The 72,089-nt window shown below is 40.2% G+C and overlaps 1 protein-coding gene across 12 annotated transcripts; it reads left to right on the top strand.

Annotated features, from left to right (window-relative positions):
• Positions 1 to 39,669: 39,669 nt before the first annotated feature.
• On the top strand, positions 39,670 to 59,179 carry NFYB (nuclear transcription factor Y subunit beta). Of its 12 annotated transcripts, XM_049884227.1 has the most exons (10): positions 40,501 to 40,625; positions 41,157 to 41,275; positions 41,723 to 41,776; positions 42,440 to 42,518; positions 49,847 to 49,940; positions 51,815 to 51,945; positions 53,796 to 53,993; positions 55,923 to 56,004; positions 56,816 to 56,895; positions 57,496 to 59,177. In XM_049884227.1, exons 4-10 carry the CDS (start codon positions 42,513 to 42,515, stop codon positions 57,526 to 57,528), a joined length of 624 nt encoding a protein of 207 aa, XP_049740184.1. In that variant the 5' UTR covers positions 40,501 to 40,625; positions 41,157 to 41,275; positions 41,723 to 41,776; positions 42,440 to 42,512; the 3' UTR covers positions 57,529 to 59,177. The 12 variants fall into 12 exon arrangements, 9 of the variants coding, with proteins under 9 accessions (XP_049740186.1, XP_049740187.1, XP_049740185.1 ...); XM_049884229.1 differs by lacking the exons at positions 40,501 to 40,625; positions 41,157 to 41,275; positions 41,723 to 41,776 and adding exons at positions 39,670 to 39,782; positions 48,471 to 48,520 and having other exon boundaries at positions 57,496 to 59,179; XM_049884228.1 differs by lacking the exons at positions 40,501 to 40,625; positions 41,723 to 41,776 and adding an exon at positions 39,671 to 39,782.
• The last annotated feature ends 12,910 nt before the right edge of the window (positions 59,180 to 72,089 follow it).

Genomic DNA, 72,089 nt, shown 5'->3' with positions numbered 1-72,089 from the left:
TTCAGAGCATTATAGCAAACATTAAAATAGCATCCAACCCATATCACACATAAATATATATATGTATACATATGTATTTGCTGTAAATATTGCTTGATCAAGATATAGAAAAGTGTGTATAGTGTCTGAAGAGGAAAATCTGATCAATAAGTCAATTACGGGTTAAAAAAAAGGCTTTATTGGGTGAAATAAACTGTTTGAGCAGCACCGCTCCCAAGAGATGAACTCGGCACATTGCAATTTCGATCAGCTTATGTACAGTACGGAAACCCTGGTGGCATAGTGGTTAACAGTTCGGCTGCTACCAGAAGGTTGGCAGTGTAAATCTACCAGGCGCTCCTTGGAAACTGTATGGGGCAGTTCTACTCTGTCCTGAAGGGTGACTACAAGTTGGAATTGACTCGACGTCAATGAGTTCCGGGTTATATACAGTACAGGCTGTTAAGGCGTTCCCAAAAGGGACATTTAAAATGATTGGTTTGCATTCACTTAATCGGCAGGAGGCACCCTGGGTTGGTTTATTAAGTTTGTGTGTCTGCATTTTATAGGCTAGCTTTGGCTTATCAAATTATTTAAAATATTCCCAGAACTCTCTATATCATGAGTTTTTAGTAACTGTGAAGGCTTAAGAGTTAAGTTTGAAAGACGGGGGGCATTTCCTTCAACAATAGTAACTAATGTTTATGTTAAAAAAGGAAAATACACATATATGAGTATATTTACTTACTTTGGGGAAAAATAACAATGGAAGGATAACTAGACCAGTTACACTTAGTGACCCCATGTGAGTCAGAGTAGAACTGCGCTCCGTAAGATTTTCAGTGGCTGTGATCTTTTAGAAGTAGATCGTCAGGTTTTTCTTCCGAGGTGCCTCTGGGTGGACTTGAACCACAAACCTTTCAGTAAGCAGCCAAGCATGTTAACAGTTTGTACCACCCCAAGGACTCCAATGGAAGGATACATCATTGAAAAACAAAAAAGGCCAAAATAGTCATCTATAGAAGGGAAGAAAATGGTTGGAAAGAACAGAAGTAAAGCTAGACTTCTTTGAATATACTTTGTAGATTTGACTTTGAAACCATATAATATTTTATATAATTATAAAAAGTAATGTCTAATGTTGTTGTTTGCCATGAAGTAAATTCTGACTCATAGTGACTCTATAGGACAGAGTGGAACTGCCCCATAGGATTTCCTAGGCTGTAATATTTATAGGTCCAGATCACCAGATCTTTTCTGCTGCAGAGGGGCTGGTGGGCTCAAACTGCAAATCTTTTGGTTATCAGCCAAGCAGTTAACCATTGTGCCACCAAAGCTCCTTGCAATATCTAATACTGAAAGAAAAATAATGAAATAAAAGTGAACTGTGTATCAAGTTGTCACGATAATCACACTGAAAAACGACTCTCTTTGGGCACCATCGGAGGATGCTAGAGAACGAAGCAATTGGTTTAAAGCTGGTAAATAAAAGGAAATAACCAAGTTTTTTTTCCTGCCTTTTCTATACAAACTATACTACAGAGTAACCGAATAATTGATGAGAAGAAGTTTCTTTTTATAGTATTGCCACTAGTAAAAGAAGGAATGATAAAGTTAGGATATCATTAGAATTTCAAGCTTTGAGTTGCAATGTTGAAGGAGTCTATGGGCAAAATATTGAACAACACAGGAAACATCAAAAGAAGATGAAAGGAATCCAGAGTCACTGTACCAAAGAGAATTGGTCAATGTTCAACCATCTGAGGAGTTAATATATGATCAAGAACGAAGCGCATTGAAGGAAGAAGTGTAAGTCGCACTGAAGGCATTGGCGAAAAACAAGGCTCCAGGAATTGACAGAATATTAATTGAGATGTCTCAACAAATGGATGCAATGCTAGAAGCGCTCACTCATCTATGCCAAGAAATTTGGAAGACAGCTACCTGGCCAACTGACTGGAAGAGATACATATTTGCGCCTATTGTAAAGAAAGGTGATCCAACAAAATGCAGAAATTATTGAACGATATCATTAATATCACACACAAGTAAAATTTTACTGAAGACCATTCAAAAGCTGTTGCAGCAGTACGTCGGCAGGGAACACCCAGAAATTCAAGCCAGATTCATAAGAGGACATAGGACGAGGGCTATCATTGCTGATGTCAGATGGATCCTGGCTGAAAACGGAGAATACCAGAAAGATGTTTACCTGTGTTTGACTGACTACGCAAAGGCATTCGACTGTGTGGATCGTAACAAATTACAGATAACGTTGTGAAAAATGGAAATTCCAGAACACTTAATCACGCTCATGAAGAACCTGTACATAGATCAAGAGACAGTCGTTCGAACAGAACTAGGGAATACTGTATGGTTTAAAGTCAGGAAAGGTGTTTGCCAAGATTGTATCCTTTTGCCATACCTAGTCAGTCTGTATGTTGAGCAAATAATCTGAGAAGCTGGACTACATGAAGAAGAACAGGGCATCAGGATTGGAGGAAGACTCATTAACAACCTGCATTACGCAGATGATACAACTTTGATTGCTGAAAGTGAAGAGGGCTTGAAGCACTTACTGGTGAAGATCAAAGACCACAGCCTTCAGTATGGATTATATCTCAACACGAAGTAAACAAAAATCCTCACAACTGGACCAATAAGCAACATCATGATAAATAGAGAAAATACTGAAGTTGTCAAAGATTTGATTTTACTTGGATCTTAAGCCTCCGCAAAGACTTCCCCCCACTCCGCTGCAGTTCCCCCGCCCCTCACAGCCTGCCAGGCCACGGTTTCTAACTGCGGTTTGGCCCGACCACACTGCAGCCCCAACTGCAGTTTGATTTTGTGCCAGAATCCCGCGCATGAGAGAACCAAGATTTTGGAGCACGTGCAGGACCTGAAGAGCTGTGTCCTCAATCTGTCCTTGGACCTGAACATCACCTACATGATTTAACATCCGGACCTCCTAATGTGGACATGGTAGGGTTAAGGGCAGAAAGGTCCGGACACCAAACCCAACCCCCGCACGCCATTAAAAAGAAAAAGCTCCCCACCACCCTCAGACAGCGAGCACGTGGTCTTTTGGCTGCTAAGCCCCATGTTGCTCCTTGTTTGCGCAAACAATAAATTTCCACTTTCTGTTTCTCTTACAGCTAGTGGTGTGGCGTCTGTCTTATTTTGATAGGCTAATAGGACAGGACAAGAATGCTCGTTCAGTTACAGATCCACTATCAATACCCATGGAAGCAGCAGTCAAGACATCAAAAGATGTGTTGCATTGGACAAATCTGCTGCAAAGGACCTCTTTAAAGTGTTGAAAAGCAAAGATGTCACCTTGAAAACTAAGGTATGCCTGACCCAAGCCATGATGTTTTCAATCACCTCATATGCATGTGAAAGCTGGACGATGAATACGGAAGATCAATGAAGAATTGATGCCTTTGAATTGTGGTGTTGGCAAAGAATATTGAATATACCGTGGATTGAGAAAGGAACAAACAAATCTATCTTGGAAGAAGTATGACCAGAATGCTCCTTAGAAGCAAGGATGGTGAGACTACGTCTCACATACTTTGGACATGTTGTCAGGAGGGATCAGTCCCTGGAGAAGGACATCATGCTTGGTAAAGCAGCGGGTCAGCGAAGAAGAGAACGACCCTCAACGAGATGGATTGACACAGTGGCTGCAACAGTGGGCTTAAGCATAAGAGTGATTGTGTGGTTGGCGCAGGACCAGGCAGTGTTTGTACTATTGTACATGGGTTCACTATGGGTCAGAACCAATCTGCTGGCACCTAACAACAATGACAACCTGCCTTAAGATATTTTGAGTTGAGAGAAAGGGACAGAGTGTAATTTGCCTTGAGCCCTCACCTGCAGGAGAGGACTACTTGCCACGAACCCTCCCTAAAGATAGCCCCGAAACAGGATAAGCCTTCCAAGCATGATTTAATGAGAATTCTGTAATGTACCAAGAAATAAAAAGATACGCATAGACAGACTGACTCAAAGATCAAAAAGGCAGAACTTTGAACTTCTGAATCAATTTTTCCTCCAAAACATGTGTTTAAAATCTCTATAGCAAGCCTGAAGAATATTGATTTTGTGATCTCATCTGCAAGCATATACCCAGCCCCAAAGGCTAGGCCCACTAAGCATTGGTTCCATCCTTCCTTAGTGAATAACCAAAGGAGCACTTGTTAAATTGCCTGTTATTGGTCCGTGCACTGGTCCTATATCCCTGGAGGTCTCTGGAATTCAAGAGTTGGCCTGTTCAATCCCATCTAGTTTAGAAAATTTGAAAATGGCCAAAGGAAAATTATTGTTATCAAATAATTTGACATTAGTGAGAAGGAAAACAAGAATGGAGCGATATTGTATTTTAATAACATGTGGCTATTGATGTTGCTATTTGCATCATGCCTGTTAAAAGAGGGTTGGTACACAAAAGAATTTTCCTACAGTTGTGATGTGAAATAGTCTAGGAGTATGCCAGGAAAGGGATCTCTGAGTATGGTGGTGCTGTCAGGCAGTGAGGGATGAGTAGAAATGGAGGATGACGCAAGCAAGGGGTTTGAAATGGACTGGATTGCCATGTTGCACAACTACAGTGGGGCACCATTCATTATAGTGTAAGTGAATGGTGCACTCTGGAGTTTTGCGGGGCATCACCTGTGCCCTGGAGGCCTGGGAGAGTGAGGGAGGGATCACCTCACTAGCCTAGCTAAGTAATGTCCGGGCAGATGGAGCAGTTTTTCCCCCTTTGAGTACCTAGAATCTCCTTTATTGTCCCCTTCTCTCTGAAGCTCTCTCTAATATCCTAAAAAAAAAAAAAACCTAGCCCTGCCTAAATCACATCCTATTCTATATTCCATCTCTTCCTTAAGCACAATTTGTTTACTGCACTTACCGCGCTGAATTCTAATTACTAGGTACTGTCTCCCTTGCTGAATCATGAGATTTTTGAAGGGAGGAAATAATGCCTGTTTTATTCATATTTTTAATCCTAATGCCTGGTACCTGGTAAGTACACAGTAAACGTTTGTTGAACTGTGTCAAAAGCAAAGTGTGGTTTTACCATCTCCTAAATTGAAACTAGGAGACCAGTCAATCATTTCCTAAAGTGCTGGTCACAGAAAAGTAGTACTAGAAAAATTCTTTTCCAAAAAGGAGAAATACAACCACATTACCCCTATCAGGGAGAATCACAACGTGTATTCCACAGCAAAGGTTCTGAGAAGTCCTGCAATTAAAATTTAAAAAATTTTGTTTTAAACTCAGGGTTTCCAAACTCATTTGAGCATGGGATCCCCCCGCCCCTTTTCGATACCATAACATTTCTACAGACATCATGATGTATGTAAGCCAAGCTCCACTCACAACCTAAATTTGAAATTTTTAGGTTGTCTCTTTCATTTACCTTTGGGGAAAAAACAAACAATTTTTTTCATTTATTCATTGAACTAACATTTTGGAGTGCCTATTTTTTTTTATCATAGGTCACGGAAACCTTGGTGGCGTAGTGGTTAAGTGCTACAGCTGCTAACCAAAGGGTCAGCGGTTTGAATCCACCAGGTGCTCCTTGGAAACTCTATGGGGCAATTCTACTCTGTCCGATAGGGTTGCTATGAGTCGGAGTCGACTCGATGGCACTGGGTTTTTGGTATTATAGGTCACAGAAACCCTGGTAGCATAGTGATTAAGTGCTACAGCTGCTAACCAACAGGTCAGCAGTTCAAATCCACCAGACGCTCTTTGGAAACTCTATGGGGCAGGTCTACTCTGTTCTATTTGGTTGCTTTGAGTTGGAATCAACTCGATGTCAATGGGTTTTTTGGTTTTGATTATAGGTCATATGCTAGGTATAATGAAAGATGTCCTAACCTTCCAGAAATTCATGGTCAATAGTTAAGATGACAGACAGCTAGCTAAACAATTACAATATGAATTAATAGGTGATATTTTTTTTTTTTTTATGATACCAATAGCATGGCACTGCTTCCCAACACACCATGGCCATTATTCAGATTGAAGTCTATGTCAGCTGTTGAAGGGGTGGGAGTGGGAATTCACCTGGCCAGGGTATTTCAAAGTATTTGAGATGAAGAACCAGTTGGTTTTTCTTTTTCAATCTACTGTGAACTGATGCTTTTGTAAAATAAATTAAAAATGCATTACTGAAACAGGGTGCTACTGGCATGAAGAAAGACACACAGATCACTGGAACAGAATTGAGAGTCCATAAATAAACCCTTACATTTATGGTTAATTGATTTTTGACAAGGGTGCCAAGACGATTTGATGGGGGAAAGAATAGTCTTTTCAACAAATGATGCTGGAACAACTGGATAACGCATATAAAAGAATGAAGCTGACCAATTCCTTACACCATGCTCAAAAATTAACTCAAAATTGATCATATAAATTAATCATATATGAGTTGATCATATAACTGAAACTATAAAACTCTTAAAGGAAAACATAAGAGTAAATCTTCATAACTCTTGGGCTGGACAAAGCCTTCTTAGATACAACACCAAAGACACCAACAGAAGAAGAAAAAATAGGTAAGTTTGACTTCCTCAAAATTAAAAGCTTTTGTGTATCCAAGGACGTTATCAAGAAAGTAAAAAGACAACTCACAGAATGGGATAAAATATTTGCAGATATATCTGATAAGGGTTTAATCTGCAGAATACATAAAAAAAAAAAAACTCTTACAACTCAATAATAAAAAATGAATAAATAACACAATTTGTCACCAAAAGTTAAAAAAGAATATTCCCAGTACCCAACAAGGTAAAATTCACGATGTCCAGAATTCAATAAAAAATTACCAGGCAAGATGGTTAAACAACATGATGAACATATTTAATGTCATTAAACAATACATGTGAAAGTTGTTGAAATGGCAAATGTTTTGTTACCTGTATATTTATCACAATAATTAAAAAAAAAAAAAACAGGCGTGCAGAGAAGTAGGGAAATATGACCATTTATAGAACATGCACCCAACAAAAGCAGAATGCCCATTTTTTTCCAAGTGCACATGAAACATTTACCAAGATAGACCATATCTGAGACCATAAGTGTAGTGGATTGAATTGTATCCCCCCAAAATATGTATCAACTTGGTTAGGCCACGTGTGGTTCTCCTCCATTTGGGGATTTTCCTATTATTATAAATCATAATCTCTGCCTGTGGTTAAAGAGGACTAGAGTGGGATTTAACACCCTTGCTCAGGCCACATCCCTGATCCAATGTAAAAGGATTTTCTCTGGGGTGTGGCCTACACCACCTTTTGTCTCTCAAGAGAGAAAAAAAAAAGGAAACCAGCAGAGAGTTGGGGAGCTCAGACCACCAAGAAAGCAGCACCAGGAGCAGAGCGCTTCCTTTGGACCCTGGGTCCTTGCACTTGAGATGCTCCCAGACCAATGCAAGACTGACAACAAGGACCTTTCTCCAGAGCTGATGCAGAGAGAAAGCCTTCCCATGAAGCCAGATCCCTGTATTTGGACTTGTAGCCTACTTGACTGCGAGGGAACAAATTTCTCTTTGTTAAAGCCATGCACCTGTGATATTTCTGTTACGGCAGCACTAGATGACTAAGACAATAAGTCTCAATAAATTTTAAAAGATCCAAGTCGTATAGCTATTTGAAGATAGACCTCAAACTAAAAATTCTCACTTTTTCAATCATTTGATCAGTAGTTCTTCCTTCTGGAAATCAGATTGCTTTTTTTTTTTTGCAATAATAATTTTAGAAAATAAATATATGCCTGTAAGGCAGGATTGCTGTTATCTCCATTTTACTGATGAAGAAATGGATGCACGGAGAGGTTAAGTCACTTACCAAACTGCCCAACAATGCTGGATGCTACTGTAGAGGATACAATGGTGTCTTAGTTTATTAGGGCTGCTGTAACAGAAACGCCACAAGTGGGTGGCTTTAACAAACAGGCATTTATTTTACCACAGTTTAGGAGGCTAGAAGTCAGAATTCAGGGCACTGGCTCTGGAAGAAAGTTCTTGTCTATTTTCAGCTTCTGTCCTTAGTTCCTTGGAGATCTTCACGTGGCCCGGCATCTATCTTCCTCCATCTGTGCTTGCTTGCTTCTGTGCCTAATCTGTACTTTTTATATCTCAAAAGTGATTGGTTTACAACACACCCTACACTGATATGGTCTCATTAACTTAACAAAGAAAACCCTATTCCCGAATGAGATTATATTCATAGGTATAGGGGTTAGAATTTACAATACATATTCTGGGGGGGACACAATTCAATGCATAACAGAAAGAAATATAAGCTCAGCCTTAAATGAGTTTGTGCTCTAGTTGGGGAGACAAATCATGTACGTATGAAACAAAACAAACCAGAACCATATTAATCTAATCTTGGATGTCATGATGTAAAGTGCCATAACAGTTCAGCAAAGGAAGGGGGCCACTCATTAATTAATTATTTTATCCATTCATCTATTGTGGTAAATCTGAACTCTGGCCACATATCAGGACCACACATGTTAGTTTGGGGGCCCCAAGGAAAAAGAGACACTAATACATCTAGACAAGAGATTAGGAATTACAAAGGGAACAAATAGGTATGTTGAACTTTACACCCAGGAGAAGATACCTTCATAGTTACTACATACTATCGTGGATAAAATCTGGATGTGTACCTGCAACATCCACTAGCTAACACATTGCTTTAGAGTGTTGCTGTTATGTGCCATTGAGTCAATTCAGACTCATAGCAACCCTATAGGACAGGGTCGAACTCCCCCACAGGGTTTCCTAAACTGTAATCTTTACGGAAGGAGCACTGGTGGTGCTGTGGTTAAGCACTTGGCTGCTAACTGAAAGGTCAGTGGTTCAAACTCACCAGCCACTCCATGGGAGAAAGATGTGGCAGTCTGCTTCCATAAAGATTGCAGCCTTAGAAGCTTTATGGGCAGGTCTACTCTGTCCTATAGGGTTGCTATGAGTTGGAATTGACTTGATGAAAATGAGTTTAATCCGTACGGGGGCAGATTGCCAGGTCTTTTCTCCTACGGAGCAGTTAGTGGGTTTGAACTATCGACGTAACCCAGTGCTTAATCACTGCTCCACCAGGGTTCCTTTGCTTTAGAGTTGTTGTTATACTTAGATGCTATAGATTCAGCTCTGACTCATAGTGACCCTAAGTACAACAGAACAAAACACTGCCTGGTCCTGCGCCAGCCTCACAATTATTGCAATGCTTGAGCCCATTGTTGCAGCCACTGTGTCAATCCATCTCCTTGAGGGTCTTCCTCTTTTTCACTGACCCTCTACTTTATCAAGCATGATGTCCTTCTCCAGTCCCTCCTGATAACATGTCTAAATACGTGAGACGAAGTCTCATCATCTTCGCTTCTAAGGAGCATCCTGGCTGTACTTCTTCCAAGATAGATTTGTTCACTCTTCTGGCAGTCCATGGTATATTCAATATTCTTCACCAATGCCTTAATTCAAAGGCATCAATTCTTCTTTCGTCTTCCTTACTCATTGTCCAGCTTTTGCATGCATATGAGGTGATTGGAAACACCAGGGCTTGTGTTTAGAGTAGAGGTCAGCAAACTACATCTCGTGGGCCAAACCTGGCCTACTGCCTGTTTTTGTAAATAAAGTTTTACTGGAACACAGCTTTGCCCAGTCATTTAAGTAATAATTATAGCTGCTTTTACGCTACAACAGCAGAGTTGAATTGTGACAGAGACTACATGGGCTGCAAAGCCTAAAATATTTACTATCTGGCCCATTATAGAAGAAATTTGACAATCCCTTCTTTAGAGCAAGGGCTATATCTTATTTCTCTCTATGCCTCTGTTCTCCAAGCAGAACCAAAAGAGGATTTTGTAATATACAATAAGATTTTGGTAAGATTTCTGGAACCTTTAAAAACTTTTCATTTCTATTAATTTGTTACCCTCTGTCATCTCAGAAGAATAGAGGAAAGCTAACTGAATCATTGAGGGCTTTTTGGAAAATGTAACAGAGGCTTGGGCTGAAAAGCAGCCCCAGGACCTTAGCTGGTGGTAGGTCTTTTCATGCTTCCTCTCACCTACTGGGAGGGCATGGCAGATAGGGGCGATACAAGTGTATGGGCCCATAGGCAGGAATGGGCATGGCTGGGGAAAAATGGCAGGTTAACTTCAGATGCAAAATTGTTCTAACATAAAGAAATTAATCCTTCATCAGGAGTTTTTGGAATTCTTCAAATTCAATACTCCTCTTTAGGAGTTTCCTTAATTTTGTTCATTGGTATAGCACTACCAAACAACTTGACCTAACTGCCATTTCTAGAACATTCCACCCAACAATAACAGAATGCACATTCATCCCAAGCGCACACGGGACATTTCCCAAGATATTCTGGGCCATAAAACAAGTCTCACCACATTTAAAAGGATTTAAGTCCCACAAAGTGTGTTCTCGGAACACAATGGTATTAAATTGGAAATTGATAACAATATTTGGAAATTAAATAACCCCTGTTTGATGTAGTGAATTACTATACTATGGCCCTTCTAGCCATGGTCTTGTCACTTCCATAAAATGACTGGGTGGAACTATGCAGATAAGGTGCTTGGGGCCCATCAAGAGGATTGAGCAGCTTGCTAATAAGGTAATTAGTGTGCATGGAACACTTGCGGGGGTTGTTATTGTTGTTAGGTGCCATCCACTGAGTCTGTACCAACTCATAGCGACCCTATGTACAACAGAACAAAATGCTGCCTACTCCTGAGCCATCTTCACAATCATTACTATGTTTGAGCCCATCGTTGCAGCCACTGTGTCAATCTGTCTCCTTGAAGGTCTTCTTCTTTTTCGCTGACCCTCTAATTGACCAAGCAAATAAGTTGTATGAAATCCTAATGAGGGGATTGGTCAGTTTTGTCATCCCTCTAGGCTTAGAGGGAGCCAATCCCAGAGGCAGAAGGGGACCTCACTACCAATAAGAAGAAGAGCCGGGAGTGGAGTGCACCCTTTGGAACCAGGGTCCCTGTACTAAGAACCTCCTAGACCCAGGGAACAGAGAGAGCTGTAACACCAGAGATGGCTTGAGACAGCACAGTTCAGCATCAGAGGAACGGTGACAGCAGAACCAGGAGACTAGCGAGAGACAGTGCAGTGGGCTCCCCAGCCCATGGAGTGGGGCAGCTACACTAGGCTTCCCAGCCCATAGAGCAAGACAGCTGAGAATCTTCAGGCAAAAGTTTCCTGATGGAGGGGGGTGCCTCTAGGCTGTTATTGGCAGAGCTAAAGAGCTTCGTAACACTTGCCTAAGTAGGGCAGAGGCCAGGGCCAAGAGAAATCTGTCTTCAGGGGGCTGAAAGGAGGTCTGTCCTCAAAAGGTGTGCACTCCAGAGAAGGGCCTGCTTGCTTGCATGGTCAAGAGAAGTTGAGAGAGCTGCTCTTCATTGAAGAAGGGAGGGATATGCTTTTCACTTCAGAGGAGCCTTCTAGGCTTTGTCTACATGCCTCCCGATCTTAATCCCAAATGTACCTGTTACTTCCTTACTAAACCGCATAACTCTGACTGTGGTCTGTGAGTTCTGCACAGCCATTGCAACAAATTATTGAACCCACTAGACAAGGAGAGATTGCCATGGGAGGGATGGCTGGTGTCAAAATTGGTAAAAAGATTGGAGGGTGGAGGTATGTCTGACCTCTACCTCATAGGAATCAGCCTTGAGCTGACGATCTTGATTCTTTCTTTTTCCCCTCGTGAACTTAGAGAAGATCTAATGCCATTGTACCATTTTTAAACCTTGAATCAAAGAAGAAATCAAAAGGAAAATTAGCATTTTGAACTGAATGAAAATGAAAACACACCATGTGAAAATTTGTGAGATGTAGTTAAAGCAGTGTGTAGGGTGAAATTTAGAAAACTAAACACCTATATTAGAAAAGAAGAAAGGTCTCAAATCAATGACCTCACCATCCATCTTAAGAAACTGGGAAAAGAAGAACAAATTAAACTCCAAGTAAGGAGAAGAAAGGAAATTATAAAAATCTGAGAGAAAATCAATAATATAGAAAACAGAAAAACACTAAAGCCAATGAAAACAAACGGTGGTTCTTTGAGAAGACCAATAACATTGATAAATCTCTAGCCGTAAAAAAAAAAAAGCCATAATGATCAGAAAAAGTAGTGATAAGACAAATTACCAGTATCCGGAATAAAGAGAGGTGACGTTGCTACAGATTCTACAGATATTAAGAAATTAATAAGGTAATATTATGAATAGCTTTGTGCCATATCAGATGAGATGGACAAACCCTTTGAAATCACAGACTATCAAAGCTCACTCAAGAAAAAACATGGAAATTGAATTTCTAGTTAAAAACCTCCCACAAGAAAACTCCAGGCCTAGAAGTCATCACTGAAGAATTCTACCAGACATTTAAGGAAGAAATAACATCAATTCTAAGCAAAATCTTCTAGAAAATTGAAATGGAGATTACTTCCCAACTCATCCTATGAAGCCAATAGTATTTTGATGCCAAAACCAAACAGACACATTATTAAGAAAACTATAAACCAATACCCCCATTGGTAAATGCAAAAATTCTAAAAACAAATTTAGTAAATTGAATCCAACAGTATATAAAAAGGAGAATACATTATTACCCAGGAATGCAAGTTTGGTTAAACATTATCAATTTATGTAACTGAACAACAAAAAGACAAAGCACCCAATCAAAAAATGAGTGAAGGACTTGAACAGACATTTCATGAAGGAAGATAGTCAAATTGCCAACGAGCACATGAAAAGATGATCAGAATCATTAGCCATTAAACTGGTAAAACCAAACCTGTGGCCACCAAGTTGATTCTGACTCATAGCGACCCTATAGAACAGGGTAGAACTGCCTCATAGGGTTTCTGAGGCAGTAATCTTTATGAAAGCAGACTGCCACCTCTTTCTCCTGTGGAGTTGTTGGTGGACTTAACCATCAACCTTTCTGTTAGCAACTGAGCACTTAACCACTGCCCTGCCAGGGCTCCATCATTAGCCATTAGGCAAAAAAAACAAACCCACTGCCATTGAGTCGATACCGACTCACAGCAACCCTGTAGGGAGATGCAAATCAAAACCACAATAAGATACCCTCTTACCTCGCATTAGAATGGCAATGATCAAAAATAGGAAAATACTAGGTGTTGGTCAGATTGTATGGAAATGGAGAGATTGTAAGTTGGTATAGGTATTGTGGAACAGTTTGACGCTTCCTCAAAAAGTTGAATATAGAACTACTGTACCAAAAACAAAACCAAACTCATTGCCATTGAGTCGATTCCAACTCACAGAGACCCTATAGGACACAGTAGAACTGCCCCATATGGTCTCCACCATGGGACTCAACCATTTGTTTAGCAGCCAAGCTCTTAACCACTGCAATTCCATTCTTAGGCATATACCCAAAAGACCTGAAAGCAGTGATGCAAAGGGACATATGTACACCAATATTCACTGCAGCACTTTTCTCAAAAGCCAAAAAGTGGGAACAACTGAAATGTTCATCAACTGATGAATGAATAAACAAAATGTGGTATATACATACAGTGAAATATGACTTAGCCATAAAGAGGAATATAGTCCTAATACACGCCACAACATGGATGACCTTAGAGGAAATTATGCTAAGCAAAATAAAAGTCAGACAGAAAAGGAGAAATACAGTATGATATCGCTTATATAAAGTAAGCAATTATATAGAAATCATAAGTAATTAGTGGTTACCAGGGGCTGTAGGGAGAGGGAAAGTGGGGTTTGGGGCTTAGAATGCATTAAATGTATGTTAAAAGTGACGGGATAATTTGAAAAAAGATGGTGAGAATGTTTGCATAATTTGAAGAATGTAATCAAAGTCACTGAAGTGTACATGTAGAAATTGATAAAAAATATTATGTTGTTTTTGTATATATATCAGCATAATAAAAATTAAGTAAAAAAAATCAATCAATGTAATTTACCATCATAACAAACTAAAAAGATGCAGAAAAAAAAAATCCAATGTAATCTACAAAACAGCCATTAGAAAAAGTCAGGTTACCAGACTTAATAGTCTGAGACTAGAAGAACCCTTGAGTTCATGGTCCCCCAGACCTTCTGTTAGCCCAAGACTGGAACCATTCCCAAAGCCAACTCTTCAGACAGGGATTGGACTGGACTATAAGATAGAAAATGATACTGGTGAGGAGTGAGCTTCTTGGCTCAAGTAGACACACGAGACTATGTGGGCAGCTCCTGTCTGGAGAGGAGATGAGAGGGCAGAGGGGGTCAGAAGCTGGTTGAATGGACATGGGGAATGGAGAGGAGGAGTGTGCTGTCACTGTAGGGCGAGAGCAACTAGGAGTATACAGCAAGGGGTATATAAGTTTTTGTATGAAAGACTGACTTGATTTGTAAACTTTCACTTAAAACATAATAAAAAAAATTATATGTGGTTAAAATTATTTTCCAACTTTGTTTTTTAAGTTTTTAAACTGAGTGCTATTTCTGGGGTCATGGAAATATTCTATACCTAAATTGAGTTGTTGGTTACACAAATTTACACATTTGTTAAAACTCAACTATTCACCTAAGATCTTGTGAAAAACTGTATATTTGTAAACAAAGATCTTAAGATTTTGATACCTTCGTGAAAAGTATATATGTGTGTGTACATATACATTGGTGTATATATATGTTTGTATATATATACATATATGTACAGATATATATGTCTATATGTATATGACCATTTAAAAGTTTTTTAATATAGCTGTAAATTTATGCAGTCCAAATGTTTTTCAACTCTTTTTTTCATGCTGGTCTCTTTTAATGGTCAACACAATCAGGAAAGTTCACAGAAACCATATAAATTTTAAAAAGGGAGTAAGGAATACACACAAGAGCCTTAGCTCCTAAAGGCACTGGCTAGATTAAAAGAGATGAGATTTCTGTCAAAAAAAGAAAAGAAAAAGTCAGGTTATAAGATATAAGATTAATATACAAAAATATCTACATGTTAGCAATGACTAATTAGAAAATGAAATTAGAAACACAATATCATTTACAATGGCATAAAAATATGAAAATCTGATAAAAGATTCTAAGATCTGAATATTCAAAACTACGAAACATTGCTTGTTTTGTATATTCCTATAATGATCTCGGAGCCTGATGGAGAAGCAGTTAAGAAGTACAGGTTAAGAGCAACAGGTTTTTTTTTTTAAATAATGATCTCAGATTTCATGATATAAATCACTATTATGCTCAAAATACATATATATAAGAACTTGTAACATAGAAATGCCTACCTTTTGTGAAGCTCTCTAACATTAACTATATAAGCCATTAGGAACTGTAAGTCACTAGAAAGTGATTCAGAAAATTTTTAACTTAGATATAGAAGCCTGTGAAGTAAGTAAAGAAGGTAAACAACCTGTAAGTTCAGTTGATCTTGACCTGACATGCTATGATAAAGAAGGGGTAACATAGGTAATCTTTGTAAACTGACACTGAGACATAAGTCTAAATGGCCTCTATAATCTTGAAAACATGCGTCACTTGACTATTCTTCTAACCATGGAGAAAAGATATACTAGTCTTTGACATCACACTGGCCCTTGTTGAGTGAAGTCAAGGTGACAAATTCGCATATAAACCCTAAACTTCTGCTCACTCACTGAGAGAAGGCAAAGATGGAACTGAGATTCTGTCTGCCTCTGCTGACCTTGGACCCTAGCTAGGAGGGACCTCTGTTGAGTTCTAGCCACAGTTAAGCCTTCTTCCCAAGGCCTCTTCTTAAAGATGAAAGCCTGAAGTCTAACAATTTAGACTCTAACCATTGAACAAACATTGTAATTGTTAATTCTGATTCTTCAGTTCTAAATGCATGTTGTGAGGTCTTACTTGTGTGCCTTGCCATGGCTACCTTGCAATATACTAAATGAGCTTATGCATGACAAACCTGAGTATCTCTCTATTAATTTTCTACAGTAAAATCCTCCAAAACATTGCTGAAAGAAATTAAAGAAGACCTAAATAAATGGAGATATATTTTGTGCTCTTGGGTCAGAAGATTCAATATTATTAAGATGTTTGTTTTGCCCAAATTGTTCTATTTAATTCAATCCCAATCAAAATCTCATCAGCCTTTTTTTTTCTTTGCAAAAAAAAAATACGAACCAATTCTAAAATTCATTTGGACATGCAAAGGACCTGGAATATGGAAAACAATTTTGAGAAAGAACAAGTTTAGAGGACTAATATTGCCTAATTTCAAGATGTATTATAAAGCTATAATAATCAAAATAATGCATTATCAGTGTAAAGACAGACAAATAGACCAATGGAACAGAATAAACCAAAAAAAAAAAAAAAAACCCATTGCCATGGAGTCAATTCTAACTCATAGCTACCCTATAGGTCAGAGTAGAACTGCCCCATAGAGTTTCCAAGGAGTGCCTGGTGCATTCGAACTGCCAGCCTTTTGGTTAACAGCCGTAGCTCTTAACCACTATGCCACCAGAGTTTCCAAAATGGTACAACCACTATGGAAAATTACATGGCACCTCCTTAAAAAGCTAGAAATAGAAATACCATATGATCCAGCAATCCCACTCCCAGGACTATATTCTAGAGAAGTAAAAGCCAGCATACAAATAGCCACACACACACCCATGTTCATTGCAGCATTATTTACAATAGCAAAAAGATGGAAACAACTTAAGAGCCCATCAACAGATGAATGGATAAACAAACTATGGTACATAGGCACAATTGAATACTATGCAATAATGAAGAACAACACGCAAAACGTCTCACAACATGGATGAATCTGGAGGGCATTATGCTGAGTGAAGTAAGTCAATCACAAAACAACAAATATTGTATGAGACCACTATTCAAAAAACCCAAGAAAATGCTTACACAGAAAAAAAAGAAAAAAAAAACCAATTTATTCTTTGATGGTTATGAGGGAGGGGAAGAGTGGAGAAAGGAAATCACCAACTAGATAGTAGACAAGTATTAACTTTGGTGAAGGAAAAAACAACATGCAGTATAGGGAAGTCAGCACAACTTGACCAGGGCAAAGTTATAGAAGCTTCCTAGACACATCCAAATACATTAAGGGTCCAGTTACTGGGGCTGAAGGCTGGGGCCCATGGTCTCAGGGAACATCTAAGTCAACTGGCATAACATAGTTCATAAAGAAAATTTTTTGTATCCAACTTTGGTGAGGAGCATCTGGGGTCTTAAAAGCTTGCAAGCAGCCATCTAAGATATATCTGTTAGTCCCATCATGCTCAGAGCAAAGGAGAATGAAGAAAACCAAAGACACAAGGAAAATATTAGTCCAAAGAGCTAATGGGCTACATGAACCGCAACCTTCACCAGCCTGAGCCCAGAACTAGATGGCACCTGGCTTTCACCCCTGACCACTCTGACAGAGATCACAATAGAGAGTCCCAAACGGAGTGGGAGAAAAATGTAGAACAAAATTCAAATTCACCAAAAAAAAAAAGAAAGAAAAAAGACCAGATTTACTGGTCTGACAGAGACTAGAAGAACCCTTGAGACTATGGCCCCCATGCACCCTACTAACTCAGAACTGAAGCCAATTCCAAAGTCCACCATTCAGCCAAAGATTAGACAGGCCTGCAAAACAAATAACAAAGCACATGAAGAATGTGTTTCTTAGTTCAATCAAGTATAGAAGACCAAATGGGCAACACCTGCCCAAAAGCAAAGATGAGAAGGCAGGAAAGGACAGGAAAACTGGACAAATGGACACAGAGAACCCAGGGTGGAAAGGGAAAAGGGCAGAGTGTGGGCACGTTGCAAGGATTGCAACCAATGTCACAAAACAGTTTATGTATGAATTTTTGAATGAGAAACTAATTTGCGCTGTAAACTTTCACCTAGAACACAATAAATTGAAAAAAAAAATAATAGAGTGTCCAGACAAATAGATCAATGGAACAAAACAGATAGTACAGAAATAGTCAACATGTATAGGAATAACTCATTTTCAACTTTATCAATGTCACTTCTGAGATTAGGTTACAGAAGACATCGAGGCTTACATCTTGGTCACTCTTACTTCTAAAAAAAAAAAAAAAAAAACTTACTTCTACCAGCTACCATATCATGAGCAGTCCTACGGAGAGACCCACGTGGCTAAGAACTGAGGCCTCTTGCCAACGAGTGGGCTTGGAAGAGGATCTTCCAGCCTCAGAGAGGCCTTCAGGTGACTGCAGCCCTGGCCAACAGCTTGACTAAGCAACTTCCTGAGACAGTGTGAGCCAGAACCTCCCAGGTAAGCCACTCCCAGATTCCTGACCCTCATAAACTCTGTGAGGTAACAACTGTTTGTTGTTTCAAGGCACTAAATTTTGGGGTATTTTTAACATAACCACTACCGACCACCAGTTGTTGTTGAGTAGATTCCGACTCATGGTGACTTCCCTGTGTGTCAGAGTAGAACTGTGCTCCACAGGGTCTTCAGTGGCTGATTTTTTTGAAGTAGAACACCAAGCCTTTCTTCCAAAGTACCTCTGGGTGGACTTGAACCTCCAACCTTTCACTTAGTGGCTGGGGACGTTAACGATTTGCACCACCCAAGGACTCCTTTTAAACAACAATAGATAACAAATACAAGCACTATTTACACAGATGTGAGCATGGCTTAGGAAAACCGGCAAGGGTTAGTGTAGCTCCCCTGGGTTAGTAATAGCAGGAAATTGTTAGCACCCTGAGGCCTGCAGGAGCAATAAAAGGGAGTGATTTCAAAATCTATAGAGAGTAGCTGAACGGAAAAGACCACCCTGACAGGAGTGCAGCCCTCAATAGGGGGAGACAGCAAGCCCACAGGGAAGGACCTAGCAGGAAAGGAGCCAGGGAAAGAAATACTACAACCTTACTCTCTTTCTGCGTGGCATCTCTTGCTGGGGCTTCCCACTGGCCAAACTCAAGAGAAGAACTTGAATTCCACAGCTGGGAGAAGGTGGTGGAAATAGGACTGGGCAGAGGTGAATATGTGATTTAGGATGTAGGAGGCAGAAGTAAGAGATTTATGTCTTGGGCTACAGGCATGGAAAACAAAAATGAAAGAAAAATTAAGGTGAGCTGTAGGGCAGGAGCAGGGAAGGGGATGGGGATGGGAACAAGATGTACTGTTGGTTTAGATCATGATAAAGTTGCTCACTGAGCACCAGGATGCCCTCTGATGGGAGATCCAAGGGGCAGCGCAGCCTGGAAGCGCTCTTTGAAGCAGAAAAAAAAAAAAACAAAACCCAGTGCAGAAGTGACCTAAAAAATGTTACACAGGCTCCCAACTTCTGTCTTCAGCCCCCCTTTACGTTCCAAGCGTTGCGCTAGGCCAGGGGTTGGCAAACTTTTTCTCAAAGGGATAAACAGTAAATATTTTAGGTTTTGCATTGCACATACTCAGTGGCTATTGCAGCCAAAGAGCAGCCACAGATAGTAAATAAACGAATGGGTGTGACTGTGTTCTAATAAGACTTTATTTACAAAAACAGGCAATGGGTCTGCAGGCTATAATTTGCTGACCCCTGCACCAGGCAATGTTTTCCTTTTGGATAGACTTTTGACATTTATTTCTGAATGACCCCTTCCACATGTCTGGCTAGTGACAGATGAAAAATTTGGATCTCCCTTGGAGTACCAGGAATGAATGAGGCAATTCTGCTGTAATCCATGTTGTTGTTAGGTGCTGTTGAGACGCCTGATAGATTAGAACTGCCCCATAGGGTTTTCTAGGCTGTAATCTTTACGGGAACAGAAAACTAGGTCTTTCTCCTGCTGAGTGACTGGGTGGGTTCCAACCACTGACCTTTCAATTAGCAGCCCAACACTTAACCACTGCACAACTAATCAAAAAAAAAAAAAAAAAACCTATTGCCATCGAGCCAATTCCAACTCATAGCAACCCTATAGGACAGAGTAGAACTGCTCCTTTAGGTTTCTGAGGAGTGGCTGGTGAATTTGAACTGTCTACCTTTTGGTTAGCAGCCTAGCTTTTAAGTACTGCTCCACTAAAAAAAAAAAAAAAAAAATCAGTCTCCCATAATTCCTATAGGTGTTTAAGATTGAAATGTGTGTATAGCTGACTAGCCACTGACAAGGAATAAGGGCAGGAATTTCCAGCTCCAATATTTTGATTTCAAATATTTTTCTGAAAATAGGTTAAAGGGAGATTTCTCTTTCATACCAGGAACACACTCTATCTGATGAAGTGAAGATTAAGCTTTGACATCAGACAGACAGGTTTAAAACCTGTCACTTACTAGCTGCTTGGTCTTCTCACCCGTAAAATGGAGATATTTACTTCAGAGATAACGGTTGTTGTGTGATGCAGTTGAGTCAGTTCTGACTGAAAGTGATCCTTTGTACAACAGAGCAAAACACTGCCTGATACTGCAACATCCTCACAATCATTGTTGTATTTGAGCCCAGTGTTGCAGCCATTGTGTCAATCCATCCCGTTAAGGGTCTTCCTCTTTTTTTTTAAATGAGTCATTTCACTTTTTTCCCCCTAAAGTTTACAAAACAAACTAGCTTCTCATTAAACAATTAGTTCACATATTGTTTTGTGACATTGGTTACCAATCCCACAACATGTCAATATTCTCCCTTCTCGATCTTGGATTCCCTATTACCAGTTTTCCTGTTCCCTTCTGCCTCCTAGTCCTTGCCCCTGGGCTGTTGTGCCCCTTCAGTCTCATTTTGTTTTATGGGTCTGTCTAATCTTTGGCTGAAGGGTGAACCTCAAGAGTGACTTCATCGCTGAGCTAAAAGGGTGTCCAGAGGCCATACTCCCAGGGTTTCTCCAGTCTCTGTCAGGCCAGTAAGTCTGGTCTTTTTCAGGAGTTAGAATTTTGTCCTATATTTCCCTCTAGCTTTGAAGGCCCTGAAAGCTTTACTCCATCCATCTCATTAAGGTCAGCTCTACTTTGAGGAGGCAGCCCTTCCGCAGTCGTCTTTTGAGTGCCTTCCAACCTGAGGGACTCATCTTCCTGTACTATATCAAACAATGTTCTGCTTCTATTCATAAAGTTTTCACTGGACAATTTTTTCAGAAGTAAACTGCTAGGTCCTTCTTCCTAGCCTGTCTTAGTCTGGAAACTGCTGAAACCTGTCGACCTTAAGTGACCCTGCTGGTATTTGAAATGCCAGTGGCATAGCTTCCAGCACCACAGCAAAATGCAAGCCACCACAGTACAACAAACTGACAGATGTGTGATGAATAGATACCAGTAGTTGTTATTATTATGAGATGTAACAACACACACTCATGCTTACAATTTTTCCTCCCTTGCTCTGTTCCTCTGTCCTATTGAAGAGTATGGGTTCTTAAATTCTGCCCCCAAACTACATGCTTTTCATTTGGGTTCTTTAAATGCTCCTCAGGTAAATCCAAAACGGATCCCAGACAACTTACATATTCACCAGCACTTTTTATTGCAAACAACGGAAACTACATCTAAACTAATGGAAGGGTAAAAAGAAAGGTGGGGGTGATTTCTTGCATACTGGGGTAGTTCTCAGATTAAAGTTCAACAAGTCAGCTCCAGGAAACCAGAACCCTAGGGAAACTCAGGGATTTTAGAGACTGAACACACTCTCTCTTACTTTCTCTTTCTGTCTTTTTCTCACCTTTGCCTTTGTTTTTCTCTGAATTTCTTTTCCTGTGTGGACAAATAAACTTCGGGGTTCACTGCCCTTTTATCTTCAAGGGAGGTGCCAACTGGGAACTCTGGGTCACATCATAGTTTCACCACCTGAGAGGAAAGGAAAGCTCATTGCTTCTTTTTCTTCCAGATCTAGAACAACACATAGCCTGATTTGGGTCACATGTCAGTTCCTCATGCTAACGATCACCATGGCTGGGAATGGGGATCGGCTGTTATTCTTGTGGCTTATGTCAAGTACCCACATAATATGTCTGACAGCCTCAACTAGAACCACAAGTTTGGCAAGGGGGAAGCCTTATTGCCCCCAAAGAAGGAGGGTGATGTTCCCTGAAGAATGCATGCTAGGCATACCTGTATTCACAATAGATGCCTACTTTATCAACCATATTAACATAACAATTATTTTCTGAGTGCCTGCCCTGATTGCAACACTAAGATACTTAGAGTGATTTACAGTATAAATCAGTGATAGGATAATACCCATACTCCTACAAGGAAGACCAGTTAATACGACCATTATTCAAATTTACGCACCAACCACTAGGGCCAAAGATGAAGAAATAGAAGATTTTTATCAGCTGCTGCAGTCTGAAGTTGATTGAACATGCAATCAAGATGCATTGATGATTACTGGGGATTGGAATGGGAAAGTTGGAAACAAAGAAGAAGGATCAGTAGTTGGAAAATATGGCCTTGGTGATAGAAACAATGCCAGAGATTGAATGATAGAATTCTGCAAGACCAACGACTTCTTCATTGCAAATACCTTCTTTCACCAACATAAACGGTGACTATACACACGGACCTCGCCAGATGGAACACACAGAAATCAAATTGACTACATCTGTGGAAAAAAACGATGGAAAAGCTCAATATCATCAGTCAGAACAAGGCCAGGGGCCGACCGTGGAACAGACCAACAGCTCATATGCAAGTGCAAGCTGAAACTGAAGAAAATCAGAGCAAGTCCATGAGAGCCAAAATATGACCTTGAGTACATACCACCTGAATTTAGAGACCATCTCAAGAACAGATTTGATGCATTGAACACTAGTGACCGAAGACCAGATGAGTTGTGGAAGGACATCATACATGAAGAAAGCAAGAGGTCATTGAAAAGACAGGAAAGAAAGAAAAGACCAAGATGGATGTCAGAGGAAACTCTGAAACTTGCTCTCGAACATCGAACAGCTAAAGCAAAAAGAAGAATTGGTGAAGTAAAAGAACTGAAGATTTCAAAGGGCGTCTCGAGAAGACAAAGTATTATAATGACATGTGCAAAGAGCTGGAGATGGAAAGCCAAAAGGGAAGAACACTCTCAGTGTTTCTTAAGCTGAAAGAACTGAAGAAAAAATTCAAGCCTCAAGTTGCAATAGTTAAGGATTCCATGGGGAAGTATTAAATGATGCAGGAAGCTTCAAAAGAAGATAGAAGGAATACACAGAGTCATTATACCAAAAAGAATTAGTCAATATTCAACCATTTCAAGAGGTGGCATATGATCAGGAACCGATGGTACTGAAGGAAGAAGTCCAAGCTGCTCTGAAGGCATTGGTGAAAAACAAGGCTCCAGGAACTGATGGAATATCAATTGAGATGTTTCAACAAACAGATGCAGCACTGGAGGTGCTCACTCGTCTATGCCAAGAAATATGGAAGACAGCTTTCTGGCCAACTGGCTGGAAGAGATCCATATTTATGCCTACTCCCAAGAAAGGTGATCCAATTGAATGTGGAAATTATAGAACAATATCATTAATATCACACGCAAGCAAAATTTTGCTGAAGATCATTCAAAAACGGCTGCAGCAGTATATCGACAGGGAACTGCCAGAAATTCAGGCCGGTTTCAGAAGAGGACGTGGAATCAGGGATATCATTGCTGATGTCAGATGGATCCTGGCTGAAAGCAGAGAATACCAGAAGGATGTTTACCTGTGTTTTATTAACTATGCAAAGACATTTGACTGTGTGGATTATAACAAACTATGGATAACATTGCAAAGAATGGGAATTCCAGAACACTTAATTGTGCTCATGAGGAACCTTTACATAGATCAAGAGGCAGTTGTTCGGACAGAACAAGGGGATACTGATTGGTTTAAAGTCAGGAAAGGTGTGCGTCAGGGTTGTATTCTTTCACCGTATCTATTTTTCAGATGGTCTCTAAATTCAGGTGGGATGTACTCAAGGTCATATTTTGGCTCTCATGGACTTGCTCTGATTTTCTTCAGTTTCAGCTTGCACTTGCATATGAGCTGTTGATGGTCTGTTCCACTGTTGGCCCCTGGCTTTGTTCTGACTGATGACATTGAGCTTTTCCATCGTCTTTTTCCACAGATGTAGTCAATTTGATTTCTGTGTGTTCCATCTGGCGAGGTCCGTGTGTATAGTCGCCGTTTATGTTGGTGAAAGAAGGTATTTGCAATGAAGAAGTCGTTGGTCTTGCAGAATTCTATCATTCGATCTCTGGCGTTGTTTCTATCACCAAGGCCATATGCTGAGCAAATAATAGAAGAAGCTGGTCTATATGAAGAACAGGGGATCAGGATTGGAGGGAGACTCATTAACAACCTGCGTTATGCCGATGACACAACCTTGCTTGCTGAAAGTGAAGAGGACTTGAAGCACTTACTGATGAAGAGCAAAGACCACAGCCTTCAGCATGGATTGCACCTCAACATAAAGAAAACAAAAATCCTCACAACTGGGCCAATGAGCAACATCAAGATAAATGGAGAAAAGATTGAAGTTGTCAAGGTTTTCATTTTACTTGGATCCACAATCAACAGCCATGGAAGCAGCAGCCGAGAAATCAAAAGACGCATTGCATCGGGTAAATCTGCGGCAAAGGACCTCCTTAAAGTGTTGGAGAACAAAGATGTCACCTTGAAGACTAAGGTGCACCTGACCCAAGCCATGGTATTTTCAATCTCATCATATGAATGTGAAAGCTGGACAATGAATAAAGAAGACTGAAGATGAATTGACGCCTTTGAATTGTGGTGTTGATGAAGAATATTGAATATACCGTGGACTGCCAAAAGAACGAACAAATCTGTCTTAGAAGAAGTACAACCAGAATGCTCCTTAGAAGCAAGGATGGCAAGACTGCGTCTTACATACTTTGGACATGTTGTCAGGAGGGATCAGTCCCCAGAGAAGGACATCATGCTTGGCAGAGCACAGGGTCAGCGGAAAAGAGGAAGACTGCCACTGAGGTGGATTGACACAGTGGCTGCAACAATGAGCTCAAGCATAACAACGATTGTAAAGACGGCTCAGGACCGAGCAATGTTTTGTTCTGTTGTGCATAGGGTGGCTATGAGTTGGAACCGACTTGATGGCACCTAACAACAACAGTATGAACATGGCCACCTGACTTCGACCTTATTGCTGAAGGCAGTAGGTACAGTTGTCAGATAAGACGGCGATGAACACAGCATTTGGAATCAATTTAATGTTAGGTATACAGAACCTACGTAATAGTTTTCCAGATGACCCAGGCTAGACTTGTAAAAGTTTAACTTTACTGCCATAAATTGTAAAAAAAAAAGAAAGTTCTTAAGCTGAATATTTAAAAAATATAAAGTCCAGCCCATAAGAGCCTCCATTTTTGAATGCCCCTTATTGTGTGCCTCACCCTTTGTGTACATCCACTCTTCATTGGCTTTCTCTTGGATGCTAGCCTTGTCTCCCTAATTATAAGCTCTATAAGCATTTATTTTGTGTTGCATGTTACCTGGGAAGATGGGGAGGTGGTTAGATATTAACTCAGATGAAAGGAAGCAGCCAAACTGCATCACAATGATCAAAATTAACTTCCCCTTTGGAGTTTTTGCCGGGGGCCATGTCAGACACAGGATACAAAGGGTTGAGTTACTCAGGTCTTTAACAAAAAAACAACTGGTACTAGCTTGGGAACCAGAGACCTGAACCTTATGGGACCCTCCTTTGTTTCTCCTTTCTGCTTCTCTCTCTGTGCTTTGGCTTTCTCCACAGGATTGGTGGAAGACAGGCAAAGCTTCCAGGTCTGCTCTTTCCAGCTTTGATCCCAGACAGGGGCTGACACTTGTTCTTCCTGGTGTCATGTTTAAGAATCCTGGGTAAGTGTTATGGCCTAGCTTGGGTCAATCGCTGTGACCAGACAGGTAGTAGAGTACTATGGTTGGCCCCCAAACCAAAACCAAACCCGTTGCCATCAAGTTGATTCCAACTCATAATGACCCTATAGGACAAGAGTAAAACGCCCCATAGGGTTTCCAAGGAGCAGCTGGTGGCCCAGTTTGAGTCAAATGTCCAACTCTGAGGCTATCACCAGTGGGCAAGGGAGCAGGATCTGTAAGAAGATGACAGCTTCTGAGGAGGCAGCAGCATGAAACATAGAGTAGAGAAAAGGCACATTTCGCAGAAGGAAAGGGAAGCTTGTTCTGGTTGAAAAACAATACCCTGGCACTGCTGCAGATGAGCACAAACAATAACAGGGAAACAAAGATTCGGCAGGGAGAAAGCAAGGAGAGTCAGGGAGTTGAGATGGGTTTCCCAGAGAGGTGGGCCTTGAACTGGATTTGGGAGACAAGGACAGCCCTATATGCTTCTCTGCTGAGAAATTTGGGGAAGGGACTCTTGGGTTGGGTTGGAGGTTGAACCAGCAACAGTGTTATCAGAAGACAGGCAAAAAAAAAAAAAAGCAACAGTGTTATCAGAGGCCAGGCAGTTAACATAAATGTGAGAAATAGCCTGGGGCAAATGAAAGAAGCCAAGGCCCCTAAAAGATATTTAAATTTCCTTTTTTTCCTAAACCTTTCATGTTGTTGGTAGCTGCCAACGTGTTGGCCCCTGACTCATGGCTACCCCTTGCACAACAGAATGAAATGCTGCCTGGTCCTGCGCCATCCCTATGACTGATCAGGGATCAGACCATTGTGATCCATAAGGTTTTCGTTGTCTGATCTTTGGAAGTAGGTTTTTCTTCCGAGTCTGTCTTAGTCTGAAAGCTCCACTGAGACCTATCTGTCCAGCATCATAGCAACATTGGAACCCGGGTCTCTTGCACAGAAAGCAAGAATTCTACTACTGAACCACCACTGCCCCCTAAACTTTGTATGTTTTTGTTAATTGCCATTGAGTTATGGGGAACTCAGATGCGCAGAGTAGAACTGTTCCATAGGGTTTTCAAGGCTGTGACCTTTAGGAAACAGGTTGGCAGGCCTGTCTTCTGAAGCGCCTTTGGGTAGTTCGAACTTTCAGCCTTTGTGTTAGTCGTCCAGCACTTAGTCACTTGTGTCACCCAGGAACTCTGCACTTTGTATGGGTGAAATACGAGCATGTGTGGTGTCTCCAAAGACCTCACTCTCTGGAGTGTGAGTTCTTAACCTTTGAACTACATGGTCTCAAGTGTTTCTTAGCAATTCTTTAAATCTGTAACTTTGATGACAAGGAATGAAAGTGGGATGAGCCTTTCCAGCCAGGAAAACCCTGTTTCAGAAGGATAATTGATGCTAGGGTTGCGGATGGTGACAAGCTGGAAGTGGCAGTTTGCAGGGGATCCTTCACATTACATTTCATAACACATAGGACCTTCTCAAGAGTGAAACCAAAAAACCTTTTTTGTTTGTTTTTAATTTAATTGTGCTGGGCTCAGAAAATTCAGTCATGCACATTCAATCTGTGATTTTTTTTTTTTAAGCTCTGTTGTTGTATGCCATCCAAACCAAAACCAAATCCATTGCCATCAAGTTGATTCTGACTCCTAGAGATCCTATAGGATAGAGTAGAACTGCCACCATAGGATTTTCATGGAGTGGCTGCTGAATTTGAACTGCCGTCCTTTTGGTTAGCAGCCAGTCCTTTAACCACTGCACCATCACTGCTCTATTTCAACTCATAGCGACACTATAGCACACATTAGAACTGTCCCATAGGGTTTCCTAGGCTGTAATCTTTGTGGGAGCAGATCACCAGGTCTTTTCTCCCCTGGAGCAGCTGGTGGATTTGAACCGCTGACCTTTTGGTAGCAGCTAAGCACTGAACCATTGCATCATAAACGCTCCTTTCTGTCCTGCTCCCAGAGGTAGGAGGGAGGTTTGTGGCCTTCTATTTCTCCCCCTCTGAGTGGTGCCAACAGTTTGGTCTCGGCTACTAACCTAAAGGTTGGCGGTTCAAACTCACCCAGCAGCTCTTTGGAAGAAAGACCTGGCATCTACTTCTGTAGAGATTATAGCCAAGAAAATCCTATGGAGCATTTCCACTCTGTAAACGCATGGGGTTGCCAGGAGGTGAAATTGATCCAACGGCAATAGGTTTTTTTTTTTTTTGTACCTCCCTCAGCTGTTCCTTCCTTCCCTGGCTCATCCAGCTTCATCACCCCTCTCTCCCTCCCAGGACCATTCCCTGGAGTCCCTACGAAAATTCACTGCCCTTCTATTCCTTCCCTGGAGGCTACTCTGATTTACAGTGACAATGGGTGTTAATTATCACACAGCATATAAATTACTCCCATAACTGGTTAAACTAGATAACCTTTAACAGATGACATTTCATTGTAATAAAGAAATATTAATAATGATTACACTTCCTAAGCACTCACCGTCATTTTAATTATGATTTCTTTCTCAGCCGACCCTATCTCAGTAATCATAACAACAATAATGACTAACAATGCTAGAGGTTTCCCAGTGTGCTAGGCTATCTTCTAAGTTCTTTACTCACGCTTCCCAACAGCTCTATGAGTTAGGTGCTGTCTGCAAAGTGGATGAGGAAAGCCATCACTTTCCAGATAAGGAAACCGGAGCACACAGAGATTATATAATCTCAAAGTGGTTAAATGCTTGGCTCTAATTGAAAGGTCAGCAGTTCAAGCCCACCAGCAGCTCCATGGGAGAAAGATGTGGCATTCTCCTTCCGTAAAGATTACAGTCTTGCAAACCCTATGGGGCAGTTCTACTCTGCCCCATAAGGTCAGTGTGAGTTGGAAGTGACTCAATGACAATGGATTTTTGGTTTGGACCCAGGTCTAAGGAAGTACAGCCAGGATGCTCCTTAGAAGCAAGGATGATGAGTCTTTGTCTCACGTACTTTGGACATATATCAGGAAGGACCAGTCCCTGGAGAAGGACATCATGCTTGGTAAAGCATAGGTCAGCGAAAAAGAAGAAGACCCTCAATGAGATAGATTGATACAGCGGCTGCATCAAGCATACCAACAATTGTGAGAATGGTGCAGGACCAGTCAGTGCTTCGTTCTGTTGTACATGGGCCCGCTATGAGTCAGAACCAACTCGATGGCACCAAACAACAACTAAGGTCCCTTGGTGGCTCAGGTGGTTCACACTTGACTACTAACCTAAAGGAAACCCGGTGGCGTAGTGGCTAAATGCTATGGCTGCTAAACAAAAGATCAGCAGTTCAAGCCCACCAGGCACTCCTTGGAAACTCTATGGGGTAGCTCTACTATGTCCTATAGGGTTGCTATGAGTTGGACTCAACCGCAACAGGTTTTTTTTTTTTTGTTTTGTTTGTTTACTTTTTTTTTTTTAACCTAAAGGCTGACAGTTTGAACAGGGAAGAAAGGCCTGGTGATCTGCTTCCATAAAGATTACAGCCAAGAAAATCCTGTGAAACAGTTTTGCTTTATAACACATGGGGTTGCCATGGGTTTTTTTTTTTAACTTGACTCACTCAGCTGACAGGCGATGTTATTGTTGCCAGGTGCTGTTGAGTCAGTTCTGACCCATAGCAACCTTATGTACAACAGAACGAAACACTCCCCAGGCCTGTGCCATCCTCACAATCATTGTTATGCTCGAGCCCATCATTGCAGCCACTGTGTCAATCCATCTTGTTGAGAGTCTTCCACTTTTTCTCTGACCCTCTACTTTACCAAGCATGATGTCGTTCTCCAGGGACTGATCCCTCCTGATAACATATCCAAAGTATGTGAGATGTAGTCTCGCCATTCTTGTTTCTAAGGAGCATTCTGACTGTACTTCTTCCAAAACAGATTTGTTGGTTCTTTTGGCAGTCCACTATCTATTTAATATTCTTCACCAACACTGTAATTCAAAGGCATCAATTCTTCTTCAGTCTTCCTCATTTATTGCCCAGCTTTCACATGCATATGAGACGATTGAAAACACCACGGCTTGGGTCAGGTATACTTTAGTCTTCAAGGTGACTGTCTCAGTTATCTAGTGCTGCTATAACAGAAATACCACAAGTGGATGAACTCAACAAACAAGAAGCTTATTCTCTTACAGTCTAGTAGGCTAGAAGCCCAAATTCAGGGCGCCGGTTCCAGGGGAAAGTTTTCTGTCTCTGTCTGCTCTGGAGGAAGGTCCTTATCGTCAGTCTTCCCTTGGTCTGGGAGCATCTCAACGCAGGAACCTCAGGTCCAAAGGATGTGCTCTTCGCCCGGTGCTGCTTTCTTGGTGGTGTGAGGTCCCCAAGTCTCTCTGCTCACTTCTCTCTTTTATATCTCAAAAGAGGTTGGCTTAAGATACTACCTAACCTTGTAGACTTCGTCAATATAACTGCCGCTAATCCATCTATTACATCATAGTGATAAGATTTAAAACACATAGGGAAATCACATCAGAAGATAAAATGGTAAACAATCATATAATCATACGAGGGATCGTGACCTAGCCAAGTTGACAGATATTTTTGCAGGACACAATTCAATCCATGACAATGTCCTTCTCCAGGGACTAGCCCCTTCCAATAATATTCCAAAGTATGTGAGACGAAGTCTTGCCATCTTTGCTTCCAAGGAGCACTCTGGCTGTACTTCTCCCAAGACAGATTTGTTCATTCTTCTGGCAGTCTGTGGTATATTCAATATTCTTCACCAACACCATAATTCGAACACATCAATTCTTCTTCAGTTTTCCTTATTCATTGCCCAGGTTTCACATGCATATGAGGCAATTCAAAATACCAAACCTTGGGTTGGGTGCACCTTAGTCCTCAAAGTGACATCTTTGTTTTCCAACACTTGAAAGATGTCTTTTGTAGCCAATTTGTTCAATGCAATACTTGTTTGATTTCTTGACTTTCCCTCCATGTGACTGTCAGTTTGTTGTACTGTGGGGGCTTGAGTGTTGCTGTGATGCTAGAAGCTATGCCAGCGGTATTCAAATACCAGCAGGTTCTCCCACGGTGGACAGGTTTCAGCTGAGCTTCCAGACTAAGGCTAGGAAGGAGGACCTGGCAGTCTACTTCTGAAGAGATTTAGCCAGCGAAAACCTTATGAATAGCAGCATAACATTGTTTGATATAGTGCTGGAGATGAGCCCCTCAGGTTGGAAGACACTTAAAAGATGACTGGGGAAGAGCTGCCTCCTCAAAGTAGAGTCGACCTTAATGAAGTGGATGGAGTCAAGCTTTCAGGACCTTTATTTGCTGATGTGGCACAACTCAAAATGAGAGTGGAGATAAAGCTGGAGCCAAAAAGGTAGATGTTGTTGTTGTTGTTAGGTGCTGTCAAGTCGCTGCCGACTCATAGAGACCCTGTGTAAAACAGAATGAAACACTGCCCAGTCCTGGGCCATCCTCACAATTATTGCTATGTTTGAATCCGTTGTTGCAGCCACTGTGTCAATCCCAAAAGATAGATAGACAGACAGACAGACAAGATAGAGAGAGACAGAGACAGATAGATGGATTGAGTGAGAGAGAGAACCCAAGATGGAACTTACAGTCTTTGGGTAACCTAATCTTTGAAGTGACATCCATTACTCCTGCTGTGCTCTATTCATTAGAAGTGAGTCGATAAATCCAGCCCACACTCAAGGGGAGGGGATTATACAAAGATGTGAATACCAGGAAATGGGTTCATTAGGGGCCAACTTATAGGTTGTCTTCCACATAGTTTTTCCCAAAATTTTTCTACTGTTCAAGGTGCCCTTATGGATATTTTATTGCCTAAATCACTGCGTGCATTACAAACTGTTTCCTTAAGATAGATTCATTGACTAGAAGAGAAAAACATCTTTTTTTTTTCTTATATTGTGCTTCAAGTAAAGGTGACAACTCAAGTTGGACTTTCATACAAAAATTTATAAACACCTTGCTATATACTCCTAATTGCTGTCCCCCAACGATACAGCACACTCCTTCCCTCCTTTATTTCTTTTCGTGTCCATTCCGCCAGTTTCTGACCCTCTCTACCCTCTCATCTTCCTTTCAGATAGTAGATGCCAACATAATCTCATGGGTCTACTTGATCCAAGAAGCTCATTCTTTAACAGTATCATTGTCTATCCCATAGTCCAGTCCAATCCCTGTCTGAAGAGTTAGCTTTAGGACTGGTTCCTGTCTTGGGCTAACAGAAGGTCGGGGGCCATGACCACCAGGGTCCTTCTAGTCTCAGTCAGACCGTTAAGTTTGGTCTTTTTACGAGAATTTGGGGTCTGCATCCCACTACTCTTCTGCTCCCTCAGGCGTTCTCTGTTGTGTTCCCTGTTAGAGCAGTCATCAGTTGTATCTGGGCACTATCTAGTTCTTCTGGTCTCAGGCTGATGTAGTCTCTGGTTTATGTGGCCCTTTCTGTCTCTCGGGCTTATAATTATAGAAGGGTAAGAACATCTTAAAGGCTGCTAATGCACACTAATTGCTTTCCAGAAACCTCTCCCATCATCGTTGTATAACAATGCCCATCTCACCACATCTTCACCAAGATTGTGTTGTAAAATTCTTTGTGTATTTGACAGATTTCTCTTTGTTTTAATTTGTGTTTGAAGGTAAATCTTTTTCCCCACATGTTTATTAGTCATTTACATTTTTTCTTTATGAGCTATCTATTTTATGTTCTTTGCTTGTTTTTCTACTGGGAATTTAGTGTTTTTCTTATCAATTTGTATTCACTTCATACACAGAAAGATATTAACAATGGGTAGAATTTTTCGGTGACAGCTTTATTGGCATATAATTCACATATCATTCAATTCACCTGTTTGAAGCGTACAATTCACTGATTTTTAGTATATTCACTAAATATATTTGCATAACCATCACCACAATCAATTTTAGAATATTTTCAGTACCTTAAAATTACACTCCATACCCTTTAGCTGGAGCCCTGACGGCTCAGTGGTTAAGAGCTAGGCTGCTAACCAAAAGGTTGGCAGTTCATACTCACCAGTTGTTCCTTGGAAACCCTATGGGACAGTTCTACTCTGTCCTATAGGGTTGCTATGAGTTGGAATCGATTTGACAGCAACAGGTTTGGTTTTGCGTTATCCTTTAGCTATCACCACCTCCATTATCTCCCCATTCCTCCCAGCCCTAAGCAATCACTAATCTACTTTTTGTCTCTATAGATTTGTCTATTATGGGCATTTCATATAAATGGAATTATATAAAACAACTGGCTTCATTCACTTAGCATAATGTTTTCAAGGTTCATCCAGGGTGCAGCATGTATCAGTACTCCATTTCTTTTTACTGCAGAGTAATATTCCATTTTATGAATATACCATATTTTGTTTATTCATTCATCATTGATGGACATTTGGGTGGTTTTCACTTTTTGGCCATTATGAATAATACTTCTAAAATTACTCATTATGATCGATAAGGTTGTGTGTCAACTTGGCTGGGCCATGATTCTCAATGGCTTGGCAGTTATGATGTCTGGCAGTCACATAATGATGTAACCACCTCTATGACTAGTTATAATATAACATAATCACCTCAATGATGAGATCTGCTATGAATAGCCAATCAGTTGAGAAGGAGTTTCTTTGAGGGTGTGGCCTACATCAAAAATATGTGGACTTTCTGACAAAGCTGGCTGGCTTTTGCTCTGCTCCGGTTCCTGCATTGGGTTCCTCAGCATCTGACCTCCAGTTCTTGGGACTTGGGCCAGCAGCCTGCTGTTGTACCTGCCGATCTTGGATTCATCAGCCCCTGCAACTACCTGAGTCAGGAGACACCTCCAACCTGACACCTGACCCACGGACTTGGAACTTGCCAGCCTTTACAACCACATAAGCCATTTCCTTGAGGTAAATCTTTCTCTTCCTCTCTCTTGCACTTCACTGGTTTGCTTCTCTAAAGAACTCAGCCTAAGACACTCACGTATAAATTTTTGTGTGGATGTACGTTTTCATTTCTCTTGGGCATATACGTAGGAGTAGAATTGCTGGATCAAATGGTAACTCTACATTTAATGTTTTGAGAAACCACCAAATGCTTTTCCACAATGTTTGCACCATTTTACCTTCCCGCCAGCAGTATATGAGGGCTTTGGTATCTCCACATTCTTACCAACATTTGTTGTCCGTGTTTTTGATTCTAGCCATCAAGTGGGTATGAAGTGGTATCCTATTGTGATTTTGATTTGCATTCTTCTTTTGACTAAGGATACTGAGTATCTTTTCATGTGCTTATTGGCCATCAGAAAGATGTTTACCTGTGTGTTTTATTGACTATGCAAAGGCATTCGACTGTGTGGATCATAACAAATTATGGATAACATTTCGAAGAATGGGAATTCCAGAACACTTAATTGTGCTCATGAGGAGCCTGTACATAGATCAAGAGGCAGTTGTTCGGACAGGACAAGGGGATACTGTGTGGTTTAAAGTCAGGAAAGGTGCGCGTCAGGGCTGTATCCTTTCACCGTACCTATTCAATCTGTGGGCTGAACAAATTCCGAGAAGCTGGACTCTTTGAAGAAGAACGGGGCATCAGGATTGGAGGAAGACTTATAAACAACCTCTGTTATGCAGATGACACAACTTTGCTTGCTGAAAGTGAAGAGGACTTGAAGCACTTACTAATGAAGATCAAAGACCACAGCCTTCAGTATGGATTGCACCTCAACGTAAAGAAAACGAAACACTGCCCCGTCCTGTGCCATCCTCAAAATCGTTGTTATGCTTGAGCCCATTCTTGCAGCCACATGTGTCAATCCACCTCCTTGAGGGTCTTCCTCTTTTTCATTGACCCTGTACTTTACCAAGCGTGATATACTTCTCCAGGGACTGATCCCTCCTGATAACATGTCAAAAGCTTCTAAGGTGCATCTGGCTGTACTTCCTCCGAGGCAGATTTGTTTGTGCTTTTGGCTGTCCATAGTATATTCAGTATTCTTCACCAACACCACAATTCAAAGGCATCCATTCTTCTTCAGGCTTCCTTATTCATTGTCCAGCCTTCATGTGCATATGAGGTGACTGAAAATACAATGGCTTGGGTCAGGCACACCTTAGTCTTCAAGGTGACATCTTTGCTTTTCAACACTTTTAAAGAGGTCTTTTGCAGCAGATTTGCCCAATGCAATGACTCTTGATTTCTTGACTGCTTCTTCTGTGGGTGTTGATTACAGATCCAAGTAAAATGAAATCCTTGACAACTTCAGTCTTTTCTCTGTTTATCATGATGTTGCTTATTGCTCCAGTTGTGAGGATTTTTTTATGTTGAGGCGTAGTCCATACTGAGGGCTGTGGTCTTTGATCTTCATCAGTAAGTGCTTCAGGTCCTCTTCACTTTCAGCAAGCAAGGTTGTGTCATCTGCATAATGCAGGTTGTTAATGAGTCCCTAGGTAGTGTTAGGAGCCCTGGTGGTGAAGCGGTTAAGAGCTCGGCTGCTAACCAGAAGTTTGGCAGTTCGAGTCCACCAGCTGCTCCTTGGAAACCCTATGGGACAGTTCTACTCTATAGGGTCACTGTGAATCAGAATCGACTTGATGGCACAGAACAACAAGTGCTGTTAAGGAGTTCCTAGGTGGTGTAAATGGTTAAGGTGCTCAGCTGCTAACTGGGGTTCAAGTCCACCCATAGGTGCCTCGGAAGAAGGACCTGGTGATTTACTTCTGAAAAACCAGCCACTGAAAACCCTATGGAGCACAGTTTTATTCTGACACACAACACACATGGGGTCACCATGAGTTGGAATTGCTTGACAGCAACTGTTTGTGTGAGTGTGTTTTATTGTGGTAAAAATATATATAACAAAACATTTGCCAGTTCAACAATTTTTACATGTTCAGTGACATTGATTATGTTTATCATGTTATGCAACCATTACCACTATCCTTTTCCAAATTATTCCACCACTATTAACAGAAACTCAGTGTCGCCTAAGCAATGACTCCCTCTTTCTCTCTTCCTCCCATGCCTGGCAACCACTAATAAGCTTTGGTCTCTGCATTTGCCTGCTTCATGTAAGTGGGATTATACAGTACTTGTCCTTTTGTGACTGACGTATTTCACTCAGCATAATGTTTTCAATGTTCATCCACACTGCAGCATGTATCAGAGCAACTGGTTTTTAGGATAATGTAACTGAGTGCCATGATAGAAAGAAGTGACTGGGTGGGGCAATTTTAGAAGGAGGGGTCAGGAAGGGCCTCTCTGAGAAGGGAAGACATGGAAGGTGAAGAGGAACCAGTTAAGATCTTAAGGTCAGAGCCCAGTGTATGTGAGGAGCACAGCCCTAGAGGCCTGGAGGTAGGGGAAGATGCACAAACTGGAGTGGGAGAGGGAAGCAGGGGCCAGATCCTTCCAGACCTTCAGTGCATAGAGTGGACTGGGAAGAGAAGGGCAAGAGCAGAACCAGGAAGTCTGACGTGGAGACAATATTATAGTAGACACTGCAGATGCTAAGCAAAGGGTCAGCCGTTCAAATCCGCCAGGCGCTCCTTGGAAACTCTATGGGGCAGTTCTACTCTGTCCTATAGGGTCGCTATGAGTCAGAATTGACTCAACAGCACTGGTTTTTTATCATCATGGCAATCTTTTTTTTTTATTATTATTTTTAATTGTGCTTTAGATGAAGGATTACAGAGCAGATTAGTTTCTCATTAAATAATTAATGCACATATTGTTTTGTGACATTGGTTGCCAACCCCACCGACATGCCAGCACTCTCTCCTTGACCTTGGGCTCCCCATTTCCATTCATCCAGCTTTCCTATGCCCTCCTGCCTTCTCATCCTTTCCCCTGGGCTGGTGTGTCCATTTACTGTGTATACATGGTTGAACTATGTGTGTTATTGTTTGTTTTATGGGCCTGTCTAATCTTTGGCTGAAGGGTGAACCTCAGCAGTGACGTCAGTACTGAGTTAAAAGGGTGCCTAGGGGCCATACTCTCCCGGTTTCTTCAGTCTCAGACTAGTAAGTCTGGTCTTTTTTTGTGAGTTAGAATTTTGTTCTACATTTTTTTTCAGCTCTGTCCAGGACCCTCTATTGTGATCTCTGTCAGAGCGGCTGGTGGTGGGTAGCTGGGCACTGTCTGGTTGTGCTGGTCTTAATCTGGTGGAGGCTGTGGTAGTTGTTGTCCATTAGTCCTTTGGACTCATCACAGGAATCTTACGAGGCCTCATTAAAGTAATAAAATAAAATCTGACTGTAAAGCCTTCCTTGTGCCGGAGATTCTGTTTTATTGTTTGCCCAGTTATGACTCCTACATAAATAGTGGTATAAACCAAGGTGCAGCCTGTGGTGGATGGACTAGAAACATACACAATCACCTGTCTTCTCACCTGGAATGTGAAGACTAGGTTAGCTAAATGTCCTTTCCAAGACTAAACTGTGATCTCTCTCTCTTTCCCTTAAAAAAAAAAAAAAATTGACCATGAAAAATGGCTCACTGAGGGTTTTCTGAATAGGGGCATGAAAGGCACAGAAAACACAATTTGCCCAAGATCACAGAATGGCAAGGGAGGAAGACCTGGGATTCAACTGCAGAGCAGGTGTGGACTAGACTCCATCTCTCCCTCCAGAGTAAAGAAGAAAAAAAAAAAAAAAAGGAGATTACTTTATTCCTTCTAACAAGTTTCCAGGCAAGGCCCATACTGCTGGTTAGGGACCAATTCTGGGAACCACTAGTAGAGCAGTGGTTCTCAAAGTTTACTACACATAAGAATCACCTGGGGATCGTGTTAAAATGTAGATTTTGATTCAGTGTATCTGGGGTTGGAAGCCCTGCTTTATTCACCTTTGTAGCCCCATCGTACAAGTTGATTCCAACTCATAGCAATGCTATAGCACAGAATAGAACTGCCTCCAAAGGATTTCCAAGGCTATAATCTTTACGGAAGCAGATTGCCACATCTTTCTCGCTCAGAATGGTCAGTGGGTTTGAACTTCAACCTTTCAGTTAGCAGCTGAGTGCTTAACCACTTTGCCATCAGGCCTCCTTCCTTGCATGGTTCTTTGTAAACAGTTGTTGTTAATTGCTGTTAAGTTGATTTAGACTCTTGGAGACCCCATGTGTGCAGAGTAGAATTGCTCCACAGGAATTTCATGGCTGTGACCTTTAGGAAGCAGATCACCAGGCCTGTCTTCCGAGGTGGACTCAAACTGCCAACATTCCAGCTAATAGTTGGGCACTTAACCATTTGCTTCACTCAGGGACTCCAGTAGGAGCTAAATAATCTTTTTGTTAAATTTGAAACTAAGCATGAAGGTTAGATCAATGGTAACTGAAGGCATATGAGATTAACTCAGAGAAAGTAGTCATCTTTGAGATCTTGTGGATTAGACATACTTCTCCCAATTCTATTACTTTCTTTTTTCTCTTTCCTGCCTTTGAGCACATCATTTCACTCCTACAATTCCAATTTATGGGTAAACATAAAGGGAGCAGTTAAACTCAGGTCAATTTTACTCACTTTTGGCAATTAACAGTTAAAAAGAGGTACGATGGGGATTGAAATTTATGTCATATAAAAATCAACTTATTTGGGGGGCTTTCTATGTGCATTAACTTTACATTAATTCCAAACAACCCTAAGAAGTAGCTACGATTACCCCCATTTTAGAGGTGAGAAAACTATTACAGAGAGGTAAAGAAATTTGGCCAACATCACAAGCCAGGAAGTGGGGGAGCTGGAATTCAAACCACGTTTTCTGATTCCTTAGTGGCATTGCTCTTGGAATAATTTGGGCGATTTCATTTGTCCTTGCTTTCTTATTTGCCCTGGAAATTTTAAAGTCTGCAGAAAAACAGTAAGAGCTCTGTAAATAACACGTGCCTACATATTTTTATGTGATTAAAGCTGAGAAGTTTCAGGCGGCACCAGGCCACTTGTTCAGTGAAGTAGAGGGACCGCGACCCCAGCTCCCGGCGCAGAAATCCTGTGGTCTGCGGTGTCACCGCCCATCTGTGATAGACGCAGCCTAGAGAAGCGAGGGAAGTCCGACCCAGGCTGCAGTCAGGGAAAGACAGAGCGGGAGCAGCTGGGCTGCACTAGGCAATACTGGGCCATGGATTCTTGCAGCCAACAAGTCATCTGGTTGGGAAAAGCCACATGTCAGGTTGCAACGACTCTGGGGAACGGTAGGAAATGCAACATTTTAAGTTCGGGGTGAAAGCTGACTAAACTGACCAACCTGTTAAACCTGAAAGAGGGGTTGTATCTTTAGATGAAATCTGAAAAGCTAGCACCGGAGCTCAACGGTCCAGTGAGAGAGGGCATTGTACTTTTGGCTGCGTTCGCAGGGACACAAGGTGCTGAAGGCGGTCCAGGAGGTACCCGCCGTTCCAGCCAACCCCGTGGCTCGGGTGTGGCCCTAACCAGCGGCTTATGCCCGTGGTTTCTCCTTAAAAATCGAGGCGCAGGCAAGCTTAAACCAGGCGGGCGAGACAATTCCACGTGAGGGAGTAAATGGGGTTAAAAACAGAGGGAGGCCTGAGACCTCCTGCTTCGCACAGGCCTGGGAAACTCTGGGGGAAGAAAGACCGCACAGGCCTTAACAGCGCGCCCTGGTACTGGCTCCCGGAAGCCTCCGCACAGCCCGCAGGCCGCCCGCCCGCACCGCGCAGCCGCCGGAGGCACTGCAGCCGGCCCGCATCCCTTCGCAGCGGCCGCCTCTCCGCGGGCTGGGCGGGCGCCGGGGCGGGCCGGGGGCGGGGCCGCGTCCGGGGGCGGGGCTGCGCGCGGGAGGTGCGGAGGGAGGGTGACGCGCCGAGGGAAGCGGCCCGCGGCGGAGGGAGGGGAAGCCGAGTCCTGGAAGCGGAGCTCCGCGCTGGGACTGGTTCCTTCGCAGCCATTTTCTGTCCAACCAAACAGCCGATTGGAGACGGGAGCCAACCAGGGCTGCATTGGAGGTTTGTGTCTCGCTTCGGCCAATGATCGCTCCTAAACCGACTCCACTTTAGCTCGAATGAAATGTCCGTCTCCTCCCGGCTCCGTCCCCGCCGCCAACGCCGCCGCTGCCGGGGGCACTCGCCTCCCTCCCGCCCAGGCCGGGCCGGGGCCGGGCCGGCGCCTGCGAGGCCGCTCCAGCTGCGGGCCTGGCCGGGCAGCGGCGCGGGGCCGCGGCGCCGCTCTTTGTGCGCCGGGCCGAGGAGCGGCGGGACGCGGGCCAGGCCGCCTCCCGCTCGCCGCCGTCGGGCTCCGAGGTGCTGTCGGGCCTCTCGCAGCGGCGCCCCGGGGCGGCTCCATTTTGTGCGGGGACTGGCCCGGGGGGGCTGGCCCGGAACCTCGACCCCGACCCCGGCGCGGCGGCCCGGCCGAAGGAGCGCCCTTGGCCCCGGCCGCCGCGCGGGGGCCCCGAGGAGTGCCCCCTGCCCGCCCGCCCGCCGGGGCCTGGTGGGCCCGGCCGCTTTGTCCGCCCGCGGCATCCCGGGCGCAGCGCGACGGGCGGGCGGACGGGCGGGCAGGCGGGCAGGCAGCGGCGTGGGCTGCGGGGTCCGGGGCCTGGCCGGTCCGCGGCGGGGCGAGTCGGGAGATGCGCGCCGGGGTCGCCCGCCCCGCGCACGCGGTGCTGACCGCTCGGCCGGACCGGGTCGTGGGGTCGGGGGCGCCCCGCCACCGCCGTGGGGAGGAAGCCAGGTCCCCGGGAGGAAGGAATGGATTTGGTTTACACGTAAAGAATGCAGCCATCTGGCGGCTTGCGGTCCCTGGACTTGCCCCGAAGGTGGGAAGGAAGCCTTTCGGATTGAACTGAGGTTTTAATCATTGGTGGTGGGAGGCGGGGAGGATACGCCGGACCCTAAGCAGCAGCAGTCCCGGAGAACAAAGAATTACAGAGCACCCACAAACCGTAATCTCGCCCAAAGTACTGTACCAACATAATTTAAACAAGATTAGGTAGCAGGCGACCTTTAAAAAAAAAAAGAAAAAAAATGGCATCCCACTAACCCGCATGTGCTCCCCAGTTCCACGGTTCGTGCCGCCAGTCACTGGGGTGGGTTCAGCTCTCTTAGTATGTAAATAATCAGCAGCATCAAGTGATGAGGTAAACTGATCAATGTAAATTGCAGTAGTAAATAGGGATTTTATTTGTAAAGTATTGAAAGTTCAGATAGAATTCCTTTCAAGGCAATTTTTCCTTCCCCCGCACTCCCCTTGTAGCTTTATCTAAGGATTGTATTGATGCGAAACTGGTTGTTGATGCCAGTGGGGGGGGGGGGCGGGGGGAGGGAGGGACTACTGCTTTTCTTGGATACAAATTTGCATTTTTTTCAAACATTGAACAGATGTATGCGTTCCCTTGAGCTTTTGCATATATCATAACCTGCCTTGAAGAAACTGTATACCGTATGAGTTGATAGTGTCCTTTAATACGTTTCATCTGAATATATACTGAACTATTTGGGTGAGTGACTGTGGTGAGGCGTGGTTCCCTCCCTTCCCCCCATTCCAAACAAAATATAGAAGTATGTGTAGCTTCTATATTTTAAACTAAGTGTTCTAAAGAGATATATATATATATATATTTTTTTTTTTTTTGCAAAGATAATCTGAGGATATAACACAGCTACAAGGAAGGGATTTTATGGGCAGTTTTGTGGTTAAAAAGAGGACAGTATTTGAAAACAAATTAGAAATTGCTTTGAAGATTATAGCAGAGTAGACAATGTCCGGCAGTCTTTGCTGCCTTGGACCTTTTTAATGGCATTTAAAAAATGCAATTCAGTGGCTACAGTTTTTTCTGCTATTTACTAGATTTCATGCTTGAATGCATGCAAATATCTCTTCTCCTTCTAAAATTAACACTGAAAGAATGTGTTTTTGTTTTGCCCACCTCCCCACCCCCATTTAGTTGTTTCACTTGAGAAAAGGAAAAGAGCAAATGAGAAATGGAGATGGTAACACGGTAATGAATACTAATTTATTCAGCTGTGTATATCTTAGTGAAACAGAAGTGTTATCCAGATGCAGTTTTTGTCCAAAATGATAATGCCTTAAGATTATAAATAGGCATCTTAATTGATTATGCTATTTGTATGTTCTCTGGGCAGTGGATGTATGTTCTTTCCAGTATAATCTGAGATGATATTTCATTTAAAAGCATTATATTCTGAGAGAAAATTTTCCCGTTTTTTGAGCCCTTAAATTACTCTGAAACATTGTGAGAACCATCATCAAAAAAAATAAAGTTGATAAGTGGGATGTTTTGGGTGTCAATATTTTAAGTAATTTAGATGTGTAATTTTTGATCTCTTGCCTTTTATATAATTTGGTTCCCATTTGGCGTGTTGTGATGAATATATAATGAACATGACTAAGTTCAAGGATATGTTGGAAAAGTAATATCCTCCCTCCCCTCATAGAATGAACTTTTTTTTAATAAGTTCTCCAAAATAAATCTTTCAGTTTAGCAAACATTGTTGGGTGTCTGCCTTTTGCACCGTTTGTTACCGTGCACTCCAGTGAAGTAAGAATAGTAGGCAAAACAATAGGTGCCCTCTTTAATCTTCCTAGGAAGAAAGCCTGTAGGCTATACATTTTTTACCACTAATGAATGTTTTTCTTTTAGGTTGAAATTGGCAAAGCCACCTCTTTAGAGGCATTCTTAAGCACCACTGACAACACGGTTCTGACAGTATTTCATGACAGTAAGTGTGGTTGGTCATTTTGGTTGTTAATTAGATTTTTCCAGTAACTGGCTGGAAACAAAATTATAACTGATTTATATTGGAGATTACTGTTAGAATGAATGCCTTCCAAGCTTAGACAGACAGTACCTCTTTGCTCATTCCTGTTGCTTCCTTATTATCAGTCGCTCACATATAGTGTTTCCTGTGGGGCCCTAAGTGCTATAGAGGCTACAGGGTAAACAGCCTGTCCCAGCTCTTAAGAGGCTGGCTGTTTACCTGGCAGGGCTTTAGTTGAGTGGAATCCTTAGAGGACAGTGATGTGCCGAACTGAGAATGCTGGCTCCAAGTGCAGCTCAGGTGCGAAGGAGAGGTGTGGTAGGCCTGGGTACTCGGGGAGGTGTCCTCAGGGAGGGGGTGTGTAGGCCTTAAACCTAGCCTTGAAGAACAGATGGGATTTGGATAGTGAAGGGCATTCTCGCAGGGAGGTGGAAAGATGCTATCACCAAAAGCAGAGGCATGGAAGCAGGGATGAAGAGATTATGTTCAGGGGATGAGAGTAGATCTGCATGGTCTAAGTGAGGATTTCACAGGATAGTGTAGTGGAGAGATAGCAGTTAGGTCATCTAGACGCTGAGTTCTGGATCTGCTACTGTATCTTTGACCTCGGGCATGTCACAACTTCTTGGAACCATGGTTGCCTAACTCCTAAAATGAAAAACTGCACTTAGTGTCCTTAAGTAAGGCACATTCTAGCACTAAGATTTTATCAGCCCTGAAGGTAGAACTAGGTGAGCAAGAAACAAGTTTAATTAGGTTCCGTGGGGAAGCACTTGTGCAAAGGCTTGATACTAGTTTTGGATTTGATGCAGAAGACTTTCAGGAGGAACCATTATTGGTTCAAGAGCTACGTTGTTGTGTGTTGTCAAGTTGATTTGACTTGTAGCAGCCCCATATGACAGAGTAGAACTGCCCCCTAGGGTTTCCTAGGCTGTAATCTTTATAGGAGCAGATTGCCAAGTCTTTTCTCCTTCTGAGCCGCTGGTAGATTTGAACTGCAACTTTTCGGTTAGCAGGCTAGCAGCTGAGTGTTTAACCATTGCACCACTGTGACTCCTTTCAAGAGCCATAAAACCTGAAAAAACCAAACATATTGTCTTTTTTCTTGTCATGGAGTTGATTCTGACTCATAGCAGCCCTGTAGGGCAGAGTGGAACCGCCCCATAGGGTTTCCAAGGCTGTAATCTTTACGGAAGCAGACTGCCTTATCTTTCTCTCGCAGAGCAGCTGGTGGGTTTGAACCGCCAACCTTTCGGTTAGCAGATGAGTACTTTACCACTGTGCTACCAGGGCTCCTTGGTATTTTAACAAGATTAGCCTAAGAACAATATGTAAGGCAGGTTGGGTAAGTAATTCAGTGGAAATAGAAAAGGAATGGTGTATCCAGGAGACATTTTAAAAGAGACAACAGGTAGGTAGAGCTTGAAGAAGATGGAAGAACCTATGATGGCTCTGGTATTTTTAGCCTAGGAGAGTGGAAGGATAGTGTTGCTTGATAGAATTACAGTAGTGGGAAAGGAGACCCCTCCTCCTTTCTGCAGGGGATGGGAAAGGTAAGTTTCATTTTCCTGTATCTGAAGTTTGCAATGATGGGGATATTAGACTAGACATGTTCTATAGGCATAGCTTGCTTGAGTGGCAGCAGGATATTGGCTGTAGATTTGGGACTTATGAGCAGAGAATTGATACTTAATGAGCTCATTAAGACAGTAAGGGAAGAAAGACACAATGATAACCTTGGATGAAACCAACAATTAGGGGCTAGGTAGGAGAGGATAAACCAGGCAAGAGTATTGCTTTGGAAATCCAGGGAGAAGAGAATTCAAATATAAATGTGAGGTCAGCAGTGGCCAGCACTACAAAGAACAGTCAAGTAGGATAAAGGCAAGATCACTGGCAGCTTTTAAGAGAGGTATCAGTATTGTGTTGGGGTCTAAAAGCACATGCCATGGAGTTTAAAAAGGGAGGAAGAGGTGTGTAAGGACTGTGTTCAGGTAGGAATGACAGCTGACAAGGATGTGTGTGGAGACTTAAGGTTTAATGTATCTATGTGTACTTTTATGTGTTTAATGAAGGAGACAAAGCCTGTTTAAGGAAGAGTGGAAAAGCTGGTAAGGAGGACTGCAGGCACATTAGAGAAGAGGAATTCTATTATTTCTTATCCTCAGAGAAAAATGAATATGATCCAGAAAAGGAGCCCTGGTGGTGCAACAGTTAAGTGCTCGGCCGCTAACCAAAAGATTGGTGGTTCAAACCCACCCAGCGGCTCCACAGGAGAAAAGAACCTGGCAATCTGCTCCTATAAAGATTACAGCCTAGAAAACCCTATGGGGCAGTTCTACTATGTGTCACATGGGGTGTCTGTAAGTTGAAAGTCAACCCAGTGGCACCTAACAGCAACAACAGCATGATTCAGAAAACAGATGAACGAGGTCAAGAGAAAGAGAAAACATTGTGCCTAGAAAGAATCATGAGAACTATATTCGAAACGACAATAACAATACTAGATTACGTTTATTGAGTTCTCACTGTGTATCCTGTGCTTTGCCAAGTGCTTTTTATACAATAAAAAAATCAAAACCAAACCCATTGCCATGGAGTTGATTTTGACTCATAGCAACCCTATAGGACAGAGTAGACTGCCCCATAGAGTTTCCGAGGAGTGCCTGGTGGAATTGAACGGCCAACCTTTTGGTTAGCAGCTGTAGCGCTTAACCACTATGCCACCAGAGTTTCCTTTTATACAATAGTTTTGCTTATTTCTCCTAACGACCCATTTAAATAATGGGAAGCTAAAGTACAAAGGGTCCTGTGTAACTTGTTCAAAGACACACCGCAAGTAAGAGGAGAGGGGAACTTAGCTTCAAACCCAGCAGTCTGTTCTAAGAGACAGTGCTCCTTACCTGTCTCCTGGTAAGACAAGGCCAAAACCAGGGTGCCTTTTCTTACCGTTTCACAAATACTGTCCGTGTTTGAGAAGCGATTTTAAATGTTTTCAATATACAATCAAGGTTGGAAATTTAGAGGAGGAAAATTATAAAGATTTAGGCTTAAAGGACTGTAGAAAAAACTACCAGGAACCAATACTGTAAACTACTTGGCATCTGACACCCTGGAGTTCAGTCCCATTTACTAGCTGTATCATGTGGGGCAAGTTGGTGTTGTATACCTCAATTTTCTCACCTGCTTCGGAGGGCTATGAGCATTGCATGAGATACTTAGAAAGTGTTCAATAAGTGTTAAGCTTATTAATGAAGGCATTATTTACTGTTTATGCAATAACTTATAAGTACATTTAAAATACTGCCACATCAAAAAATTATCAAATACAAATTTATTAGTTTAGCCAGCTGACCATTTATTTTACTTAATATTTTAGAGAACAGTATTATCAGTTCAGCCAAATAATTAGAGTAGTCATTAACATTAACTTAATGGGATTCAGTTCCCTTAGATTTCATGAGTCATCATTTCTTATTATCCTGCATGCTTTTCCCCCTTTGTTGCACATACCTGAATGAAAACCAGTTGTGGATGAAATCCAACACTTTAGCTTCTCTAGGCTTACACCGGGCTGTGAATGTCACAAGTGGACATAGTGATACCAGTGTAAATTTATGGTCTCCAGTGTCAACTATTTTCTTTACACTGCCCAGCCTCCTATGCCTTTTGTCTCCCATTCTCTGCAGTGATAGCCATCTGTCTACCCAGCTGCAAGAATCCCAGCGTTATCCTTGGTCCTTGGTCTAGCTCGTGTTAAGTCAGTCACTGAATCTTGTCGATCTCTCTGCTAAAAAGCTCTCTAGCTCCTCTGCGTCTCTCAATCTCTAATGCAGTTGCCCTGGACCAGATACTGGGAATGATCATCATCTTCCCAGGATGCATGCAGCATTATGCTTCCCTCGGTTTCGTTGTCTGTACTGGACTGCAGCGTGATCTTTTTTTTTTAAAAAAAAAATCTGCACTCTTCTGCTTAAAACTCTTTGATTCATTCTTGTCCACAAAGTACCACTTGATTTAGTCCCTACCTAGCTTGTTCCAATCTACTAGTGCTATATTTCTCTGTTCCCTCTGCCTGCAGCATTCTTTTCCTGCCTTTCTTTGCCTGACTAACTTCTGCTCATTTTTCAGGCTCAGTTTAAATGTCCTTTCCCGAGACAGCCTTCCTTGAGGTCCCTTTTAGAATGAGCTCACAGAACAGATTGTTTTTCTTAGCACTTGGCACTAGCAATGAGTTAATTATTTGTAATTATTTAATAGCTATATATAAGATTTATTGAGTACCTCCATTGTACTGTGCTGAGTCTTCACATGGGTCATCTCATCTGTACAGGAGCCCTGAGAGGTGACTCCTCCTCTCATCCTTATTCTATATATGAAAACACCTGGGAAGGTTAACTTGCTCAAGGTCACATGGCTAGTAGTAGCAGGGAATTCAAACCAGGTGATCTGATTCCAAAGCCTGTGCCCTGGAAGTATTATTAATAGGCTACCTTCCCCCACCTCTTCACCCTGCCCTCCAGTTTATGTAATGTTTATCTTCGCCAGGTAAGGACAGAGACCTTGTCTGTGTTGTTGACTCCTGTGTCACCAGCACAGAGCACGGCCCAGATGATACTAAGTGCTCACTCAGTAAATATTTGTTGACTGGCCTTCTTAGAATCTATAATCTGTTTTGTAAATTTTTACAGGAAATTTCAGGCTTAGAGGAAACCACTGGGATTCATTTTCCTGTTTAGTATCAAGTTTTCCCCCTTGTTCCTTATATATATGAGAGTGGCTAGCATATTGTAAGCATCAAAGGTTAGGCTGATTTATTGATTGAAAGGCTCTGAGTGCCATGGGGCTTTAAGGAAGGTAACATTAATTTTTGGAATGCAGAATTGGGTAAATCAGGGAAGATTCCAGGGGAAACATTGGGTCAAAGTATGGGCTGGAATTTTAATGGCAGAAAGAGGAGAGGAAGACAAAGGTATGGTGAAATGACAGAAAAGCTAGAACTTGTAGACCCAGAGACAGACAGTTAAGCAGGGATCATGAGACCAGACGTCTGCTGAGTACACTGCATGCCATACACTGTCCTTTGCAGTTTTCTCTGCTTTATTTCATTCTGACAATTCTTTGAAATACGCTTATCCTCATTTTTAGAAGACTGAGGTTAATGCTATTAATCTTGCTAATTCCAGGGTTTGACAAAATAATAATATGATTTAAACTTTTTGCATTTAAAACTTTTGCTTGTGCTATACAAACTAACTCATCTCCCATATCCAGCTAGTTATTCGAACAGTGTCTGGCTCATCGGCAGATTTAAAGGGACTTGTATCCTGTGGGCATTCATTCGGCAAAGAATTTCTGTTACTTCTTTTTCCCCTATAAAAAATTTGTATTCAATGGTACATTCTGAAACAACCTCTTTGGTCCTGTCTCCTGCACCTTGGTCTCCCTTGTCGTTGTTAGATGCCTGTTGAATATATATAGGGTTTTGAAGGCTGTGACCTTTTGGAAGCAGGTCACCAGGCCTGTCTTCCGAGGCACTTCTGGGTCAGTTCAGACTGCCATGCCTTCTGCTAGTCATCAAGCCTCTTAACCATTCGTGCCACCCAGGGACTCCCTTAGGGCATCGTGAAAACTAGCCAACTCACAGCTAGCCTGATTGAGCTCCCTTTCATGGCTAATCCATCATTGTGTCTGTTACAGGCTACTGTCCTACTTTCTTATTAGCATTTTAAGATCAAACTAACATTTTATACTTAGGTAATGTTTCACATGCATTTATATTAGTTGTTGAAGGTGGTATTGTTGTTTCTGTCTTATACAGAAATATATATTCAGCTGATAGAGATGCTTGTTTTCAGGGATCAGTAGGGGAATCACAGTCAGCTCACCAACTTCGTTATTTACCTCTTGCAGGCCACTAAAAAGGATCAAATAGGTGTCTGTGCTTTTATAAATAATTAAAGGTATGTAATTCTCTACCCCTTTAAGACAACTATTTAAATCATGGAAACATATCTGTACTTACAATTAGATATTACAGTCAACAGATGCATGAAAGAAATGCCATGTTATTGAATACTTGGAAACTAGCTTGGTATTTTAATATTAGATAAAATATCCAACAGAGATGGAAAAAGCAGCAATGTGTTATACAGGCACTAAAATATTGTAATTAATAACATTAAGTTTGTGCTGGATCCTGGGTATTGATAAGCATTTAGGATCAAGTATCTCTTCTTTATTTGGTCTGAAAGCATTATAAATTATACTTAATTCCAACTTAATTTCTCTAGTTGTGTGTACATTTTGCTGTTTTAATTCAGATACTGTATTTTTAGTTTTTTTGCCCACAAATAGCACCTTACTGTTTGGGGTATTATTATTTGCAAAGCAGAAAAGCTGGTAAGTGCCTGATGACGCCTGTGATTTGCCATGATGGGGAGATAGAATAGAGCCAGTTCAGGGCATATGACTCAGTTTTCCCCCCAGGTTTTTCCTCTTGGAATTCTTTTAGCTCTGAGAAAAATTAATTAAACAGGCTTCTTTAAAAATAGACATTTAATCTCTCATTCTTGATTATGCCTATACTGTTCTTTTCTTTATAAGCAGGTCTCTAATCTCCTGACCCCTCCTTTTTTTTTCTTTAAAAAATCAAAAAGGTAGGAGGAAGAGAAAACTAACCTTTGACAAGAAGCAGAGGTGATGGGCTGGTTCAAAATATAGACTGCGTGGGTACAGAATTGTGTAGGGAATCCATATGTTTCTATACCGAGCAACAGTTTGAACTAAGACATTGTCTGTTTTGGAACTTCTCTGAGATAGCAAAGAAAGTTTGTCCAAGCGCAAAAGGGTTTCCTTGTTAGGAAGAGTTTGTACAGAAATATCAGAGAGCTGGAAGTGATGGCTACAGGTGACTTACAGTTGACTACTACACTGATTTTGGCTTTGATTATCATTTCAGGGATAAATTAGGTTGCAAGTCAGGATTGCCTATACTATATTTGAGGATTATATAATTAAAAAGAAAGAGGCATGTGTTTTAGTTTGTTTCCTGGTTTTATTTTCTTATTGGTCTTATACTTACACTTTTGGAGGGTGGGTAGGAAAATCGTAAAAACTGGCACATTATTGAAAGGTTTCCAAATGGAGAAATAGAAATGTTTTAGTAAGCTTAAGGCTATGAAAAATTTAACTGGACCATCCTCTGACAGTTTTTGAATATTGAATCTATTCATGGTTTTTAATGTAACTTTTATTGAAGAGTACTGAAAAGCTCTTTTCCCTCATAGATGGACGGTGACAGTTCTACAACAGATGCTTCTCAACTAGGAATTTCTGCAGACTATATTGGAGGAAGCCATTATGTTATACAGCCTCATGATGGTAAGAAAGCCACAGATACAAATAAATTCGAAAGTAGAAATCAATTAAAAACCCCAACCCGGTGCTGTCAAGTTGATTCCGACTCATAGCGACCCTTTAGGACAGAGTAGAACTGCCCCATAGAGTTTCCAAGGAGCGCCTGGTGGATTTGAACTGCCGACCCTTTGGTTAGCAGCCGTAGCACTTAACCACTATGCCACCAGGGTTTCCAACAAAAATCAATTAGAAAGTGGAAATTATATTAATACAATGTTCTAGGTTACTTTTTTATTTCCAGGAAAATTAGCATTCTTGTGTCACAGTTCAGTGAAAGTCTAGAAAGCCATGCCATGCCATTTTTATTAGAAGCAGTCCTCAAGAGTTTTGAGTCCTAGGAAAACAATTTTTCTACTATAAAAGTATGCCTTTTTTTTTTACTTGTACAGTGTCTTTGAAAATGTATTGTTGATTTCCTATTTAAGTATTAAATATGACAAATTCTTATTCAATTGACATGATAAATAGTTCTTTAGAGGGTGAGTTGTTACCAGTTATTATATTTCTAGTACTTACGTACAAGCTGATTTTTGTTTTTTACTCCCTATTAAGTTTGAACTATCTTAGGTATTAAAACAGCAGTATTAAGCTGGCCTGTCAGAAAAATATATATATATATTTGCAGCCTTCTGATTTGTAGAATTAAAAAAAAATTAAGATATGTTTTTGAGGGGGCAGTTTTTTTGGCAGGGAGGAGTCATTTCATTCTAAGGCATATACTCAAATTATTAATTTTGATAGCATTATTTTAAACTCAAAACATGTAAATTGGATCAGTTTAAGTGCCTTTTCTATTTAATACATATAAAGAGTGGGAAGTTTACTTACAGGATATCGCATTTAGCCATAAAAAGATGTTATTGATACTGTGAAAGCTTTAGTTATATCTAGATCTGTATAACTTGAAATTTCACTTTTTAAAAGAACCATGGGACTACTGCTATAACTTTGTTCAAAAACTAGTTACTATACTGAATTGTAGGAAACCTTGGTGGCATAGTGGTTAAGAGCTACAGCTGCTAACCAAAAGGTAGGCAGTTCGAATCCACCAGGTGCTCCTTGGAAACCCTATGGGGGCAATTCTGCTCTGTCTTACAGGGTAGCTGTTAGTCGGAATGGACTCAATAGCAATGGGTATACTGAATTGTACATGGGCAAATTTTTTGTATTTCTTATATATATTCGTATTCACCACAATAAAACAAAACAAAGCAGAAAAACTAGTTACTACATTAATAATAATCTAAATGAATCAGTAATATTCAAGGCCAGTTTTTTCATTCTGTGTAAACTTGACTTTGAATAAACATAAATCTAGCAATATTTAAGGAGGCTTAGATTGTAGTTTCAGTTTCATAGCTAAGTCATGCAACAGTTGTTTATGAGTACCTCCTCTGTGGAAGGTGCTGTACCGGGTCCTAAGAAGGGCACAAGCCAACACCTGACATCAAGTAACAAAAATCTAATAGGGGAGTACGGAAACAGAATTATAAAATGTGTCAGAGAAAAGACACAGAGAAGTGGTTGTGGTATTTTGTGGAAGGAGGGATAATTCCTGAAGGTGCTGTGGAGATGTCTTTTGAGCTTCTTGAAGAACAGGTAGGTAGGATTTTAGTAGGTAAAGTTGAAGATAAAAGTATTGTGGGCAATGAGTTTGATACTAAGGACGAGGCTCAGTTTTGGCCCTGAGAAAACTGAAAAGAACTGCTATCCTAACTAATTCCCAGAAGCTTACGAAATGAACTAGAATGGTTCTTATTCTAGATCGTTCCAGGTAGTCTTCTATATCATGAAGTAAAAATGATGAGAAGCTTTAAACCTAAATTATTTTCCTTTAGATACTGAGGACAGCATGAATGATCATGAAGACACGAATGGTTCAAAAGAAAGTTTCAGAGAACAAGATATATATCTCCCAATTGCAAATGTGGCAAGGATAATGAAAAATGCCATACCTCAAACAGGAAAGGTAATGATGTAGATGAGAAAACTTAACTAGGTGCTTGGGGTGAGGGAGGAGCAAGGAACGTAAAGCCACCTGGATACATAATATAATTAGCTATTGATTTTAGTCACTCAGCCTTTCAGCAAATCAAATATTTCTTTCAACTCTTTGTACTTAGTTACTGAACTCCGTTCTATTTTTAGTTCTGTCATGTCCCCAGATACTCTCCCACTCCCAATTTATTGGGAGCAGATAACATAAAATTAAGATTCTTTTAAAAAAAAAAATAGGTATATTGCCAGAACCGTCTGGTTTGGACATAGGAAGTTTGTAATTTCTATGATGTTGCAGCAAAGTTGGGTCATAAGCTGATACAGGTGTAGTAAGGATTTTTTTTTTTTTAACTTTGTATTATGGAAACAAGTATTTTAAAATAATTATAACTACTAACATGCCTTTAAATTCAACTTTTTTTTTTTCCCAAGTAGTTTTGTGGGAAGACACCACATATGGCTCTGAGCACTCGAAATGTGGCTAGTCTAAATTGTCATATTACGCAAATGTAACATATACAGCAGATTTTGAAGACTTAGGATGAAAACAGTGTTAACTATCTCAATTTTTAAAATATTAGATTCTATGTAGAAATGGTAATAGTTTGGATATATTGGCTTAAATAAAATATATTATTAAATTTCACCCGTGTCTTTTTTCTTTTTTTAACGTGGCTACTAGAAATGTTAAAATTACGTATGTGGCATGCATTGTTACCTTGCTTGGCTGCATTTATGCAACTCTTGTTTACTTGTCTCCAGTACATAAAGCAGGCGTGGAGGTGAAGGTGTGATGTTCCATCAAAGATTTTGAGTGTCACTCCAGATAGAAGTGACTTTGGAATTGCATGGGTTAGTGTTTTAGAGCTTCACTTTCAGACCTGAGACTCTTAAGAGGGAATGGTTTTTATCATGAGGGGGCAGGTATGTGCATCCAGATGTAGGCTTTTAAATAAACTCAAAATTTGTACCTGACACTTCATGTCTTTACTAGTAAAAAAGTCACCATATATCATTTCACTTACTTCTAAGACAAGTGTCCTTACTCATGGAAATGCAGGGCAGAGAAGTGATACTTAAGTCTGCATACATTTTTAATTACATATGTGACAGGATTGATTTTCTTCAGGCACTTGGTTAGTAAGTGTTCACTGTGTATGCAGGAGTAGGGACAGCCAGTGGTTGCTGTTTTATACCTGTACCACTATAGATTTGTATCTTTTTTCTGTTTTCTGTGAATATCTGTCAAGGCTTCTCTCACTTAGGAGTTTTTATTGTGACTGGGAGTTGGAATTTTTTATAATTTTTTTGTGTGTTGTTGAGAGAATATATAGAGCAGAACATATATCAGTTCAGTAGTTTCTAACATGTACAATTCAGTGACACTGATTATATCCTTCAAGTTGTACAACCATTCTCACCTCCTTTTCCAAATTGGTCCTCCCCATTAAGAAAAACTCACTATTCCCTAGTTTTCTGTCTGACCTTTCGAGTTGCTGTTGTCAGTTTGATCCCATATAGGTAGTTCTTAAAAGAACACAGTGCTGAAGGCAGACATTTTCTACTATTTAAGCTATTGTTTTTTTTTTTTTAGTTATAAGAAGACTTCAGGGGATATTTTTGGCTCAAGGCTTAAAAATTACGAGGGTTGAAATTTTGATAGCCCATGATGTGTTAGTATTATTAGCATACAATTCAGAAATTAAAGGTTAACAGTCATGAAGTGGACAGTGTAGTCTTCTGAGCAGCATTTATTTTTGTGGGTTGTTAGGAAGGTGATAGTTAGTTTCCTGCAAATTTACATATGATTTTTCTCTTCAGATTGCAAAAGATGCCAAAGAATGTGTTCAAGAATGTGTAAGTGAGTTCATCAGCTTTATAACATCTGAAGCAAGTGAAAGATGCCATCAAGAGAAACGGAAGACAATCAATGGGGAAGATATTCTCTTTGCCATGTCTACGTTGGGCTTTGACAGTTATGTAGAACCTCTGAAGTTATACCTTCAGAAATTCAGAGAGGTAAGTAGAACGTCTTCCGTTATGCTTTAAAAAAAAAATAATATCCACTGTTGACTAACTTTTTAAATGTATTATTAAAAATAATTTTATACCAAATATGTGCCATTTCTCAGAAGAAATGTGTAGTCACTTATCTTACTGTACTTAAATAGTAATCCCTTTTTTTCCTTTGTTTATTATTAACTACACGCATAGTTATGTAATGATTAAGAGCATGGACTATGGATTCAGAATAGCTCTGCCAATATGAACTCTGAGCTTGGGCAGATTATTGAAGTACTTTGAGCTTCAGTTTTCTCATCTGAAAGTGAGGCTATTAATAGTACCTACCTCACAGTTATTAAGAGGGCTAAGTAAAATAATCCATGGACAGCACTTAGCTTGGCATATAGTGAGCATTCAATAAATCGTTAGTTCCTGCTCTTACTATTGTAGTTAATTCAAGAGAGAGAGCATCTCAAAGCTTGAGGCTTTTTAGATAATGAGAAGGGGAAATTATAACTATATTCCTTTCTTATTGTTGATTGAATTCCTCTACATTTCCTATTAGGTTTACCTTTGCTTGTGGTATGAATTTTGTAAAAATAAATTGAGGTCAGTTTATTTAATTCCACACTTCAACCTGGGTGTCAGATTCATATTGTTTTCAAAGTATTTTCTTAAAACAGTATGTTTAGTGTTAGGATCCGGTTAACTTAGTGATACCTGCATGGAATGATTAAAGTGGGTAGAGAATGTGTAAATTCCTCATAGCAGTTTTACAAATCTCTAGTATCAGAGAGCCTTAGAGTGAACAGAATCTTAGAGGTCTTTCGTCTAAATTTTGTATATTAAAAAAACAAAAACAAAAACCAACCCATTGCCATCAAGTTGATTCCAGTTGATAGCAACCCTGTAAGACAGAGTAGAACTGCCCCATAAGGGTTTCCAAGGTTTTAATCATTACGGAAGCAGACTGCCACATCTTCCTCCTGTGGAGTGGGTGGTGGGTTCTAACTGCCGACCTTTCACTTAGCAGCTGAGCACTTAACCACTGTACCACCAAAAACAAAAAACCAAACCCACTGCTGTTGAGTCAATTCTAGCTCATAGCAACCCTGCAGGACAGAGTAGAAATGCCCCATGGGGTTTCCAAGGCTGTAATCTTTACAGAAACAGACCGCCACATCTTTCTCTCATGGAGTGGCTGGTTGGTTCAAACTGCTGACCTTTTGTTTAGCAGCTGAGCATGTAACCACTGTGCCACCAGGGCTCCTTTTGTGTATATATATATACATATAAAAAACAACCAACCAAACGCATTGCTGTCGAGTTGATTCCTACTCATAGTGACCGTATAGGTCAAAGTAGAACTGACTGTAGCATTTCCAAGCAGTGCCTGGTAGATTCAAACTGCTGACCTTTTTGTTAGCAGCTGTAGCACATATATATATACATACACACACACACACCACACACATATATATGTATATATATATAAGTTAACTGATAATACATATATACTGTGTATAAAATAATAGTTGACTGTAGGTTCCTAAGTTCTTTCGGTATAGTAATGTCTTTATAAGATTTGTAGTAGATTTATAAGCTGAATATTTATGGTATTTTGTATACTTCTTTATCTGTAATTAAGTAGAGTTCTCTTTATCCCTTTGATGTGCTGTAGAATTAGAATTTTTTTTCTTTTTAATCTATAAATAGTTTGTTTTCTGGGTCATTCGCTAACACTATCTTGTAATGATACCACTTTATATAAAGTTAGCATTTTGCAGAACCTCTTCACATGTAATTAACCAGAAATGTTAATAAATACTCTTGAATGTTCGTAATAGTAGAAGCTCCTAATTTTAGGCAGTAATTGAGCATTCTCATTTGGAGAATAGTTTCATTTAACTACCAGTGACTACTTTTTTGGTTTTGTTCCCCCAGGCCATGAAAGGAGAGAAAGGAATTGGTGGAGCAGTCACAGCTACAGATGGACTAAGTGAAGAGCTTACAGAGGAGGCATTTAGTAAGGAGTGTTCAGATACATTTATGCAACTACATTTGTTCTCACACGTCATGTAGATTGTTTGCTCTGACTACTGCTAAATGTCTGTAGTGGTACTTTTGGACTATCAGCACTGAGTATTTTGAAACGGTACTATGTTGAATAGTTATTAATTCATGCCCTTATATTTGAAGTCAGTGAATGATACACATAGACATTTTAACCCTGAAGACATAATTCTTCACTGGTAGTTCTGACTTCCCATAGTCCCTAATTTTTGGTGAAGTTTGTATGAGATAGGAATATAGAGAATTGTAGTTTGTAATATAAAAATCTTGTGATTTCAGTAAATTCTAACTGAAGATTTCTTTTTTAAAGATTAAATATTAGTGAAGTAAAAAGTCTATGGTGATTATATTTTTCATATAAAATATATCTGCATATATTATATATATATTTCTCTTATATATGTGCTGCATCACTTGGTTGATGTACATGTTGTCTCCAGCCAAACCTCATGGTGTAGCTGTAACCATGAACCAGAAATGCCATGCCAGATTTGTATACATGGGTGATTAGCTCAAGTACACTTTAAAAAAAAAAAAAAATTTTTTTTTTTTTGGAAGGGATATGAAAATTCAGAAAGTTGAAGAAACATAATAAAAAAAAAAAGGGCTTTTGAGGCAGCATTTTTAAAAATGGAAAATTTGGGAGTTCATGATGTTGTCCAAGATTACATTGAGAAGTAGAATTGTAATGAGACATTAATGGCCAAGAAACTAGATGCAGTTCTTTTCTCTCTTTAACTTTTTTTTTTTTTTTTGTCTCTTAGCTAACCAGTTACCAGCTGGTTTAATAACTGCAGATGGTCAACAACAAAATGTAATGGTTTACACAACATCGTATCAACAGGTACAGTACTATCTTTGTATTTTAAACTATTTTAAAAATGTTTTTATAGCTACTGATTTTTATCTGAGGTAGTTAATTTCAGCACATTATTATTAAGGACCTGGTAAAATAGAGAAGGTTGTTAAAAATTGTTTTCTTAAAATATATAATTGTCTCTTAATGGTTAAAAATATATAACAAGTGTTTATGTTTGCATAGGGAGCTCTGGTGGCACAGGGGTTAAGCACTAAGCCGGTAACTGAAAAGTCAGCAGTTCGAAACCACCAGCCACTCCATGGGAGAAAGATGCAGCAGTCTGCATCATTAAAGATTGCAGCCTTAGAAAAACCATATGGGGCAGTTCTACTCTGTCTGATATAGGGTCGCTGTGAGTCAGAATTCGACTGTACAGGAATATTTGCATAGACAAGTTTTAGAAAAACAGACAAGAAGTTTTAATAAAGTAGCTGCCTCTGGGTAGAGGGAATAGAGATCTGGAGTGGAAAGGAGACTTATTTTTCATTGCCAATCATTTTTATTCGTTTAATGTTTATAACGTGCATATGTTACTTTAAAGCTTTTTTCCTTCAAATCCTTGTAATTTAAAATTTCTGTTCTTAGATTTCTGGTGTTCAACAGATTCAGTTTTCATGATCTGAAGAAATAATGGAATGGGGAGTGTTGAGAAACGAAAGAGGCTGTACGATTCCAGAACAGAGACGTTAGGAAGAAGGGACCGGCTAAGAGATGTCTCTTTGTATATTAAATAGCTGTAATGTAGCTTCCTGATGCTTGACTAATTGAGGTGTTAATTCTGACCTGAGAGTCTTTTTCATGAATGATTTTAAAGAAAAAATTGGATTTTAAAGGTATTAAAATATTTTTGTTTTGTATGAAAGTTTGTTGCACTGTATGACTCCTGTATGCATTGTATATTGCAATTTATTACTGTCAAGAGATTTGTAGACAGTTTCTTATTTTCATATTGAATCATGTTACTTTTGTAATTCAAGTAAGCAGCTGGGTTAATTCATGATGTTTGCCCTTTTAATAAAAATAAGGGTAGAGTTCATTTTGAATGCAAGTTGCCTTTATTATAAATTTGAGTTTGTCTTGGTTATACGATATCTTGCATGGCAATCTAGCTAGATTTTTAGCTTTTGATGTATTTATTAAAATTTAAAAAACCTTTTTTTTTTTTGGTAAAACTTTCTTAGCTTAAGCAGCACCATTTTTTAAAAAATGTAATTGAAAACTTCAGTGTGAATGCAGAAGCAAATATTGTCTACCCTGTTAAACTTGGTGCCCATAAACAGTGTTTACACTGTTCATTGTGCCTGTTAAATAGTCATAGTTATTGCAGCTTTTTGTTAAGACTAGATTTGCTTTTGAGTTATATTATTATGAGTGTTGGAATTCATTTAAGTTTAATGTAGTCCCAGTGCTCTTGAAATGGTGCCCCTTTCATTTTGTATATTCTTTTTTCAAAGAGTATCTTCAAATACTATAGTATTTGAATTCCAGAAGAGGAATTTTATAGTCTGATGGTAAATATCCTCATTTTACCTTTTTAATTGAAATGTCAAGTTTCCTGTTCTACTCTGGGAACCAGGAAACATCAGACTCATTGTGTGTACATACCTTTTGCATGGATGAATGAATGAAGTGAAGGACAGAGTGAATGCTGTGAATGTTGTCAAACAGAAGCCGCCAGCTTCTACTGTGCTGTCTTGATCTTTGCAATAAACTAAACTTAGATAATGTAACTTTGGATAATTTAGTGGTATGTACTTGAGTTGTTCCTTTTCAAGGCGAGGATCTTTATTTTCTCATCTGTTCTTTTTGGTGATAATTAACTTGAGTTTCTCTGTTTTAAGTATCAATTACCGCTATTGTATAGTTTGAGTGAATTGCATCTTTGAAGGACACTCAAATTTATATGGTAGAAGTGATTTCTCAGATATGGGCTGAAAAGAAGCATTTACTTCGCTAGAAGGAGCCTTTTGGGGGGGATGTATTTGGGCTAATCTGAGGTTAATTACTTCTCTCACCCCTCAACCCCCACTTAAAAAAAAATCTTCATTTAGAGAAAATTCAGATAGGAAAATAAAAGGGGGTAGGATTAAGCAAAATCAACCATCTACTGTGTTGAAATAACCAATGTTAATTTGGTAAATATCATTTGTCCTTTTACTTTGTTAAATATGTGTATATTTTATAAAAATGGCTCATACTGCACATACTGTTTTATAGCTTGCTTTTTTCACTTAATATATTCTGAACATCTTTTCAGGCCATTACATAGTCTTCCACATTATTTTTACTGGTTTATTATTCTCTTGTATGACTGAACCATAATTTATGTAATCCTCTTTTGGACATTTCAGCTATTTACATTTCACTGAATCTTGTGCACATCCATAGCTGTTTTCTTGAAATAAACTCTTAGAATTACTAGGTTAACATGGAAAATTTTAAGGCTTTTGATATTTATATATGGGTATGTTTCTGAAATATAATCCTTTTGATCCAGGCAGTATGTCACTATATAAACCCCAGATATAACTGATAAAATCACCTGGTATTTGGTCATCAAATTCTTTCTCTAAAATCAATTCAAAGATTGGACTGTGAGTAAACAATCAAGATGAAACAGCTAATATTAAGTTTTAAAATTTGTATAAGTATATACACCCAAACAAATTCTAAAATTAATAATTTGCTGGTACTGTTGTTGTTAGGTGCCATCAAGTGGTTTCCAGCTTATGGTGACCCTGTGTACCACAGAATGAAACACTGCCCAGTCCTGTGCCATGCTCACAATCCTTGTTATGCTTGAGCCCATTGTTGCAGTCTTGTCAGTCTATCTCGTTGAAGGTCCTCTTTTCCACTGATCCTGTACTTCACTGAGCATAATATCTTTCTCCAGGGACTGATCCCTCCTGACAACATGTCCAAAGTATGTAAGACACAGTCTCACCATTCTTGCTTCTGAGGCACATTCTGGTGGTTGTACTTCTTCCAAAATGGATTTGTTCGTTCTTTTGCCAGTCCATGGTATATTCAGTATTCTTCGCCAACACCACAATTCAAAGGCATCAATTCTTCTTTGGTCTTCTTTCTTCATTATCCAGGCTTTGCATACATATGATGTGATTGAAAATACCATGGCTTGAGTCAGGCACACCTTAGTCTTCAAGGTGACATCTTTGCTTTTCAATACTTTAAAGAGGTCCTTTGCCCAATGCAACGCGTCTTTTGATTTCTTGACTGCTGCTTCCATGGCTGTTGATTGTGGATCCAAGTAAAATGAAATCCTTGACAACTTCGGTCTTTTCTCCATTTATCATGATATTGCTTATTGGTCCAGTTGTGAGGATTTTTGTTTTCTTTGAGGTGTAATCCATACTGAATGCTGTGGTCTTTGATCTTCATCAGTAAGTTCTTCAAGTCCTCTTCACTTTCAGCAAGCAAAGTTGTGTCATCTGCATAATGCAGGTTGTTAATAATCTTCCTTCAATCATGATGTCCCATTCTTCATATAGTCCCGCTTCTCAGATTATTTGCTTAGCATACAGATTGAATAGGTATGGTGAAAGGATACAACTCTGATGCACACCTTTCCTGACTTTAAACCAATCAGTATCCCCTTGTTCTGTCTGAGCAACTGCCTCTTGGTCTAAGTACAGGTTCCTCATGAGCACAATTAAGTGTTCTGGAATTCCCATTCTTTGCAGTGCTATCCATAATTTGTTATGATCTACACAGTCAAATGCCTTTGCATAGTCAATAAAACACAGGTAAACATCTTTCTGGTATTCTCTCCTTTCAGCCAGGATCCACCTGACATCAGCAATGACATCCCTGGTTCCATGTCCTCTTCTGAATTCAGCCTGAATTTCTGGCAGTTCCCTGTCGATATACTGCTGCAGCCCCTTTTGAATGATCTTCAGCAAAATTTTGCTTGTGTGTGATATTGATATTGTTCGATAATTTATACATTCAGTTGGATCACCTTTCTTGGGAATAGGCACAAATATGGATCTCTTCTAGTTGGTTGGCCAGGTAGCTGTCTTCCAAATTTCTTGGCACAGAAGAATGAGTAATTCCAGTGCTTCATCCGTTTGTTGAAACATCTCGATATTCCGTCAATTCCTGGAACCTTGTTTTTCACCAATGCCTTCAGTGCAGCTTGGACTTCTTCCTTCAGTACCATTGGTTCCTGATCATATGCTACCTCTTGAAATGGTTAATGTTGGCTAATTCTTCTTGGTATAATGACTGTGTATTCCTTCCATCTTCTTTTGATGCTTCCTGCGTTGTTTAATATTTTGCCCATAGAATCCTTCACTATTGCAACTCGAGGCATGAATTTTTTCTTTAGTTCTTTCAGCTTGAGAAATGCCGAGCGTGTTCTTCCCTTTTGGTTTTCTAACTCCAGCTCTTCGCACATGTCATTATAATGCTTTGTCTTCTCAATCAAGTCACCCTTTGAAATCTTCTGTTCAGTTCTTTTGCTTCATCATTTCTTCCTTTTGCTTTAGCTGTTCGATGTTCAAGAGCAAGTTTCAGAGTCTCTTCTGGCATCCATTTGGGTCCTTTCTTTCGTGTCTTTTTAATGACCTCTTGCTTTCTTCATGTATGATGTTCTTGATGTCATTCCACAACTCGTTTGGTCTTTGGTCAATAGTATTCAATGCGTCAAATCCATTCTTGAGATGGTCTCTAAATTCAGGTGGGATATACTCAAGGTCGTACTTTGGCTTTCGTGGACTTGTAATTTTCTTCAGTTTCAACTTGAACTTGCATAGGAGCAATAGTCTTTTCCTCATTTGGCCCCTGGCCTTGTTCTGACTTATGATATTGAATTCCATAGTCTTTTTCCACAGATGTAGTCGATTTGATTCCTTTGTATTCCAGCTGGCGAGGTCCTTGTGTACAGTTGCCATTCATGTTGGTGAAAAAAGGTATTTGCAATGAAGAAGTTGTTGGTCTTACAAAATTCTATCATGCGATCTCCAGCATTGTTTCTGTCACCGAGACCATATTTTCCAACTACTGATCCTTCTTCGTTTCTAACTTTTGCATTCCAATCACCAGTAAGTACTAACTAAAATGTTAAATCAGGTAAATTTGGGGTTATATGACCTTCATACTCTGACAAAAGAAAATTTGAGATTTTGTATGTATCAGGTACAAAATCTCTTTATACATGTGAGAATTAGTGCTGGCTTCTTATTTGGCCTATGTTGCATTTAATTGAACATCATCCCCCGCCCCCCACCTCAGGACTTTTTAAGTATAAGCTCCTACCTTAACCTAAAAAACTTTTTTATAATTTTGTAAATATTGCATTTATGAATATCTAAGAGAAATGCGCTTCAGTGACTTAAGTCAGATACAGACATGACTAGCTTCTTTTCCCCTCACTACCTCATTCCTCGTTATAGCGGAGATGCTTTAGTCCAGGTAGAATTATTTTTAAAAATTCTACTTTCCTAAGTCATATACTTTGATATGTTGTTGTCTTAAGCTATTTGTACTTTGTTTTCTCTTCTCCTACAGTATAATATTTATACAGTGTTTTTTCCAAAAACATACCTTATCGACTGTTTTCTGGATTGTCTTTGTGAATTAAAGGAAATAGCATTTACCTTTAATACTAACTGAACATCGTTACAAGGGCCCAACTAAAAAAGGATTTTTACAGCAATAGCCTTTTGGCATGAAAAATGAAAGAAAAAAAAGTTTCTACAATTTGCCAAGAATGAAATCTTAAAAGTGCAAGATTTTAAAAATACATATACTTTTCCTTAGGGGAAATTGTTGGTTATTTTATCAACAGTCCAAAACAAGACAATATTTGCTGTTTTATGTGATAAAATAAACCTTTTGAGCCACTGAGATAAGTGATAATTGGGTATGATCTATACCAAAATCTAGTCTGTTTCAAATTATATTTTTGGTCTTCCTGAATTAGATAACCTATATGTTATTTTCATTTCTTATAAGCTAATAATTTGTATACATTGACCTTAAACTCATAGTAAATCATACAATGTGCTTATTGAGTTAAAAATGGGACGACCCTCCTAACTTTGTCTTTGAAGCTGTACGACACTGAAAAATACTCAGTTTTAATCTGTGGCTTCTTTTAGAACTGGAAATGTTACCTGTGCTTACCTCATCAAGTTTAGCTTCTTGTTCGCCACGTTCTAGTCATCTTGATATCTTGGCTCCTTGTTGCCAAGTACTCTGCCTCCCCCAATCCTTCCTGCCACGGCCTTAACACATATACTTCTCTCTGCCTAGAATATTCTTCCTCTTCCTTCGCCTGGCTCAGTGTCACTCACCCTTTAGGTTTCAGCTTAAACTTCATCAAGAAAGCTTTTTAAACATTTGTTAAAACCACCAAATACAGAAATAAACACCTCTCAAAACAGCAGGTCTGTAACTCAGCCTATATGTGGGCTTCTGTAGGCAGTTCTTCGAAGAGTATGCTTCTCTTTGTACCTGATTTTAAGGATTCTTAAAACCATAAGGCAGAATCCCTTCAAACCATAGGTCACAAATGGCATTGGGATGGATTCATTTCTCTGGCTTCTGGTTATTGTCTTTTGTTGCATTCCATTTTTAACGGGCTTTTTTTTAATGTTTCGAAACTATTCTACATTTTACACATTTGCACAGATAAGCCTCACATACATTTATACAATCTGAGATTTTTACGAACAGAAATTTTGCCAGCCATATAGAACACAACAAAACAACTATCATTCCTTAAGAACCCTAGTTATAGGCAGGTGGGTAAAAATTCTATAGGTAAAAACTAAATGTTTACTTCTGGCCATCGTCTTTAATAATGGAAGCTTGCCTGGTAACACAGCTACAGCTTTCCCAGACCTGACTCCAGGGACTATTCTCTTTTGTACTTTAAACAGACACCTATGCAAGCAATGTGCTGCAAGAACTCTGTTTTCAAGGTTAATGCCAGCACATGTGCCAAACAAGAATAAAGTCTGTAAAATATGTGTTGGCACTGCCTCTAGAAGCTTAATGGCCATGTATTAGTTTTAGGGGTGCAAATTATGTGTTAATAGGTATTCCTCTATATTCTACAAAAATACACTAAGATTATAAAATTCCAGCACTGTGGCATAAGCTTTTGCCTCTTAGGTATAACTTAGGCCTTCTTTGAATGTCCTAAGAGCAAGCAATAACAGGTTTGTGTCTTTTGCCCGTGTTTTCCAGGGCCCAATTTCAGAGTACATCTGAATGAAGGCTTATTTCTGAACCTTGAACACTGGGTAGTTGTTGTGCAAAGATAAGTCATAACAGTGCCTTTTCAGTTGGACAGGTATGCCAGGAAGGCTCATTCATGCATATATAATCTCCAGTGTTAGGTTTACAAGAAACGAAACCCAAATCCTTTTTCAGACCAAAGCAATCAATCAAAGAACAGGAAGAAGTAATATTTGGCCTAACAGCCATTTAAGGAAACGGCACAGCCATTCCTTACTTTGGAGGAAGAATATAGCTTTAAAAAATGGTTGCTTCCTGTACATTTCCAACCTTGCAAGCAACAGTCCCCTAGACCATAAAAGGGCTATCTTGTGGGACAATGCAGGGGAGAGAACTAGGCATCCTAGAATTCTGTAGATTAGAAAGTACCATGTTTCCTACTCATATCAAGGGCAAAGTGAAAAAAATTTTACTCTAGACTTCTGTTTCCAGGGGTAAGGCAGTCTAGATAACTTCGATGACTCCCAGTTAGAAAAAAAAAAACCAAATGCTGAATAAAATATAAAAAATAATATAAGAAAATCTTTTAATCTTTGAAAATGTATCACTGAGTTGACATCAGAGGAATCTACAGAACTCCAAAAATGAAGCAGAAACAGGACACCTGTGAGGTAAGCCAGCACCCAAAGCCTGCTTTGGCCCTAAGGATTTCAGTTGAATTCTGGAGTCCTAAACTTTAACTTTGATAGCAGCAGAAGGGGGCCTGGAGATAAAGCCTAAGAGAGGTGGACAGCAAGAAATGTTGCCTGTCTCACTTTTGGTACTGGGTGGAAGGGGAAAAAATCACCATCCTTAACTCCCTAGCCACAGGTCAGCCCTCAAGGTGATTTCTGACCTGAAATTACAGAACTTTCAAGCTGATCATTTAAAGTGGTCCAAGGTTGGTAGCGCCCAGGTGTCTGGCGGAGCAAACAAATTCACAGTTATCAACCTCAGCCTGCTTCAAATAATTCCTGTTTTCCAAGGAAAATTAAAACATCATAAAATTCAAGGGAAAATCACAGGGAACACTGATGATGTTTGAAGAAACGCAAGAGAAGCACAGAGAATATGAACGACAGATTACACAGAGAACAAACAAGATTTGTTAACCAAATAGAACTAATATGGAAAACAAATGCAGTAATTAAAAATCCAATAAATAGAGAAGGGGAAAAAATAAGAAAATAAATAAAAGGGCAAGAAGGCAGGGGAAGTGGATGACAAACACACACACACAAAAACCCAGGACAATAGGTAACATATGAGGGGCTAGAGATAAATCCAAATATATTTGTAATCACAACAGGTACAAGTGAACTAGACCATCTAGTTAAGACAGATTATCTTTGGCCTTGTGTTTTTGGTGTGTCTTTGCAAACTCGAAATATAATGCCAAAGAAATAATCTAAAATATATCAAGAACTAACCAAAAGATTGCTATATTAAGTAACAACAACAAAACAAGGCAACAAGCATTACAAGAGATAAAGTCACTACATAATAACACAAGGTTCAATTCACCAAGAAGATTTAACGATTTTAAATTAGTATGTACCTAAAAGTCAAAAGAAAAAGCAAATATTGACAACTTCAAGAGAACCTGAGAAATCCTCTATCATAATGAGATCTTTTGAGACTCTTCAGTAAGGAGAAATCAAGTACAAAATAAACCAGTGAAGAGAAGATCTGAACAGCACAACTAAGGTTTGATTTAATGGAGAATTACAGAACACTAATGTGCACTGGTGGTGCAGTGGTTAAGTGCTCAGCTGCTAACTGAAAGGTCAGCAGTTGGAACCCACCAGCCGCTCCGTGGGAGAAATATGTAGCAGTCTGCTTCCGTAAAGATTTCAGCCTTGGAAACCCAATGGGCAGTTCCACTCTGTCCTATAGGGTTGCTATGAGTTGGAATTGACTCAAGGACAATGGGTGGAATGGGTATTTATAGAACACTATACTCAACAATTGGGGAATATACATTCTTTTTAAGCACACATGGAACATTTATGAAAACTGACCCACAGATGGTCATAAACCTGGTCTCAAATTTCAGTACTGAAATCATACAGGTCAGTTTCTTTGACAAAATGAAATTAAATTAGAAGCAAAAGTTGAAATCAACAACTAGAACTACCATCATTTGAAAATTTTAAAATACGCTTTTAAAATAAGTAGTGGGTCAAAGGAGCCCTGACGGCAGAGTGGTTAAAAGCTCAGCTGCTAACCAAAAGATCGGTAGTTCAAATCCACCAGCCGCTCCTTGGAACCCCTATGGGGCAGTTCTACTCCGTCCTGTAGCTTTGAGTCAGAATTGACTTGATGGTACCTAACAACGACAGTGGGTCAAACATACAAACCTGTAAGTATTTATCAAGAAAAAATGAGAAGGCACAAATAAACTAATAGGAATGAAAAAAAGGCCCTAACTACAGATACCGTGGAGACTAAAAAGATACAAGGATAATATGGATAACTTCATACATATTAAAATTAAGATGAAATGAATAAATCTCTAGGATTAGGGATAAATTCATAAATTCAACTTATCAACTGGGTACATTCATTCAATTTATCAAAACTGACTCAAGAATATAAAGTACTAACGATTCTACAACTTGTTAAAACAATGCATCAGTAGCTAAAAATTCCCTCACAATGACCAAATGCTTTTAAGGACTAGTTCCAATCTTAAATGAATGCTTCCAGAAAATTGAAAAACTCACTGCATATGGCTAATATAACCTTGATACCAAAACCAAACAAGGACAGTACATGAAATGAGTATTACAGGCTAATTTTACATAGGTGCAAAACTCCTAAACAAAATATTGGCCAATTGAGTTCAGCAATGTGTTAAAACACACATGCACACGCACATTCCTCATGACCAAGTTGGGTTTATACTAGGAATTAAAGGCTAGCTTAATATTAAAAAGTAGACCACCATAATTTAACACATTAACAGATTATAAGAGAAAATAATCATTTAAATAGATAGATGCAAAAAAGGCAATAAAATGCAATACTCATTCATAATAAAACTAATAGCAAAGGAGAAATAGAAGAGACCCTCCTTAAACTGATCAAGGCCATTTATGGGGGAAAAAAACTAAACAGTGAAATGTTGAAAACATTCCCTTTAAAATCAGGACTAAGACAAGGATGTGCACCATCATAAGTTCAGGTCCTAGCTAGTACAGAAATAAAAGAAAAAAAAATTTTTTTAAAAAGGTATAAAGACTCCTGAAACTATGGCCTGCAGACGGACGCTCTGTTAATCCAGAACTAAAACCATTCCTGAAGCCTACTTTTCAGACAAAGATTACACTGGACTACAAATAAAAAAATAATACTTGAGAGGTATGAGCTTCTTGTTTCAATCAGATACATGAGACCAAATGGGCGGCTCCTGCCTAGAGGCAGGATGAGAAGGCAGGAAGGGACAGGAGCTGGTTGAATGGGCACAAGAAACCTGGGGTGGAAAGGGGGAGTGTTGCAACCTATGTCACATAACAATATATGTATATATTTTTGTATGAGAATTTAACTTGAGCTGTAAACTTTCACCTGAAGTATAATTAAAAAAAAAAAAAAGGGCATAAATCAGAAAGGCAGAAAACTGTCATTATTTGCAGATGACATGATGACATAAAAAACTCAAAAGAATATGTTTGGCATGGTTGCTGAATCCAAAATTAATATATACCCCCCTAAAAACCCACTGCCATCGAGTTGATTCCAACTCATAGTGACCTTATAGGATACAGCAGAAGTGTTCCATAGGACTTCCAAGGCTGTAAATCTTTACTGAACAGCTGGTAGGTTTGAACCACTGACCTTTCAGTTGGCAGCTGAGCACCTGACTACTGTGCCAGATCCAAAATTAATATATAGCAACAATATTTCTATAAATAGCAACAATGTAGAAAGTGTATTAAAATAAAGCTTTAAAAAATTATCATAGCATTAAAAAACAATTCCTAGGAAGAAATCTAATATAAGACGTGAAGGCCTTTATGGAGAAAAATATTACAGTTTATTGAGAGGCATTACAGAAGACCTAATAAATGGAGAGATATACAATGTTCTCAGCTAGGAAGGCTCAATACTGAAAAGGTGTCAATTTTCTCCAAGTTGATCAAGAAGTTCAATACAATTCCAAAAGATAAATACACAAACTGGGAGAAGATATATGCAACACATTTAATTGACAAAGGATTGGTGTTCAGAATACATAAAGAAATCATATGAATCAATGAAAAATGACACATAACCCAATAGAAAAAACATGACTAGGTATTTCACAGAAGAATCCAAACACATGAAACATAACTAAATTAAACCCACAGTTAAGATACCATATATAAAAAAAAAAATAACGGCCACTCAATTGGCAAATATGAAAGACAGTAAATGAAGACCAAATGTTTGCTAAGATGTGGGGCCATGGGAACTTCAAACTACTGCCAGTGGGAGTATAAACTGGCACAAATGCTTTAGAAAGCAATTAGCATTACCAAGTAAAAACCACTCCTGAGAGCAGCACTTCTTAAATTTTTGGTCTCAGAGCCTCTTTACTTTCCTAAAAATTACTGAGGACCCCAAAGAGTTTTTGTTTATGTGGGTTATACAGATCAATATTTACCATACTGGAAACGAAAACAAAGACTTTTTTAAAACACAAGTATACACTCTATTAGCTGTCAGGGTGATGTCATCATATACCTGAAAAATACTTAAACTCATGAAAAAATGAGAGTGAAAAAGACAAATAACATCTTAGTATTATTGTGAAAACACTTTTGCCTTCACAGACTCCCTTGAAAGGGTCTCAAGGTCCCCCGGGGTCCTTGGACCACGCTTTGAAAACAGTTGCCCTAGAGCAACCCTTGCACATGTGTACCAGGAGACACATGCAAGAATCCACTCATTTCTCAAATACTTAGGGAGCACTACCATGTGTAGGCATTGTCCCAGACACTGTGAATACAAAAGAGACAAAACCCTGCCCATGCGGAGCTTACACTGTAACTGGGCAGAAAGTTCATAGCAGCATTGTTCATAATAGCAAAAAACTGAAAACAAACCAGAAGCCTGTAAATAGCAGAACAGATAAATAAATTGTCAGAATTGACTCGAGGGCACTGGTGGGTGTTTTAATCATCACTCAGCAGAATACTACTCAACAGTGAAAATAAATGAAATACCATTACATGCATAAACATGGATGGGAATCTCAAAAACAATGTCAGAAAAAAGTCACAGAATACATACAGTATGTTTTCATTCATACAAAAGTTCAAAAACAGGTAAAACTAAACAATATATAATTTAGGGAACTATATGCACTGGGTACACATAGATGGAAACCCACACACACACAAAACCAAGGTAATTATTAACAAAAAATTCTGAATCACGTTTACCTCATGTGGCGTGTGTTGGGCCAGAGAAGACAAATAGGGGCTTCTAGGCAGCTGAGAGTGTTCTAGTTCTTAAGCTGAAGGCTAGTTTATGTGTGATCATTTTAGTAACCAAATCATACATGTACAATCTGTATACTTTTACATGTACCATTTCACAACAAATAAAAGAAAAAAGATGTAAGTAATACATCCTCTCATCAAAAAAGAGAGGGAGCTCAATGTTTCAGCCGCTGCTGTGCTTTGCAAGTCAGCCAATTATAGCTAGTGGGGAAGAAGGACATGATAAACAAACAAAAAAAAAAGAGTAGAAATTATTCCTCAAAGACGTTAACTAGATTCCCCTAGGGTTCAAGATTCAAAGAGATGGCAGTTTTAAGTATTGCTTTTCTAAGTTGGCACAGAGTCAACTTAGAAAAGCAATACTTAAATTGGTTAATTGGTTATTTTGCTCAGGTGGGTAAAATTATTTGTAAAACGCAGAGAATGAAACCATAGGTGATGCAAACCTCCAAAATAAACTGACAGACACCACCTCTTTACTGAATTCTCTTGACTTTCAAAAGTACAAATTCCCTTTGGCACATTCTCCTAATAACACGTTCATGTTGTAAATATTCATAAAATACGGAAGGTATGTGGTGGTGACATTAACTGTTTCTCCACACTGGTCAATAACAGGTGCCAGGTTGGTCATAAAATGGCATAACAATTTTGCAATCGAGACCTTTTGCCAAGTTCATCACTGGCAGTGCCGTTTTGCAGGCTAAATATGACATAGTCCATGTGCAATTTCTCCTGACTGGGAGAATTAGCTAGGTATTTTGATACACAATTCAAAAGTTCTGGGGGGAAAAAAGACAGACCTTCAAACACTCCACCCATCCCCTTTACCCAAACAGGGCTGCTGAAGTTATTATCTTGGGGCAGGGAGTTAGTGCAAGGGGTTGACTAGGCCCAGCAGGAAATGGCCAGCAACCCATTCCCAGGGAAAGAGGAAGTAGAAAGTATATTCTCCAGGTCCAATCTCCCTAACTGGGTCTAACCTGAGGCTGCCATCTCATCAGAATTTCTAGGAATTGCTGTAGCTATTTTAAAAGCCCCAGGCAGTTGCAGGACCCAGAATCTTACCCATATTTAAGCAGGAATGGACAATGTCACCAAGGGGTGCTAAAATGCAGCTGGTGGCAGGCTCATTTTGGATCAAGCAGTTGGACCTTCGGAACTCCACTCAGACACCTGCTTTAGCCTTCTCTATCAAACGGTCAACGCACTTGGCTGCTAATGGGAAGATGGGAGGTTTCAATCCATCCAGAGGTGCCACAGAAGAAAGGCCTTGTGATCTCTTTCTGAAAATCATCCATTGAAAACCCTATGGAGCATAGCTCTACTCTGACACACATGGGTTTGGGATCAACTGACGGCAACCGTTTCTGTTGTTATTTATCAAAGCCTACATATAAACCTTTGGAAACCCTGGTGGCGTAGTGGTTAAGTGCTACGGCTGCTAACCAAAACATCGGCAGTTCAAATCTACCAGGTGCTCCTTGGAAACTCTATGGGGCAGTTCTACTCTGTCCTCTAGGGTCGCTATGAGTCGGAATCGACTCGACGGCAACGAAAAAACAAACATAATCCTTAGCTTGCCAGTCATGAAAATGAGCTTTGGCCATCTTCTTCCTATGCCAGCTGTTGCTGCCTTCCCTGTCTATGTTTCACCCTTAAAAAAAACCCTCTCTTGCATGCTATGGTGGCATAAGTGGCTCACCCACACCTTTGTTATATTGTATGGCAATTATTATACCTGTAGCTTTTTGCCCCTTTCCCAACATGAAACCGAAATTAGGAGGGAAACCTTCTCAGGGTCTTAGGGGACTTCACTCTCTCTCCCAGGTAGGGAAATGCCAGGAAGGAGCATCTGCTTTGCTCTCTACCCCAGACCTAATTCTTCCCCACTAGAGGAGGAGGAAGGGAAGGGATAATCCTCCTGGTCAGAGCTGGACATTTTTGGGCCGTGATTTACTAGGGGACAGGGTTACTCTGTGTTCAATAAACAAAAACCAACTGCTACCTTTTCTTTTTAACCTGTATGTGCTCAAACGTGAAGGGCTCCTTATGCCTTCCCAAATTCTCAGGCTGAGGACTGAAGTATTCTTTAGCTTCCTGCTTCTTGGCGGTAAGGAGACCAGGTTCCTTCTCTGTTACAGCTTCCATATCTGATAAGCCACTAACTCATACTTTCTGCACTTTTATCTTCAGGGGTTATATGTAAACACCCTGACATAACTAGGCAATCTATAGAAACTTGTCAAATCAGCAAATCAAATCAGTAAATAAAGAATACTTCTGTAGCCTCCACAACCTCATACCTGTGACTCCACAGCCTTCTCTCTACCCATGGTCAACCAACCAAAACCAAACCCAGTGCCGTCGAGACGATTCCAACTCATAGCGACCCTATAGGACAGAGTAGAACTGCCCCACAGAGTTTCCAAGGAGCGCCTTGCA

Source organism: Elephas maximus, chromosome 4, assembly GCF_024166365.1.
Source record: "Elephas maximus indicus isolate mEleMax1 chromosome 4, mEleMax1 primary haplotype, whole genome shotgun sequence".
Taxonomy (NCBI): domain Eukaryota; kingdom Metazoa; phylum Chordata; class Mammalia; order Proboscidea; family Elephantidae; genus Elephas; species Elephas maximus.
This window is presented reverse-complemented; position numbering and strand designations above follow the sequence as displayed.

Excerpts from the sequence above, each read along its gene's own strand:
- NFYB (XM_049884222.1), top strand. The coding sequence starts at position 39,839 with ATGAAATGTCCGTCTCCTCCCGGCTCCGTCCCCGCCGCCAACGCCGCC. Across the intron at positions 40,595-41,722 it reads TCCCTGGACTTGCCCCGAAG|TTGTTTCACTTGAGAAAAGG; the intron begins GTGGGAAGGAAG and ends ACCCCCATTTAG. Across the intron at positions 41,777-42,439 it reads GAAATGGAGATGGTAACACG|GTTGAAATTGGCAAAGCCAC; the intron begins GTAATGAATACT and ends TTTTTCTTTTAG.